General features: G+C 37.4%; 2 protein-coding genes across 7 annotated transcripts; both read left to right on the forward strand.

The window, feature by feature from the left end:
* The first annotated feature begins 7,852 nt into the window (after window positions 1-7,852).
* LOC140887918 (transcription factor RSL3-like) lies at window positions 7,853-11,718 on the forward strand. Of its 6 annotated transcripts, none has more exons than XR_012152043.1 (12): window positions 7,853-7,988; window positions 8,059-8,205; window positions 8,401-8,474; window positions 8,801-8,910; window positions 9,254-9,387; window positions 10,076-10,260; window positions 10,508-10,572; window positions 10,691-10,745; window positions 10,855-10,946; window positions 11,060-11,106; window positions 11,198-11,321; window positions 11,483-11,718. XR_012152043.1 is itself a non-coding variant. In XM_073295527.1 (11 exons), exons 6-11 carry the CDS (start codon window positions 10,162-10,164, stop codon window positions 11,242-11,244), a joined length of 405 nt encoding a protein of 134 aa, XP_073151628.1. In that variant the 5' UTR covers window positions 7,853-7,988; window positions 8,059-8,205; window positions 8,401-8,474; window positions 8,801-8,910; window positions 9,254-9,387; window positions 10,076-10,161; the 3' UTR covers window positions 11,245-11,718. The 6 variants fall into 6 exon arrangements, 1 of the variants encoding a protein (XP_073151628.1); XR_012152047.1 differs by having other exon boundaries at window positions 10,076-10,223; XR_012152045.1 differs by having other exon boundaries at window positions 9,333-9,387.
* Window positions 11,719-31,239: 19,521 nt separating this feature from the next.
* LOC140874822 (LEAF RUST 10 DISEASE-RESISTANCE LOCUS RECEPTOR-LIKE PROTEIN KINASE-like 1.5) lies at window positions 31,240-33,604 on the forward strand. Its single transcript, XM_073278247.1, has one exon. The coding sequence runs from the start codon at window positions 31,321-31,323 to the stop codon at window positions 33,298-33,300; it is 1,980 nt and encodes a 659-aa protein (XP_073134348.1). The 5' UTR covers window positions 31,240-31,320; the 3' UTR covers window positions 33,301-33,604.
* Window positions 33,605-72,089: the final 38,485 nt, after the last annotated feature.

Genomic DNA, 72,089 nt, shown 5'->3' on the forward strand with positions numbered 1-72,089 from the left:
CAATTGTTGAATGTTTAAATGAAAAATGTTTTCATGATACAATGATTGTTCTTAAATTAATATGAATAAAACTTACATAATAGAATGAGATGCCGTGAGAAATTGTTGTTTGTATGAAAGGGAGACGGGACATTAATGCTACTTTTTTTCTTGGAAAAATTCAATTACATGTCTTTTGAGTTATGAGCGATTGATTATTGATGTGACATACAATGCTTTGTATCACTGTGTAAGGCCCGAAATTATTTAATTTTAATCCAAGAATATTTAATTTGGGAATATTTAGAGTTTAGAATTAAATTCTAATATTCTTAAATGAATAAGGATTGAAATTGAATTAAATCAATTTTTCGGGGACTCTAGTTTCTGATGACAGTGTTACCAACACTGAGGACAACACTACTGATGAATCCCATACTGAGATTGATCCTGACAAGGCATACAATCTTCAGTTTTATTCAAATGAATCTGCTGATGAATGAGAATTTCTTTCTAGTAAAGACTGCTGGGAAGAAAGAAATATTGATGTGGAGTCCTTTGAGAAGCAAAACTTGGTGACATTCTTGAAACATCAGAATTTATTTTATACTGTCACCACTACCGGTCCATTTTCAAGATGAGCAGTGCTAGAGTTTTACTGCAATCTGAATACAAGGACTGGAGATGAAGAATCATTTAAGTTTGAAAGAGTGTACATCCGTGGAAAGGTGTATGATTTTACTCCTATTCTGATCAATGAGCACTACAATACTTCCGATGTAGAAGATGATGCAGTCTCTGAAGATATTGATCAAATCACTAAGGTGATCACTGGAGGAATGGTTCAAAAGTTTCCTCTGCATCCGAACAGGTTGTCACCTGCAAAGCTTACTTCTTTCTTTTCTGTGCTTCACAAGATTGCAACAAGGAATTGGACGTCATCTACCAATACAACAGTGATTACTGTACCACAAGCCCTTGAGTTGTTTGCCATTGGAACTCAAGCTCCTTTGGACTTTGAAAAGTTGGTGTTTGATATTATTATGTCGTTTAGAGAAGGTGGTTGGAAAGAAACCAAGTTTCCTTTTCCTTCGTTGATCTACTGGAATCTCAAGGATTTAAGAAAGAGGATGATGAAGAGTTGATTGGAGGAGATAAGGTTATCAAAATTGCACCTGGTTTGCTGAAGGGAAATCGAAAGATTGATCTACCATGAACTGGTGTTGTACCTAGTGTTTCCAACACTGAGTATGTTCCACCCATGACCATTCATAACACCGCTCTGCTTATGTTGAATTCTACTGCAATTTGCGCTCAAATTGCTCATGCTGAGATACAAATTGCTCAAACCAAAGCTGATATTGAGTACTATGAAGCTTTTTTAGCTGAGTACAGGACTATACTTGGACTACCAGGGCCCTCTGGACAAAAAGGGGGAGTAGGATCAAGTGTTGATCAAGCTGAAGAAGAAGATGTTTAGATTGGTTTTAGGATTTTTATTTTATCCGTATCTTATCTTTTATCTTTGTTTTTTTTGCTCTAAGTTTGTAATATATTTCTGAGTTGATTAGTTTGTGTTCCTTCAGCTAAAGTGTGAACCAAGAAATTTCCAAGGTTCAAATGGAGGCGTTGATGGGGCAGTTGACTAGGGTGACGAGATCGGAGTTAGAACCTCTTCATGAGCGGATGAGTAAATTGGAGGAGAGTAGTGGTAGTGGAAAAAAAATAAAAATAGGAAGGAGAATGATTTTGAAGATGAGGAGATTTTTGATGAAAATTGGGATGGGGAGAGAAGAGTACATGGGGGTAGACATAGGCGAAAAGCGGTACATGGAAAATATACGGAGGGCAGTAAGGAGGATGAGAATATTAGTAGCATTAAGATGAAAATTTCAGCGTTTCATGGAAAATCTGATCCGAAAGCGTATCTGGAATGAGAGAAGCGTGTGGAGTTTGTGTTTGATTGCCATCACTATTCTGATCTTAAGAAAGTGAGGTTGGCAGTGGTTGAGTTTGTAGATTATACATTAATCTGGTGGGATCAATTAATGACCACTAGAAGGAGGTGTGGAGAGCCGCCTATCGAGACGTGGGAAGAGATGAAGCATGTCATGAAGAAGCGTTTTGTTCCTAAAAATTATTATCGTGAAATGTACAGGTGTCTATAGACTTTGAGGCAGGGTCCAAGGAGCGTGAAAGATCACTACAAGGAGTTGGAGGCCACGATGATCCGGACCAACATTGAGGAAGATAATGAAGATACAATGGCTCGATTCTTGTGTGGTTTAAATAGATAAATACAAGATCAAGTGGAGCTTTGCCACTGTATTGATCTGGGTGAGATGGTACAGACGACCATGAAGGTGGAACAGCAACTTAAGCGAAGAGGAGCTGGTCGGTCTCTTTTATGTGGATGATCGTCGACTTCTTGGCGTCCGAACGTTGCAAAACGGGAGGACAACAAGCCGGTGTCCACACCAAAATATGACACCAAATCCGAGGCACCAAATCAAGTGGTTAAAGGTACATCTAAAACTTCTAATACTCGATCTAGAGATATTAAATGTTTTAGGTGTCAAGGTATTTGCCATATTTCTAGTCAATTCCCAAATAAAAAATTGATGATTATTAATGCTTGTGGTGATGTGGAGTCTAAAAGTGATGGGAAAAACTATGATGGTATGCCTGTGTTGGTAGATCCTGAAGATGGGGATGGGTTTGGGGCTGTTGTTGGTGAATTATTGATGAGTAGGAGAGTGTTACATGCACAACCTAGAGAGGAAGAAGAGATTCAGAGTGAAAATCTTTTTCATACTCGTTGTTTTGTGAATGGAAAGGTGTGCAGTCTTATTATTGATGGGGGTAGTTGCACCAACGTAGTGAGTTGCGAACTTGTGGAAAAATTGGGGTTGCCTCTCTTGAAGCATCCTCAACCATATAGGTTGCAATGGTTCAATGAATTTGTGAAGGTGAGAGTTAATAGGCAAGTAGTACTGGTGCCATTTTCTATTGGCAAATATGTTGATGAGGTGTTGTGTGATGTAGTTTCTATGCAAGCATGTCATATTTTATTGGGTAGACCATGACAGTTTGATAGGAGAGTGATCCACGATGGTTTTAAAAATAAATATTATTTTGTAATGAACAAAGAATCTATTGTATTGTTGCCTATGACTCCAAAGCAAGTGTTGGAGGTTCAAATAAAAAATAAAAAGAGAGATGAGACCGAAAAAAAAGAGTGATCATAAAAGTGAGATGACCTTAGAAAAAAAAATGATACAAAAAAAGATGAAAAAAAAATTGAGCGAAAAGAGGCCGAAAAAAAGATATATATAGCCCAAAAGAGTGAGTTGAGAGATGTTATGAATTCTCAAATTCCACTTGTGTTGATGATTTATACGGAGGTACTCCTTAACACAAGTGATATAGCCGGAGATCTTCCGAGCGTTGTTGTTTCTATATTACAGGAGTTCGATGAGTTATTTTCGGAGGATCAGCTACCTCAAGGATTACCACCTTTGAGAGGAATTGAACACCAAATCGACTTGGTACCCAGGAGTGCATTGACGAATCGTCTAGCTTATAGGAGCAGTCCGGAGGAAACTAAGGAGTTGCAACGACAGGTAAGTGAGTTTTTAGATAAAGGTTTTGTGCGTGAGTCGATGTCACCATGTGTTGTACCTGTGTTGTTAGTACCTAAAAATGATGGATCTTGGCGTATGTGTGTTGATTGTAGAGCTATAAATAACATTACAGTCAAGTATAGACATCCTATTCCTAGACTAGATAATATGTTAGATGAATTGCATGGTGTTTGTGTGTTTAGCAAAATTGATCTTAAAAGTGGATATCATCAAATTAGGATGAGAGAAGGAGAAGAGTGGAAAAATGCATTTAAAACAAAGTATGGGTTGTATGAATGGATGGTTATGTCTTTTTGCTTGACTAATGCACCTAATACTTTTATGCGTCTCATTAATCATGTTTTGCATGCATTTATTGGAAAGTTTGTGGTGGTGTGTTGTGGGGACCTTGGGTTGCTAATCTTATCTTAGGACAATTAATGATTAATTAACAATTAATCAAACAATAAGGAATAGTAAAACCAAGAGCTAAAAAAAAATTTTAAAAGAAAACTCAGCACCTCGCTCGATCGGGCAAATTCAGCCGATCGAGCGAGCTAGAAGTTCAAACTCTCGGGTCTGAAATATTTTTGGCCACGCTCGATCCCACAAACTCACCCAATCGAGCGGGCCTCAAATTCAAATTCTCTGTTTGAGAAAATTACATGCCGCGCTCGATCCGACGAATTCACCTGATCGAGCGGGCACTCTGCTTCAAAAATTCTGCAGAATCATTTTTGCTGTCAAAACATGGAAAAAGGCATGAATCATCTACAAAATTGATCCCAAACATGAAATTTAAATCTGAAACATATATAAACACATGTAAGAAGTCTTTAGCATCATATCAATGCATTTCTTACATCAAACATTCAATTCAAAAGTCGTTAAACTAACAATATTCAACCAAACATCATAAGTGTTTCAAGTCTAAACTTCTCTTAACAAGTTTGATGTATTCTACAGCACAACTTCAACTAAAACCCGAGTTCTCCGTGTTAAAATCTCTCCCGAGCTGTCATTGTTGTCTCTGAGCAGCTCCAGTCCCCTTTGTTGCCATGCACACATACAAAACAAAGCAACAGTCGGATAAACTTCGGTGAGAAATAATTCTCAGTATAATCGACATATAAAGCATTAAATAAATAATATTGACTCTAATCATAAACGACTCAATAATAGAGTAAATAATGCATATATTGATCAATAATTGATTCATATATCGTTGTTGCCATCAAGATTCGTAACCGATCTTGACATGGATATCCATCTATCGTAGTCGTCTCAGACTAGAAAATAAGATCGCCTTAGATCTTGGCATAGAATCAATTCAATATCATATCATATCATCATGGTATCGACTCAAACTCAAAGATCCACTACCTGAGATGGATCGACAACATCAAAATTAAATCAAAACAATAAACAAGTATGTGGTTTTGGCGGGACAACTCAAGACGCTTCATTCTCGAGTTTCAAATCCCTGACTCGTGATGTCGTCTTATACCTTCGTATTTTCTCAATTTTGAACGCTTCAAATCTGAAACATAACATCAAAACATTCTTATCAAACTTCATTCAACTCTATCATTTCAAAATCGATTCAAAATCATCAATAGATCTTCAATCAAAATCACTTCAACCTCAACTTTTTCTTCTTCGGTTCGAATTCAAGTTCTTGAGTTGTTAGCCTTCAAAACTAGTCTAAAATTGAAGAATAAAAATACTACAACGTCAACATCATCTCAAAGAACGTCTCAGCTCAATCATCGGTTATCAAAACGGTCTCAAAACACGAATCGACAGTGTAGCGACTGAAAATTGGTAACCGACAAAATATCGAAATCAATATCAATCTCGAATCAATTCATATCATTAACAAACCATCAAACTCAGCATAACCAGCATCCCTGAAGCTATTTAGTTCAAAACACATGTTAGAAATCATATCAACTCAAAACAATAATCGTTCATCAAGTCGGTGTCGATACGATACAACAAATAATCTCAAGAACATAAAAATATACTCAAATTCTAATCTCTACCATATATCAATCTTCAAACCATGCCAAAATAAATAAAAACTTACACTAGATCGAATCCCTTGTTGCAAGGATTCCAGAACTATTTTCGAAATTGAAATCGGACGAGCAGATCATATGTTACGGGATTTTGAAAATCGAAAATTCAAAGAAAAGAAAGATCTCGGCTTGCTCTGTTCGTCTTTTCTGAATTGCATATATGATAGTGCACTTATACATGCTAACAACTCAAATTAAAATCGGATAACTTCAGGTAATATTGCTATTTAGCCCCTGAAACTGCATAAATTGCAATTTAGTCCTCAACCCTTATTTTAATTCAATTTCAATCCTAAATAATTTAAGAATATTAGAATTTAAATCGAAACTCTAAATATTTCCAAATTAAATATACTCGTATTAAAATTAAATAAATTTGGATTAATTTAAATAATCCCGGATTTCAATTAAATAATCTGGGGCCTTACATTTCTTCCCTACTAAGACATGAGTTCGTCCTCGAATTCATAAACAATATAGATATGCAGTCTGAATACTCATAAGAAGAAATAATAACAGAAAACTGAATAAGAACTCACATAAGTGGAATAGATAGGAAAATCGATGCCTCATGTCTTCTTCTACTTCCCACGTCGCCTCTTCAACTCCGTGCCGACTCCATTGAATCTTCACCAATGGATTGGTCTTGTTTCGGAGTTGCTTTTCCTTTTGATCAAGTATCTGAATCGGTCTTTCAAAATAGCTAAGAGTTTCATCCAATTCAGCTTCATCAGGTTGCAAATATGAGATTCATCAGGTTGATATTTTCAAAGTATCGAGACATGAAAAACATCATGAATACCAGACAAAGATGTAGGCAATGCAAGTCGATAAACTAGATCGCCTATCTTTTTCAGAATCTCATACGGCCCAATAAAGCGTGGAGATAACTTTCCTCGCTTGCCAAATCGTACAGTACCCCTGAAAGGTGAAATTTTCAAGAATACTCTATCTCCCTGTTCAAAAGATAACGACCGTCATCTGATATTCGCATATCTGGTCTGTCTGTGCTGCGCTGTTCTCATTCTCTGCTGAATCAACTTACCTTCTCAGTCATCTGTCTGATCATATCCGGTCCCAACTCAGGTACCTCTGACACATCATCCCAGTACAATGGCGATCGACATTTCTTTCCATACAATGCTTTGAATGGAGCTATTTCTATACTCGTCTGATAGCTGTTATTGTATGAAACTCCACCAATGGTATCGAATCTTGCCATGTACTACCAAAATCAAGTAATACAGCTCTAAGAATATCCTCAAGAGTTTGAATAGTTCGTTCAGATTGTCCGTCGGTTTGAGGATGATAAGCGGTACTCAAATATAAATGCGTACCTAGAGCTTGCTATAGGCTATGCCAAAAGTGCGAAGTAAATCTAGGATCACGATCAGATACAATCGACTTTGGCACACCATGTAATCGTACCACTTCTCGAACATATAAATCTGTCATTTGATCATGACGATATGTCATTCGATATGGAATAAAACATGCAGATTTCGTCAACCTGTCAATGATCACCCATATAGCATCGCATCCTCGGGATAATCGTGACAATTTCGTCACAAAGTACAAGAAAAACTCAAAACAACAACAATAAAAAAACAACAGTTTTTCATAAAAATGTTGTTTTTTTTCATTTTACAACAGTTTTTACTAAAACTGTTGTCTTTGAGCTTTTTTTTCTTGTAATATGTTGTCTTTTCAGGGATAAAAGACAACAGATTTTAAAAATGTTGTCTATGAGTGGTTTTTTTAGGAGCTACGACAACATTTTTTGTAAAAATTGTTGTCTTTATTTTTTAAAAAAAAATTATTCTAAAAATAAATGTTTGCCCTAAAGATATATCACTCGACATAAAATTCAGAAATCCCGGAAGCCAACCATAGCCTCTCGATCAAACTCTCCTACAGATCCTCCGGTATGAACTGAGTACGGCAAAGCGGGCAAGTCTCCTGATCTCATCCTCCGCGCTGAATTTGTACAAGCAGACCACGCAGTTCTCTGGCAGATCCATCTCATCAGAGAACATCACCACCGGAAGAAGCTCGCGGATCAGCGCCGCAGACACTGAGAGCGACAGCTCCGATCCGATTTCCTCCCCCTCCCTCGAGAAGTAGAACCCAGATTCCGGCTCCAGGAAATACCTCAGCCCCAAAACAGAGAACACGGCGTACAGAAATCTCCTCATAAATCCGAGCATCAATCAGCAAGTACACGAGCAATCTGGGGATTTCTCCTGTTCCTTGAGCATCGCAACACCGTACAACGCCGAAAAGATGTCCGCCGCCCTGCATCTAGGTACGACCGAAATCCCTAATCCAATTTCTGAAATTTCTAGTCTTGAGCGTGAAATCATAGGCGTGCGCAGATATGACACATTCGAAGCCGGGGCTGGATTCTAGTGCACCAAATCTCTGTTGTGATTTTGAAAAATAACGACATCATCAACAAATCAAGAAGAATTGTTTGGGATAAAATTTTCACGGGGCTTCTGTAAAAAAAAAAAAGGCATTGTGTGAGTTTCTTTATTACATTTTCATAGCATTACTCTCAATTGAAGCCTTTACGTAGTATTTTTTTGGTTGTGTTCTAGATGTTTATTAATCAAGTCAATATTTATGCAAATTTATTCCCTTATTTGAACAGTTTGATTTGATTGTGCTTGTGTGTTAAACTTAAGTACTTAACAGGTTTTAATTATTGACTTTAGGTTCTTGAACTTGGAATAGTGGCACACTCAGTCATAATTGGATTCTCCCTCGCGGTTTCTCACAGCCATGCACGGTGAGGCCGTTAATTGGAGCATTATATTTTCATCAATTCTTAGAAGGCTTTTCTCTAGGTGGATGCATCTCTGAAGACAAGTTTAAGACCTTTCATATGATTATAATGGCATGTTTTTTTTTGCTTCAAGCCTTTAATGCTTTAACAACTCCTTTAGGAATTGAAGTTTAATTTCAAATATACTGCAACTTCCTAATCAGCAACTTATGATTTATTTATCAGATTATATATATATCAACTTTGCCTAGATCCTCACATTGATCAGCAACTTATGCAATATTTCAAGGCCTCTTAGTCTCTATATGTGTATGGATATATGCCTGCAGGTGGCTCCATACAAGAAAATTATTCGGGTGGTGTTTGCTGCTTCGATTCCGAAAAATCAATCCGGCAAGATACTTAGGAAGGATCTGATAAAGCTTGCTGTTTCTAAGCTGTGAGCCTCTTAATATATGTTTGCCTAATATATATAGCATACCCTTTGTGTGAAATTGGAGTTAATTCAATAAAGAATATAATTAAAATGTAATGTCCTATATATATATATATGTTGTGGGTATACTTTTGAGTATTACAATTATCATTCTACGCACACACATAATTGGATGACACAGAAAAAATACGAAATATTGGTCTTTGATGCAAATTATTTAACTGAAGTAATATTTTAAAAAAATAGTTAACTGAAATGAATTTCTAGTTTCCAATATCATTCATTGTATGTGATCTGATTTTACCTGTCAGGGATAGTGATCGCCGATTGTTGTTCTTTTATTTAGATTTAGGTTGTGGGTAGATAGTGTTCGAGTAACGAGAATTTCGAACCTAACAAGCCATAAATTTTTGGATCGATTTCAGTCAGCGTTTTGATTTTCTGGAGAGTTCAACCTCTTGCTCTATTTCTAACTTCAAGGTATCTCCTTTTGTTTCGTTTTTTTTCCTTGCTGTCAATTTTAGCTTGATTTTGTCCACGAGAATCCTCTGCTGTATCTTCCAAATTAAAAGATTTGTTCCCAACTTGTTGAAGCTAAGTAATATGGCTCGTTCTTTCTCCAATGTTAGCTTTTAACAGAGTTACTAAAGAAGCGAGTGAACCAATAGCCTTCATTTTCCTTTTTTATAACTAAGATAATGAGATTCAATTATGCAAAAGTAGAATAAACGAATTTTGATGAAAATTAGTCAGAATTGGAATTTAATTGGATGATCATCCACTTAAATTAAGAAGTAGTGGAATAATGAGATATCTATACCTTAAGAGTTTTTTTTATTATTTATTATTTCCTTGTATTTTGTTTTGGTTATTGATGCAAGAATTCTGTATATAAAACAAAAAATTGAACTTCTATTGTATATTGTGTTTTTATGGCAAATCTCTTATATAAGCATGTATGGCCCAAGTGTCGAAAGTCATACTGGCAGATGCCATGTGCACCTCTCAAGCTTCTACGTTAAAAAATTCAAGCCGGGAATACGTGAAGTTATTCATCAGTTGGATTTCTTAGTTCCGTACTTTATGTTGGATGCATTAATAACTCAAAAGTTGATCCTGATCGATCAGTTCCTAAATATTTTGAATAGCTAACACCCTGTATTTGCAGATTGGTAAAACCAAGGTCTTTCTTAGAGCAGGGCAGATGGCTGAATTAGATGCACGTAGAGCTGAAGTTTTGGCTCGTGCCGCAAAATGCATACAGTATTCACTTTTTCCGAAGCTAAAAACTCCAAAGGCAAAGCAAGAGCTAGCAGGTGTTCTGCATCTGATCCCCAAAGCCTTTATGCAAGGGTAAAATATAAAAAAAAAATTATATGATGTAAAAAATGCATACAGTATTCACTTTTTCCGAAGCTAAATTTTTTTTATATAATGGTTTTGACAAATGAGCTCTTTAGTCTTCTGGCTAATTGTTTTTTCTAAATAAAAATGTTAACTAATTTTACGTCTCAAATATAAAAAAATTTATTCGTTATGACGATGTATCTTAATTAGTTCTAAACATTGAATGATCCCTTTCTTCCGAATATTTCTACAGAGGAGACGAGAGAAAATCAATGAGAGATTGAGGATCTTGCAGAATCTTGTCCTAATGGAACCAAGGTACGTACATATATTAAATGTACTGGTAAAATTTTCGATTGTATAAATTACATAAAATTTTATATGATGTCAATGACTAAAATTTGCAACACGGAATAACGCACCAAGTTGACATTAGCACAATGCTGGAAGAGGCTGTTCACTACGTGAAGTTCTTACAGCTTCAAATTAAGGTAATTGGCTTGATTAATATTATATTAAATATATTGGTTCCGGCTAAATTTGATTTTATTGACCACAATATCAAACTGATTTATAACATGGTTTGATTGATGTTTGCAGTTGCTAAGCTCGGATGAATTATGGATGTTTGCACCAATTGCATACAATGGAATGGACATTGGCCTTTATCACAAGATTTCTTCAAATCTGTGGTCTTAATAAATATTTTTTCGGAACCAAACATGATCAAATTTTGACATGTAACAAATTTGAGGATATTCTTGTTTCGGCGTCGATGATTAATTTTAATATAATGTTATTTCAGGTACACTGTTAATTTGGTGGTGTTCTTTATCGACAAAAAATTGCCAGGTTAGCATTTGTTGTTGGGTCGTGTCTGCTCGAGTATATTCCATCTTTTTCCCCATCGTTACAACTCTTAATATGAGTTTTGTTCGTGCAGAACTTCCAAATCGGTTTGGAGCTGCGCAACACTTCTGCTCCCATTGAGCAAGGATAGCAAGACCAAGAAAGGGGTTAATCACAAAGTTCTTAATGGGCATGCCAGAGATTCTGCTACCGACCGGGTAAAATAAAACTGGCTGCCCCCAACCCTTGTTTTACCTCTCTGTAATTTGCACATATTCTTCGATCATACATCTTATGTTTAACTAATTAGCATGTTTCATAAAATCCCATGTTAAAAAATTATGAAATTGAGTAACTACGTAGAATTTGATATTTGCAGGTTGAAAAAGAGTTTTACATGATTGAATTAAACAAGTTCAAGAAAAAGTGGAAGAAAGCTGTTGGAGAAGATGAATGTTGGGTTGTCCTATCATTCCAACAACCATTAGAATACGTTCAAGTTATTAAATGAACTCTTTATACGTGTCCGAATACGTATTCAAAATGTTGTAAATATTATTTTCGAATGTTGAAAAATTGTATATTAAATTTTATTTTTGAATTTTGTACTTTAAATTATTTATAATATTGAAAAATTGTATATTAAATTTTAATTTTTTTTGTTTTTTATTTGAAAAAGACAACGTTTTTTACCTGTTGTCGTGGGTATTTAAAACTGTTGTAGAAGGTCATTTTGTTAAAAATCACGCTTAAACACAACAGTTAAAAAATGTTGCTTTTAAGATAAAAGACAACATTTTTGAACTTTTGTAAAACTGTTGTCTTTTTTCTAAAAGACAACAGTTAAAAATTGTTGTCTTTAAGCGTGATTTTTAACAACAGGGTCATCTACAACAGTTGTAAACCCCTTACGACAACTGATAAAAAATGTTGTCTTTGGGAGTTTTTCTTGTACCATGGAAATGTGATCCCATTTCCATTCAGGAATAGATAGACTCTGCAATAAGCCACCTGGTTTCTTTCTCTCAGCCTTCACCTGTTGGCAGTTCAGACATTTTGATACAAATTCAGTCACATCAGACTTCATTTGCTTCGACCAGTACTGATTTTTCAAATCGTTGTACATTTTTCTGCCTCCAGGTTGAATACTGAATCGACTACAGTGAGCTTCTTTCAAAATATTCTGTCTTAAATCTGAAAGATCGGGAACAACAATTCGGTTATTCATATACAGAATATCATCATCACTAACCTTATACTCAGAATGATGTCCTGATCTGATCATTTTAATTGATTTTTGAACATTCAAATCAGATTTCTGTGCTTCTTTGATTAGAATCAACAATTCTGGCTCACCACTGATAGCACAAACTCGCATCGGTCTTCTATCTGTCTCAAATATTAATCCAGAAATACAACAATCTTCAATCAAATGAGATACACCTATAGTAGACAAGGATAAAGCACATATATTTCTACTTTGGTCATCTACTGCTGCATTCGACTTCCCTGGATAATATTTGATTTCACAATAGAAATCTTTCAATAAATTGAGCCATCTTCGTTGTCTCATGTTCAGTTCAGATTGTGAAAACAGATACTTCAAACTCTTGTGATCAAAAAAGATTTCAAATTTGTCACCATACAAATAATGCCGCCAGATTTTCAATGCAAAGACGATAGCTGCCAATTCAAAATCATGAATTGGATATTTGACTTTATGTGGTTTCAGTTGTCGAGAGGCATAAGCAACAACATGTCCTCTCTACATCAAAACACATCCCAAACCTCGGTGAGAAGCATCACAATAAACAACAAAATCACCAGTACCTGAAGGGATTTTCAAGAGCGGTGTTGTAGTCAATCTTTTCTTCAACTCAAGAAAACCAGCTTTCCACGTCTCAGACCAAACAAACGGTGCATTTTTCTATGTAACCTGAGTAATAGGCTTCGCAATAGACGAGAAATCTTTGATAAATCGACGGTAATAACCTGCTAAGCCCATAAAACTTCAAATTTCTGGCACAGATGTCGGTCTCTGCCAACTGATCACAGCTTCAAATTTGCTTGGATCAACTGAAATACCATATCCTGAAATTATATGACCAAGAAAAACAACTTTTTGCAACCAAAATTCACATTTTGATAACTTGGCATACAATTTCTCTTCTCGTAGAGTTCTCAATACAGTTCTGAGATGGTTGGCATGATCACATAAATTCTTAGAGTAAATCAAAATATCATCGATAAATATAATCACAAAGTCATCTAGATACTTTTGAAATACTCTATTCATCAGTCCCATAAATACTGCTGGTGCATTCGTTAGACCAAAAGGCATGACTATAAATTTGTAATGGCCATACCTGGTTCTAAATGCAGTTTTAGGGATATCTTCATCTCTTACCCTCAGTTGATGATAGCCAGATCGTAAATCAATCTTCGAGTATACTGAAGAACCCTGCAATTGATCAAATAAATCATCTATACGAGGTAAAGGATATCGATTCTTTACCGTTGCTTTATTCAATTGCCGGTAGTCAACACATAATCTCATCGATCCATCTTTCTTTCTGACAAACAAAACTGGAGCGCCCCAAGGAGACACACTCGATCTGATATAACCTTTGGCTAAAAAATCTTCAAGCTGCTCTTTCAGTTCTTTAAATTCAATTGGTACCATACGGTAAGGTTCTTTGGATATCGACTGTGTACCTGGCATCAATTCTATACTGAAGTCTACCTCTCGAAACGGAGGCAATCCCGGAATCTCGTCAGGAAAAACATCAACGAATTCACTAACCACTGGCAAGTCAGCCAATTTCGGGCTAGTTTTCAGGACATCAAATGCGTAAATCAGAAATCCCTCTGCTCCTTTCTGCAATAAATCAGTCATAGCAAGAACAAATATCAAAGAAATTCTGGCTCGTGATCCCTTACCATAAAATTTCCATTCGCCAGCCATCTCCGGTCTGAACCTCGCAATATTCTGAAAACAGTAAACTGTAGCTCTGTACTTGGTTAACATATCGATACCGATAATACAATAAAAATCAGATAAACCAAGAACAATACAGTCTAGCTCAATCTCATGACCCTCAAACTGAAATGTACAATTTCTTACAGACTTCACTGATATAATACCTCTTCCCAAAGGTGATGAAATAGACACGACAGTAGCTAAGGGTTCAACATGCAATTCATGTAATGCAACAAATTGCTCAGAAATAAACGTATGTGATGCACCAGTATCAAATAATACATAGACAGGATAACTAGTAATGAAACAGTTACCTGCAATCACATCATTTGGTGCAGCTTGTGCTTGCTCTTCAGTCAGTTCAAACACTCGAGCTTGTTGCCTCTGTTGGTGGCTCCCAGCTTGAATTCCTCCAGTACGGCTCTGTGATGATGGCTGAGGTTGGAATGAATGCACTGAGGATTCTTGCCTCTCTGGCTGTGTCACTGATCGAGATTATCGAGCACCCTGTGCACTTCCAGAACCTCGCTGTGGACATACTCTAGCAAAATGACCCGATTTTTGGCAAATGTGACAGGTGCCAAACAATCCTCTGCACTGCTCATTGATGTGACGTCCTCCACATTTAGAACAGTAGACATCAGAAGTACCAGATTTCTGTCCATCTCTAAACTGTCTGGATCCACTCGAACTAGAAGAGCTACTACCTGGACGCTTAAACTGTTTGTTTTTTCCCTTGAAGAAATTCTTCTTGCCACTACCGCTACCTCCAGCATCAAATCGAGGTGGTGGTGGAATATGTGGCTGCTCTTGCGGTTGTTTCACCGACTGTGGCACAAACTGTACTCCTCATTGCCTCAGTATACCTGCTTCAGCTCCTTTTGCATGATCAAGAGCATCAAAAAAATTGTTTGGTCGTCCAGCATTCACTAAAGTGAAGACATCGGGATTAAAGCCATTTATAAATTGATCGGCTTGAGCTTCATCACTTGCAGCAATATGCGGAACAAACTTCAGTAAGCTGGTGAACTTTGCAACATATTCTTCAATATTCATATGCCCCTGTTGCAAACTGTCAAACTCCGCTCCCTTGTCCTTTCGATAAGAAATGGGAAAGAATCGTTGATAGAAAGCAGTTTTAAATACAGACCATGTGATAACTGTACCTCGATTTTCAAACGCTCTCTTTGTCGCTACCCACCAATTCTTTGCAAGGCCATGTAATTGATGGATCACCAATTTAACACGACGATAATCTGTATCGTCAAGGGATTTAAATAACTGCTCAATATCCTCCAGCCAATTCTCGCAATCAACAGAGTTCTCAGTTCCTTGTAACGTCGGTGGTTTGAAGGATTGAAATCGTTTCAGCATTTTTTCCATCGGCGTTGCATCACCACTCATCGTATCAACAGAAGTACTACCCTGTCCTACTTCAGGTGCTGTTACTGGTACATGTGCAGCATTAGTCTATTCTGGCTGATTCACTGCCAAAGTACGTCTAGTCGTCGGTGCTGGTCGGGGAGGCATATCTGATAACCAAATAGATTAGTGCACAATTCATCAATATAAATTTACGATCGTAGTTCTGTTTCAGTCTTTCTCTGATTAGCACAATCATGTCTTCTCAAAAGATTGAATCTGATTCATTCTCAGTCCAACATGCTTTCAAATCATATCAGATAACAGATAGCATGCAATTCTTAAAGCTGTAAATCAATTAAGATAATAAATATGCTTCAAGAATAAATAAATCAGAATAAAAAACTCAATCTACCCCGCTCATCTATTCTCAGTCTGAGAAACTTAAGCTCTAATACCACCTGTTATGGGAACCTCAAGTTGCTAATCTCATCTTAGGGCAATTAATGATTAATTAACAATTAATAAAAAAATAAGGAATAGTAAAACCAAGAGCTAATTTTTTTTTTTAAAAAAAACTCAGCACCTTGCTCGATCGGGCAAATTCAGCCGATCGAGCGAGCTATAAGTTCAAACTCTCGGGTCTAAAATATTTTTGGCCGCGCTCGATCCCACGAACTCACCCGATCGAGCGGGCCTCAAATTCAAATTCTCTGTTTGAGAAAATTACATGCCGCGCTCGATCCGAAGAATTCACCCGATCGAGCGGGCACTCTGCTTCAAAAATTCTGCAGAATCATTTTTTCTGTCAAAACATGGAACAAGGCATGAATCATCTACAAAATTGATCCCAAACATGGAATTTGAATCTGAATCATATATAAACATATGTACAAAGTCTTTAGCATCATATCAATGCATTTATTACATCAAACATTCAATTCAAAAGTCGTTAAACTAACTATATTCAACCAAACATCATAAGTGTTTCAAGTCTAAACTTCTATTAACAAGTTTGATGTATTCTACAGCACAACTTCAACTTAAACCTGAGTCCTCACATGATAAACTCTCTCCCGAGCTGTCAATGTTGCCTCTGACCAGCTCCAGTCCCTTATGTTGCCATGCACACATACAAAACAAAGCAACAACCGGATAAACTCTGGTGATAAATCATTCTTAGTATAATCGACATATAAAGCGTTAGATAAATCATATCGGCTCTAATCATAAACAACTCAACAATAGAGTAAATAACGCATATATCGATCAAGAATTGATTCATATATCATCTTTGTCATCAAGATTCGTAACTGATCTTGACATGGATATCCATCTATCGTAGTCGTCTCAGACTAGAAAATAAGATCGCCTCAGATCCTGACATAGAATCAATTCAATATCATATCATATCATCATCGTATCAAATCAAACTCAAAGATCCACTACCTGAGATGGATCGACAACATCAAAATTAAATCAAAACAATAAACAAGTATGTGGTTTTGGCGGGACAACTCAAGAAGCTTCATTCTCGAGTTTCAAATCCCTAACTCGCGATGTCGTCTTATACCTTTGTATTTTCTCGGTTTTGAACGCTTCAAATCTGAAACATAACATCAAAATATTCATATCAAATTTCATTCAACTCTATCATTTCAAAATCGATTCAAAATCATCAATAGATCTTCAATCAAAATCACTTCAACCTCAACTTTTTCTTCTTCTGTTCGAATTCAAGTTCTTGAGTTGTTAGCCTTCAAAACTAGTCTGAAATTGAAGAATAAAAATACTACAACGTCAACATCATCTCAAAGAACGTCTCAGCTTAATCATCGGCTATCAAAACGGTCTCAAAGCACTAATCGACAACGTAGCGACTGAAAATCGATAACCGACAAAATATCGAAATCAATATCAATCTCGAATCAATTCATATCATTAACAAACCATCAAACTCAGCATAATCAGCATCTCAGAAGCTATTTAGTTCGAAACATATGTTAGAAATCATATCAACTCAATACAATAATCGTCCGTCGAGTCGGTGTCGATACGATACAACAAATAATCTCAAGAACATAAAAATATACTCAAATTCTGATCTCTATCATATCTCAATATTCAAACCATGCCAAAATAAATAAAAAAATTACACTAGATCGAAGCCCTCATCGCACGGATTTCAGAACTATTTTCGGAATTGAAATCGGACGACCGAATCAAAAGTTACGGGATTTTGAAAATCGGAAATTCAAAGAAAAGAAATATCTCGGCTTGCTCTGTTCGTCTTTTCTGAATTTCATATATGATAGTGCACGTATACATGCTGAAAACTCAAATTAAAATCGGATAAATTCAGGTAATATTGCAATTTAGCCCCTGAAACTGCATAAATTGCAATTCAGTCCTCAGCCCATATTTTAATTCAATTTCAATCCTAAATAATTTAAGAATATTAGAATTTAAATCGAAACTCTAAATATTCCCAAATTAAATGTACTCGAATTAAAATTAAATAAATTTGGATTAATTTAAATAATCCCGAATTTCAATTAAATAATCCCGGGCCTTACATGTATTTTGATGATATACTAGTATATAGTAAAAAATTTGATGATCATGTCGAACATTTAAGAGTTGTATTTCTTGTTCTTGTAAAACCAATGGTGGTGTATTTTGCCTTATCTAGATCATCAAAAACTGATGATAGATTAGCGCTTGGTTCTTCTGTATTAGAATCTTCAACATATTGTTTTACAATCGGTAGCTGTATTTCTTGTTCTTGTAAAACCAATGGTTTTAACATTTTTTGTTTCTGAGAAACCAGTGGTTTTTATATGGCACACATAATTGGCCCTTGAATAATAACCCATAATTGAGTTTGAGCTTGCAACATCCTGTGATTCGATTGGATACTTTGATCCGATCAGCTTGTTGTAACCTGTCCGCCATATTTGCACTTATGACAAGCTGGTTGAACTCGGTTTGAAGCAACCCAAGGTGTTCCCTGAGATGCCTCTACATTTTTATGATGGAATCCACATCACTGCCTTGTATCTCTTGTTAAGAAAACTGCAAGAATATTTTCATGAGATTTAATAATAACAATATCAAAAATATAATTTTGACATAATGTTTGCCATCTTAATAACCTAGCTTTCTCAGGTTTAGATTCAATCTTATTTCTTTGGAAAGCTTTTACCTGGGAGTTACCAACCTTCAAAGTGAATTTTTTAGCAAATTAAAATAATGACCATTTTTTGAAAGCCCTTTTAACTGCGTAAAATTACTTCTCGTTGATATGCCATCTGATAGCCTCAGATTTTGAAAAAAGACCGCTACAGTATCTGCATGATATTTCTCCATTCGGAGTGATCTTAGTAAGTACTAGACCTGGCCACGGTCCGGGTTCGGGTTGGATTTTAGCCAACCCTTAACCGGCCCGCCAATGGTCGGTTTCGGTCCGGGTCGGTGAACCAGTGGTTCCGGTTCGGGTCCGCCGGTTCAGGGTCCGGGCTAACCTGGGCTATTTTAAAAAAAAAAAAATTGAATTGCAGCGCCCCAGCGCTGCCAATGCAGTGCTGGGGCGCTGCACCTTCGAAATTTAATTTTTTTAAAATTTTTAAACAGATTTTTAATAAGACATATTCATTAAATAATCTCAATCAAATATTTCATATCTCCATAATAAAAATCTATTACATTTATTAAATAAACAGTATATTTGAATTTCAACATCTTAATATCTTATGACTTAATATTACAAATCTATTACATTTTATTCTACTTCACTCGCATTTCCTCCCGTCGTAGTTTCGGATGTTCCTTCGGTATCATCTTGGTCTTCTTCATCACTTTGAATATGTTGTGTTCGAGTAGCGGCTTTTGACCAATCATTGAGCAAACATTGGGCTTCCAAATTTTCTGGCCTTAAGCTAGAACGTCTCTCGTCCAATGTATTTCCTCCAATACTAAATGCTTGCTCCACTGCAACTGTTGAAGCCGGACAAGCTAGAATTTCTTTTGCCATTATAGCCAAAATTGGATATATTTGTGTTTTTTGCGACCACCGTCTCAAAATGTCGAAATTTTCCTCATCTGTATCACTAAAATCAAAAGTAGTGATAAAATAATTCTCAAGTTCCTGACTGAAACTTGAGGATCCTCGTGGACGTTTCGTCCGTTCCCTTAATAAAAGTTGTGCTTTAGTAAGTTTAGAAGTAACATTACTAGTTGCAGTGGATTGTGTTTCATGTGAAACAATTTGTCCACCATATTTGATGTTATATTCATTATAAATATCAAGTAAATGAGTTTTAATATTAAACAAAATCAATGAGATAGAAGGAATCGTTTCCACAATAGGCTCCAAAGATTCATAATATAATGTTAACATGTCGCTTAAGCCATCTAATTTAAGTCTAGGATCTAAAACAAAAGCACATAAAAAAATTTCAGGAATGAGCAAAAAATATTTTTCCCATTTTGCTTTCATGACGAGAATACATTGAGATAAAGCACTATCATTAGAATTAACATGTTCATGAAAAATACAAGCAATGTTGCAACAATGTGTTAAAACTAAATAAAAAGTAGGGTAATAAACACCGGATAATTGGTCACTAGCATCATTAAAAAGTTTTAAAATTTCACAAATACTAGTGCATATGTTCCATTGATTTGAAAACAAATAAATATCACGAGCTTGAACAAATTGATGAAAAAATGTACATAATAAATCTTTATATTCAAAAGAGGATAATAACAATTTATATGTTGAATTCCAACGAGTTGGAACGTCTCGTGCAAACCGCTTAGGCTTCATACCATTTACTCTACAAAATTTTTCCCATTGCTTCATAACTTGGGGGTGCGTCCATAAATAATGAATAGCGTTTTTAATTGGTTGAATATGTGTGCCTAAATTTTTTAGCCCATCTTGAACACACAAATTTAAAATATGACATGTGCATCTAATATGAAAAAATTTGCCACCTATTGATGGTTTACATATTTCATTAAGCTCACTAATACTAGAAGTATTTGCACTAGCATTATCAAAAGACATTGAAAAAACTTTGGTAGTTAGACCATATTCTTCTAAAATAACAAATATAAGTTGCGAAATATTTTGTGCCATGTGTGATTCGTTGAAACATCTATATGCAAGCAACCTTTTTTGAATGTTCCAATTATTATCAATCCAATGACATGTAATACCCATATATGAACAACTTTGCCAATGATCACTCCAAATATCGGAACACAAAGAAACTTTATTATTCAAACTATAAAATTCCTTAATTAATTCTTTCTTTTGATCAACGACTAACTTTTTTATTGTGCGTTTGAGACTATTTCTTAGAATACGTCTAATAGAAGGATTTGCACTTGTAGAAAGCCAATTTTCAAAAGATAATTTATCGCTAAAACTAAAAAAAAGTTGTTCAACCGCACAAAATTTAGCCGTTTCTTCTCTAAATCTAGCTTCGTTATATTTAAATAGTTGAGATTCATTACCCGATTGAGAAGAGAATGCCGGAATTTGAGTTTGACCACGATCAATACCAATTTTCACTGGATGATTTTTCTCGATATGCCGCATCAAAGTTCCATAACCACCTCCTTATGTAAATTTGTAACATTTTGAACAATATTTGCATTTGGCTTGCAAATCACCGGAGGGAAGCGTCACCTTGTAAGTGTTTGGTGAAGATATCGGATGTCGGGTGAGGCACCGCTCGAGTTTGTCTTTGAGAGGCCGCCGGATCGTTCATACTTTCTTGACTTGCATGATGACGTGGTGGTGGTGGTGGTTGTTCAACTTGTTGTCTTTGTTGCGCCTCTTGTCGAATTTCTTGAATTTCATCATCGGAATATTCAAGATCAAATCCATCGACATTGAATTGAGGATACTCGACCTCGGGTGGTATGATGCTCTTTTCCTTTCCTTTTCATTTGTCACCCCTACGACTCCGAACATTTGTAATTGTATAAATATGAAAATAAATCAACAATTGACAATAAACCAATAATCGAAACTTGATATTTTTGATAATTCAAGAAATTAAAAGGAATTGAGAATAGAGAGAATTGTGTAAACAAAATGAAAGGCGGTCCGGCGGGTTTCAACGGCCACAAAATCGTGGCCGTTGATCTCAACGGCCACGAAATCGTGGCCATTGAGAGATCCAACGGCCACTTGCTAGTGGCCATTGAGAGATCCAATGACCACTTGCTAGTGGCCGTTGGATCATCTGGCGCCCCGATGGGAGCCACGTGTCCAACCCGCCGGGTTGGACGGTTCCAACCCGGCGGGTCGGACCCGTGCAACCCGTCGGGTTGCCGGTTTTCCTAAGGGAAAACTGGGACCGGACCGCCTAGTGGCCGGTCCGGTCCCGGTTTCGGGATGGGCCTGTTGACCACGGGCCGGTTCCGGGCCCATCCCGGGCCTTGGCCAGGTCTAGTAAGTACTGCTGCCCAATATTCATCCCTGACATCCGTAAATAACACCAGATCATCTTCATCTACTGGTATAGCCATTTTTGGGAGATTCTTACATATCTCTTTTAATTGGTTTACCCCTTTAGTATGGTCATTGGTCCATATAAAACCTTGCATCCTTTTTTAACAAAGGACTGAACACCTTTCTGTACATTGTCAGGTTGTTTATGAACATCCCTGCAAAATTAACTACTCCTAAAAAACTCTAGAGTTTTTTTTACATATTTGAGTTTATCTGAAATTTTTTTTACCTTTTCCACAATATGGGGTTGTAGAATTATTCCAGATTCATCAATCTCAATATCAAGGAATTCAATTTTCCTTGTTGCTATGACTGCTTTCTTTTTCAGATAAAACCAGTCCTTTTTGTTTACAAATTTTAGCGAAAATCTCTAAATGTTTAACATGTTCATCTATGTTTTTTGATGCTATAAGAATATCATCAATTTAAATGAACATGAAGTTAAAATAATCTTTAAAAAGATTATCCATCTTTCTTTGGAATATTTGAAATGCATTAGTGAATCCCATTGGCATAACTTCTCAGATATAATGTCCTTGTGGTGTAAAGAAGGCTGTGAATTTTTTACTGCCTTCTTCCATCCGAATCTGGTAAAATCCAGACTTAAAATCCAATTTTGAGAACACTCTAGCATTTCGTACACAACTAATTAGATGTTCTCTATTAGATATGAAGTACCCATCAAACTCCAGGATTTTATTAATTCCTTGGTAGTTAATAACTAACCTGAGTTTCCCTCTTTTTATTTCACCATGATTTCTGACCAGAAAACCTGGGCTGCTATATGGTGAAACTCCTTCTTTGTTTAAACCAAGGTCCAAATGTTCCTTGATAATCATCCTCATATCCCTTTGATCTGTTATGTTCATCAGAATAGACTTATATCTAACGAATTCATACTCTTTGTCTTCTTTTAGAGTAAGACTGACTTTGAGTTGATTTCTATCCCACCATGCCAAAGGATGCTCATTATAACTTTCTTTGAGAATTTTCTTGACATCTTCGAGGGATATTTTATTTTCTAACTCTATATCTCTATGGGTTAGAGTTACCTTGAGAAGCTTCATATCCTCTGTTTGGAGTTCTTGTTCTATTGTTATCTTCAACATGATTTCTCCAAACCTTCTTGAATCTTTCATCTTTGGGTGAAAAAGTTGTCCTTTATCACCACGCTGGCTGCGGAACATTATTGACATTTGTCGATAAAAAAAAATCTTGAGTCTTGGGACGATAATTTTATGATCACAAATTGTAGTGAACATAAGTCGTCTTAACTCATTATCTTGTTTGTACTTCTTAAACATTTGTAAGAAGTTATTTTCCAACAGGGTATCGGATCCTGTATGATGGAAATATATTGGAGGTGTCTTTACCTTATACCATGGTGTCTGACCTTCTCCTCCTATAAGGATATCTGCTTGTTTGATTCGTTTGCAAAGAATTAAAATTCTTCGAGAGAAATCTCGTCCAACAATTTTTGGTAAATCTTCTCCATATCCTTCAGGGAAGACTCCTTTCTTTGCTGTACAAATTCTTTTCTCTTGAATCAATATAAGCTGCAAAGTATTCAGCCTTATATTGTTCGTACAACATCCCAATTGGAATGTATATGGAGAAATGACTTGTTGTCATTTTACTTGAAGGGATTACTAAATGGTCATGCCATTTTTAGTAAACTGCTTTGTAATTTTGTAATCCGATTAAGACTATTTAGCCTTAATGTTTCTAAGGCCTCAGTAGGTAGAATATTGTTACTCTTTTCTACTTCTTCAATGCGTCTAGTAAATCATGTTCATGACTTACTAATTTCAGAAGTTGTTTCTTCCTCTGTTTGTGAACAGAGTTTTCGAATCTGATTAAGAGATTGTTCTTTATCCAATTCTCTTGTTTATTCATCTCGTAGGATTCTTATTGAATTCTTTAAGTTTTTTCTTTTGCCATAAACTCTATTTATTTTTCAAGGCATTTTCATGATTTATGATCTTCCAGGAATTCTAAGCCAAGAATTAGTTGATCTATTTCTTTTCTCGGGATCCCAGAAATTTGAACTTCCAATTCACCAACCTTTATTAATCCTTGGTAAGTCCCTTTTACCTGTTGTTCTAAATAGTAAATCAAGTTACAAGGAAATTGGATTCGTCCATAGATATCGTAGTATGTGATAAAAGAATGAGAAATATTCAAGATGCTGTTTTGGGCACTATCTCAGGAAATCTATGTGCAAAAAAAATTGTAGGAGTTATTTATCCAAGAATAGCCTAAAATTTAGCTAACAGAGACTTTAGTCGAGCCTTGACGTTGCATCAAAACTTCAAGGAAAAAATATTAATGAAGGAATGTAATATGCCATATTATATTACATATCAAATTTTATATGCTCTTTCTAATGCTCACCATTCTGAATTATTTATTAGAAATGATTTTATTGAAATTCCAGATATATTTGGGAAAGTTGCTCAAGCAATATACCCGGAAAGAATCGAGTTTCTTTTAATTCAGGAAACAGACATTCAAATTCAAGATAAGTTGGTTCTATACAGAGACGTTAAAATAGAACCCCAAAGGTTATCTTTCCAAGGAGACCGAATGACAAGTCGAAGGTGGGAAAAATCTCCTATTCAGGAAATTTCACCCGAAGAAAAGGAGTTTTCTATAATAAGAAAAATTAGATCTCCAGAAGGATGAAAAGAAGTCACAATAGTATTCGATATTACAAGTCACAGATCTATTCCTTCTTTAAAAGTTGCCTGAATCATTATTTGGATTGCTCCAATATGGATTCAAGACATCTTCCTTGCTACCTCACTTTTCAGATTTTGCAATTCGTCTCTTATTTCTTCAAAATGAATTAACTGCATCTCTATTTGATTACTCTTTAACTCCATAGGGATTGCCATTTCTCTTCTGGATACTTTGTAAATCAAATGATGTCTTCTTTGTCTAAGCCCTAGGTTGCCTAAGACTCTTTCTACTTGTCCTGCTGAAAATCCTTGGTACTTCTGTAATGTTGGATTTTCTCTCATAATCCTTTGGACCATATTATGAGATATCGTGGTTTGACTAAAAAGCCCCGCCAAAATCTCATGTGTTTCATGTCGAAACACTTTTTCTTTATTCTGATTCTGATTCATCATCAGATTCTTCTTGGCTAAACAATATCTCTTCTTCGTATATGCTTTCATCTGAGGGGATATCCTCAAATTGATATACTTGGACTAGATCTTGAAAGAAGACCGCATCATCCATATCCGATGTTGCTTCAAAGAGTTTAACTCTTTTTTTTTTCTCATTTTCTGTACAGTTTGTAGATATATGTCCTCTTGCTCCAAATGTCCAGCAGTTGCAATCCTTGAAACTTTCTCTTGATTTTGTATGAGTTCTTCTGAAAGTTCTTCTAGATGGTGTTATTTCCCTACTTTGTGATGAGCTTGTTGCTGGGGATATTCTTGTAGGTCCACTTCTTTTTCTCGATCTATAAGATCGGGCCTTTTGTTTGGACCAAAATGTTCTTGGTTTCCAAGAACTTCTCATTCTTTTATTGTAGGGATTATTTCTGAATTTCTTCCTCTTAAATCCTTGTTATATACTCCTAATAACCGTAGGGAGATCATTTTCTTTACAACATAGAGGAGTATGCTTATTAATACCCCTTATTTTTTTGTAGTTCTTTTGTAATGTTGTCATATGACACAATTCTGCCAATTTTCTTTTAAGAAAAGAGGCTCATCTTGCCAATGTATCTGGATTACCTGGAACGTATTCTTTTATCAACATTTCTCTCCAGGGACTTGGAATCTTTGTAAAAAAAATAGCTGAATAGTTATATTTTCCTCGACTCTCGAATACCATCTGTATTTAGTGAATAACATAATGTATTCATCAACTAAACATATATCATGTAATTCGAGACTATACAGAGCTTGAGTTTATCTTATTTTCTTCTCTTTATCCTGATTATTAAAATAATCCACTCCTATAAATTGTACCTTAAATTGGGTGGCCATTCTTCCTCCGATTTTGCTTAGATATTCTCCTGCTAAGACTGATTCTTTAGTCTCTTGCATGGTCATTTCCCAAGCTATCTTAACAGATCCCATTAGACTCATTTCCACAAGTTTGATAAATCCTTCTTTATTGAGATCTAAAGTTCCTACTGCTATTCTCATAGCTGACGTCCAATTATCTATGAGATCTTCTCTATTTTTGAAGTCCAGAACATCAAGGTTTAACATAACCCCATAAGGATGTATCGGGTCTAAAACATTTTTTCCATAAGGAGTTTGATGTAGTGGTATCGTACTCCTTCTTGACCTGGTTCCTGCTGGATGTGAATTTTCCCCAACATGGAAATCACTATGTGGTTCTTCTGTTTTAACCACATATATTGAGGGATTCCCTATGGGTTGTTCACCCTTAGGGGAATTAATTTCCAGATCTACTACTTTGAGATTCGCAAATGAATCCGCAAGATCTTGTAGATCCTCGAGATTTAATCTTTGTAAAGTAGTCCTCAGATAGTGTTTTTCTCTGATACTGCTTTTATAAGATTAATCATCATTTCATCATCAGTTAAAATTTTTTGTACCATTTTGGTTTTACCTTTTTGATGTAACAAAGGTTCGGTACCAAACGAGAGTGGTAGCCTTCCTCTTGTATTACATTTTTTAGAACCAGAAGTGTGTTCTAGATTTATGATTTTTGTTTGAAGATCCTTTAGAGTTCCAAGAATTTCTTCTTGTTTTTTAATAATTTCTTCAATCTGCCAAGGTATTTCATACAGCTGATTGCTGTAATATTGTACAATGTTTTGAATTTTTCTAAGATCTTCGGAGAGTTTAGAGGAATCTGGTGTAATTTCTAGAAATTGAGAATTAGAAATCATATTTCTTAATCTCTTCAGAGCGTATAAAAGACCCAAGTCTTTTTAAGTTCTGTTGTAAAGAATCTATTTTAAATAGATTCATTTGTTTATGTGATTTCATATAAATGGAATCCTTCTGATTTAAACTTTCGTTTGAATCCAGGTTTGTTGAAAATATCTTTCTCAACAAAGAAAAGTATGATTTAATGAATAATATAAAATCTGAATAAATTTACCTAGGCTCTGATATCATTTTTTATCTATAGGAAAAATTTAATACAAAATATTAATATAAGGGTAGTATAGGAAAATTTTAGTTTGGAGGACATATCAGGGATACTTTTTATTAAAAGAGGAACGTAATTGGGAACGAATAAAGTGTTAGTATATTTTTGAAAAAGTTAAAAAACTTTAGGGACGTATTCATTAATTATCCCTTCATATATCATATTTCTTTGCTTCTTAATTTGTTTCGCCATCGTATTGGAGACACATTTAGTATTCATTTAAATTTAATGAATTGATTAATATATAATAAAAAATTAAGCAAATATAATCTAGAGGAAGAGAATATAAAATAATGTGTTATGAGACTCAAACCAATTCAACAATCAACACACCAATCCAAGAACTAACTCGATTATATTCAACAGAACACTTTGCTGAGACTCTCAATGAATCAGTTCTTGTAACTAGCTCACAAAAGAAAACAATTCAAGACTAATTCGAACCCATTCAAGAACACTCACGACACATTCAATTATCAAGTATCAGAAATCAAATAAGAACAATACATCATGTATACGTGGTTTAGCTATTTACATAGCCCACATCCACGAGGAGGATAATCACTTCTTATTGATGAAATCTCGATCAAAGTTTTACAGAATATCAATCTCACAATCGTTCAATCACAAAACGATAAGAAAGATTACAGAGCTTTGATATAATTCCTCACAACCCTTTCTTCTCTATGTGACTGCATTTCTCTGATGTGGATTCAAATCTTCCTGTTCTTTCCTTTGTCGATCTCTCTTAATTGTTCTGTGTCTCTCAGAAGTAATTCCGTTAATCCTTATCTTGCATCTCAGCTCTTCTTATAACCGATGCTCAAGGTAGTTCCAACGGCTTTATTTTTAGTTAAATGGGCTTTCTTGAATTATCTTGTACCAGACCTTAGTTTTAACTTAGAATCCTTGGCTACCGAGACACAAGTCCAGACTATGGCCCATGCTTTTAATCCAATAACAAGCCTAAGTAGATCCACTTGATTGACACTTAATTCCAACATAATGTATATACATTTGTTTGTGTCTTCGTCAAATGGAGAAATATATATTTTGGAAATATGTCAAACATTTTTCCTTGGTTTTTTAAAACATTTGACGCCTGTAAAATAAAGTTACATTTTACATTTTTTTTTTGAGAAAGAACCAACGCGCGAATTAAGTTTGTTGCTTGGAATTTTAGTTTTGCTTTATTTTATTTTATTGAGAAAGAGTTGTAGTTTAGCTTTATTTTTAAAACCACTAATCATTATTGTTGGTTTTGACTTTTGAGATTACAGTCACATTTAATTTAAAGGGATGCCTCAATTATATTTACAATAATTGCAAAAATTATAAGATTCCTATCATTTGTAGGTAACGTTTGTTTGACATTCGGATTCGATACGATCAATCATACAAAATCGGAATTATAAATGAAAATGCCATCGGAGTAAGTGTACACAAATCAAATTATTTAATGTGACTTTTTTTTCTTTTTAATATTTTAATGTGGAATTTCCTAGCAACATATTTTGGAATTAAATTTATCATTTATGGACATATATAACTCTTAAAACATCAGACTGAATTATTTCGTTTAATAACGAGGTACATATATTTCAATTCAACCTATCCTAAGAGCATTCTTTCGAAATAGACCCATTAATTAACTTATTTCAATAAAAAGTATATATTTGAGGTCATGATATATTTGAATCAATAATAAACATTGAATCTATAACGAAAATAACACCTCACCGTAGAATTTCATCGACGGTATAAATATATAATCTATTTGCATACCTAATGTGAAATTAAGCACAAAAATCAACAACAAAGTCTCGAACATATGATTTGATTCATTTGAAAATCTTCCCACCTCACTGGCCAAAAAGGTTTGCTTTGTTGTAGTGCGCTATAATTTAGATAAAAAGTTTTCTTCAATTTAAAATGCCTTTTTTTCATGGTCGCTTCACTCATCGTGGATTTCATAGTGAATATATATATGAATTATTTAGCTCGATGACTAGATTTTTATCTAAGAATTGAAATTAAAAAATTGTATTTTAAACATATTAATCATTAAACAATCGCCTGTCTATCATAATTCATTTTTTCCATACAATAATATGAGTAAGTTTATGTTATACTAAGAGTAAAATTCTCGATATGTTTGTATAAGATGTTCACGTAAACATCTTATTACAAAATTTAAAATGATAGATCTCATCATTTTTATTATAAAATCAGATGTTTCACTAACACTTCATATAAAAATTTTACATTGAGATGTTCAGGCGACATGATTTCGTATAAAAATAAAAACAATAATGTTACTCTCGATTTTGAAAAAGCCATTTGTGTACAGAAAAGTGGAAAACAAAGGCATCAATCATGGTGCATTCTTTGTGTACAGAAAAGTTGACCAAAGAAGTTTCAAATGTCCACACATGGCCACTATTGTTTTTTTTTGTCCACTCACCCATTTCTCTTCACGTGAGTCCCCACTTTTAAGACCCTCGAGACCCGGAACTCCTAAATTATATCATCATTTATTGTGTTAATCGAGCTTATACCCTTTAATTATTATTTTATATTTTATTAAAATGCTACAGCAATGAATTTACTATACCAAAAAAAAAAACCATATATTATATTAATTAATAACAATCTCTATATGGGATTTTGAAACAATATTAAAAAACACTCAAAACGTAGTCCGAAAAAGTTAGTATTTATCGTATACATAAAAGAACCGAGACAGTTATTTTTCCCCAAAAAAATAAAAGGCAACGTATAGATTTGAAAATTGCACTTCTAAGGTGTCTTCTGTTATTGTGATGTAGTAGTATGTACCTAGAAAAAATAGAAAACATGTTGAGCTATATATACAAGTTGTATATTTTTTTGACATGACGATAAGATATTATTAATGTAAATTAAGAGCGATTATATTAGAAATTAAAGTAGGAGATGGGATAGTCCATTTTATATGATCAGACATAGAAGCAGTTGCCCTAGCTAGTGTATGAGCTACCTGATTCGTTGATTTATTTGTAAAAACGAAATTACAATTTGAAACATTCAAAATTAATTTTTTGCGGTCATCTATAACCATTCCGAAACTAGAAAAATCCATATTTGAGTCATTGAGAGCACCAATCACCACTTGAGCATCAGATTCAACAGTTATATTGCAAGCGTCCAAACTCTTTAGACAACTGAGAGCTTATCTAATGCCCAATACTGTTAGAATATTTTTCAAAATATTTTCAGAAATTTTGTTGCCGATGACGAATAAAGATTTCCGCTGCAAAAATTACGGGGATCGATCTGCCCGGTCAGGTCACGGGGGTCGAGGGGGCAGAGCCACCTCGTGGGGGCTCGGGGGCAACGCCCCCGAAAGCTCTTCGGAAACATCACGAATGTTCGCGAGTGGATGCTTTGGTTCATGAACGGATACGTTGTTTGACTAAGAGTCACACTCGTTCAGATACGTCTTTTCATTCTCTATAAATAGAGGTGCATCATCAGATTCAAATGTCTTGAATTAGATTATTATCTCCATTGTAACCTGAGATAGATCTTAAAAACATCTCTTAAAAGATAGCGTTTAAAACGTGTCTTGAAGTTCATCATTAAATCCTTTCTAAATTTACGAAATTTTTCAACAAATACTTCCGCTATTGAAGGGTGATGATTCCGGCTATACTTCCATGCATTGCAGAGATTAATAGTCCTCGCGCGTCTCTTTAGATACAACCAAAACCTGCACAAAAAGGATTAGAAAAAATAGTCGCATCGACATTAGATTTCACGAATCCCACTGGAGTTGCTTTCCATTTTATGGCAATACAATATGGCAATTCAATCGAATAAGAAAACGATGTTTTATGTCATTTGCGTATGGTGATGCGAAATAAATCTTTCTAATAAAAGATATATATTAGCAAAAAAAACCCTAGAAAAAAAAATGTTTGAATTTAAGGAAAAATAATAAATGAATCGAGGATATCTTCTCTCAAAATAATTTCGTAAAAATGATGCTTTATTTATGTTGTATTTCACTATAAATAAATTTATTTATATATAAAATTATTGAATCATGACCTCATCTTCTTGTCTGCCTAGCAAGTCCACGAGAACTACATCAAAGATTGGATCTTTCATTTTCTCATTCATTGATGATTATAATACCTCCTCCTCTGCCACCACCATGCCGCCGCCGTCACCTCCGCCGTGTTCCTCCTCCGTCAAGTTCACCATTTTCTTCTTCCTTGTAGCATTCCTTCCATTCTTTACCACCGTAGCAGCATCCCACCCTTGCTCAACTCTGCCACCCAAAACCCATACCTTGTGCCCCCCTTTCACCTCTGCGCCGCCGTTTCCGTTCTCATTCTCCGCCGGCTGCGGCCACCCTTCTTTCCAAATCTCCTGCTCGCAACCCTCACGCGCCGCCACTATCTCAATCAACGAGCTTTCGTTCTCGCTGCTCCAGTTTGAGCCCAACTCAACCTCCCTCACCATCTCCCCCAATCCGCTCCCGCCGCCTGCACCCCACCTCAATAATTGCTCTTCCCCGCAAATAATCTCCACTCTCAACAGATCCATTTCGCTTTCCGGGTCGATATTTCGGGTCTCGGATTCTTCATGCTCCCGACTTTCCGCTCTGAAACCATGTCCGCCACTGAATCTACCCAACTGCAGCCAGTGTTCATGGGAATGCAAGCTTATTAAAGATCCTTTGTATCTTATACACGACTGCGGCGGCTCCTCCGGCCGACACCGCGAAGACTTTCAACCGGAATGCCAAGGCGATGTTCTTGGATTTCTGGACAGGATATTGAAATTAGGGATTGAAATAGAGTGGGACGAAGATCAAGATTCTTACTTTCGGAGCTGCAAATCTTGCACACTCCGCAATGGAATCTGTGGGTTTAACTCATCTGATCCCAAGAAACCATTCATTTGTTTTCCATCTCAGACCACGACCAAGCAGCAAAGCCCGAATAAGGTTGCCATTTTGTCCATAATTTTCCTGTTTATTTGTTCATTGATTGCTCTCTCAGTGATCATTGTGACATTCGGATCGAGAAGAAAAGCTATAAAGAATGCAGAAGAAGATCCTACCAGTATTTTCCTTCGGCGGCACCGCTCCGCCAGTCTACTCCCGCCGGTATTCACCTACGAAGAGCTCGACTCGGCCACCAATCGGTTCGACCTAAAACGGAAAATTGGCGACGGAGGATTCGGTTCAGTGTACTTAGGCCAGCTCCAAGATGGTAGATTAGTGGCCGTGAAACACCTCCACAAGCAAAACTCGGCCGCAGCCGGTGGAGCTAAAGGGTTCGCCACAAAGTCTTTTTGCAATGAGATCTTGATATTGTCATCGATTAACCATCCGAATTTGGTCAAGCTTCATGGGTATTGCAGTGATCCAAGAGGCCTAATCCTGGTATATGATTATGTACCAAATGGCACTTTATCTGAGCATCTTCATGGAAAGAAGAGTATGTACAAAGAAGGGTCTTTAACATGGAATGCAAGAATAGATATTGCGGTTCAAACAGCGATGGCCATTGAGTATTTACACTTCTCAGTAGTGCCCCCTGTAGTTCACAGAGACATAACTTCATTAAACATATTTATGGAGAAAGACTTGAGGGTGAAATTGGGGGATTTCGGGTTGTCGAGACTTTTAGTCTGCTCAGAGACAACGTTGTCTTTGAATGACTCATCGGAAGGTGTTTGGACGGGGCCTCAGGGCACTCCCGGGTATCTGGATCCTGATTATTACAGGTCTTTCCGGTTGAACGAGAAGAGCGATATATATAGCTTTGGAGTCGTGTTGTTAGAATTGATAACAGGGATGAGAGCCGTCGACGAAAAGAGGGAGAAGAGGGAGATGACATTGGTTGATTTGGCAGTGCCAAGAATCCAGATGGGGCTGTTGCATCAGGTGGTGGATCCTGTTTTAGTCGTGGATGGGGAAGCGATGGAGGGAGTTAACTCGGTGGCGGAGCTTGCATTCCGGTGTGTGGCAGCTGATAAAGATGATAGGCCAGACGCCAGGGACGTGGCGGCTGAGCTGAGGAGGATAAAAGGCCGAGGACGAGGCAGTGGTGGCGGTGTTTTGAAGGGTTCAAATTCGAGTAATGTGGTCGTTCCTGATGAGTTTGGAGGGCTAATGGTTTGAACAAAATGTTGTGAGCTTGGGATTGCTCGGTTCAATTTTTGTTTTGGAGTTCATCAACTACGTTGCACATGCAATCGCGCCCGGACCTCACCGCGTTTAATGCGCCATTTGTGTCACCAGAATCATCGAACATAGTTTTCAGACAAACTCTGATGTTCGGAAGGATGATTCCATGAATATTGTTAGAATGGCGACTATGTGACAGAACATATATTGGGCGTAAATTATATGGATGATTTGATTGGTTTTTGGGGTGAATTCAATGTTAACATGTTGGTGATGTATTTCTTACTTCAATTCAATTGAGCTTCTCCCATTCCATTTCTACCTTGAATTAGTATTTTGGGGCTTCATTATTGCTTTAGACTAGATATTGATGGAATGCTGCAAGTTGTTTTCTCAGTTTTCTCATAGATTAAAATGGAAAAATGCTGAAGATAATCACAATATCTTATACATCAATAATTAAATGGTCCTATTTTATTATATTATGATATCTTTTATTCGATGTCTCGCTACATTTTGACAAATTAAATTTTTGTATTGATTTTTTTTTTATGATTTAAGAATTGATGTTCCCTATAAATCTTGATGCAGTACCACCTGAAAGTATGCATACATTAAAATTGAAAAAAATGAAAAAAAATTATTTATATTTGCTCAGTAATCTATGTTCAGTTTAGCCTTTTAGTTTTAAGTAAGATATTTCGAATAAATTATCTTTTAATATATAGTAGAAGAGAATATATAATAGAAGAGAATCTTATATTTTAACCATACGAAATCATGGTGAAGTTGTCTAAAACACTAGTATTTATTTTATCAATTAACTAAATTATTTTATTATGTTATAATTGTATTTTTTTATATTTTAATTTTTTTATCCTGTCATTTCAATTTTAAATTCCGTAACTTTTATTTTAATTTTTTTTAAAATTACTTCCTTATTTATTTTTTTACGGCATCAACGCCAATTGCAGAACCATACCCAAATTGTTTTTTGGGACCACTTTGAAATTAGACTAGGTAACTCAAAACTCATACATAAAAAAGCCCACAAGAAACCATGTGTAAGCTCAGGGGATGAAGTCACGATTCAAAAATATTTGAGATTGGCTCCGTCTCGAGGTTATTTAAATAAATATTTTAAACATTAAAAAATTGTAAACAAATATAACAAAATTAAAAATTTTAAAAACATATTATAAAACGGGTGTGTTTTTGCTTTTTGGAAACCTCGGATTCTCACTGATAGGATCGGTTGAGTGGTAGACGAGGACGAATATACACTTAAAAATATTTAAGCACTGATGAATTAAATCGAGTTTGATTTTCAAACCAAGCGGAAGACACTCAAAATAATCATTCGTAGAAACCGATTTAATATTTTGTAAGCCTTTGTATACAAGTATGTTTATGGATGTTCGGAGCTCAATCTTCTACGCCACTCCTTCTTCTTCCTCGGAAGGACATCACTAGAAGACTTTGATTTATACAACCCATTTGTACAAACCCACTCCAAGACAAAGACTTACCCATTGCCTATCTTAGAACTCCTAGCCACTCGATTGTAGGACGTAACCTCAATCCGCATAATTTTTAACGTTTTTTATAAAATTACAAACACAATCAATGTTTTTGTGTTAACACTCTCACTCAACTATTCTCTGAAAGTACATCTCTCGTATGTGTTGAATGAGCTCTCTTCAACTGATATACAAAGATATTGAACATGGAAGAGTGTTCTAAAAACTTGGTCTGGTGTGAAGATCAAGTTGGCAGTGAATGCTCATCTTTTTTTTTTTTTTTGTTCTTCACACATTCGACTTTTCTCTCATTCTAGCCAATTTCTTCAAGTAGGCTTTCCATATTTTAAATCCCTTTTAAAAGCTTGTATTTGATCTTCAAGATATTGTATTTATAGGCTCCAAGAATGATATAGCAGTTAGACACAGAAATAGAGCCGTTAGAAGATTTATGTACCGTTTCTGGAGCTTAACTAAACTTGGAGTACTGTAGCAATTTGGGTATCAGCTGAGCAAACTTCAGTTTAGGTAGGTAAACTGAAATTGGCCAACTTCAATTTTGGAGCGAGACTGAACTTGGAGTTCAACTGAACTTTGGTGCGAAACTGATCTTGAAGCTCAACTAAACGAAACTAAACTTGGAACTCAATTGGACGAAACTGATCTTGGAGCTCAACTGAAGTACTATAGTATTTGAACAAAAATAGTTTGTATCAAACTTATCTTAGCATAATCCGTTGATATCTAAGCAAACTGATGAACAAAAAAGTTGAAGCTCTTTGTCTTGTCTTTCCAAAGCATAAAAAATCACTCAGTTTGGATTTTATATGAGAGATTTAAGCTCTAAATACCAGACCTGCTCCAAAACAGTCGAGAACAAGAACAGTTGAGTGAATGTGGTTCAGTTGAGTGTTATATCTCTTGATGAATTAATTTTCGGGCAAAGTGATAAACACAAAGGTTGTAGCCCTTTCTCTTAGATTTTCACAAAATCAAGAATCACTCCATTTCGAGTTCATACGAGAGAGATATGCTCGAAATACAATACTATACTAGAAATTCTGCTCTGCAGAATTTTAGTTCTGAACCAGAAACTTCAATATAGTTAACAGATCCTTATGCTCAAATTTAGAATTTAATTTGTCATATAATTTGTAGATCATTGTCTTAAATTCGTAATGCATACTAAATCGTTCTATTTTGATAACCGAGTTGCAAGATATTGACAAAATATCAGAACTGCTCGAGGTAAACTGATTATGTTTTCTGCTCAACTGATGTAAGATAAGATATGTTCCAAATTGAGTCTTCTATGCATTTGTTTTGGTGGCTAATCATTTTCATAAATGAGCTGTGAGATATCATAAAAATAAAGCTCGCCAAAAATTCAGTTTGGCTAAATTTTAGTTTTGGCTTCCAACTTGAGTTTAACAACTTTAAACTAGAGTAAATATGTTAAAAACACAATAAAAGATTTTGATATCATCAAAATCAAGATTGCTTGTGTTTCACAACCCAACACTTTCATGCTCCAACTTTTTTCTTTCTTTATTTTTTAAATCACAACATTTTTTGTTTGACATGTTTGAAAAAAAAAATGATATTATGGTTAATAGCGTTTTAGTTTGGAATTTCCCAATATTATTTTTATTTCATTCTAAAATTTTATAATTGGCGATTTTTTGTCATTTTTAAAATATAATTTTATTAATTTTAACAATTATAATAATGATTTTTGAATTGGTTTGACTATTTTACTTAGATTATAAAAAATAATTATATTTTCCAATATATAGAAAAACTTAAATTTCTTACTAAAAAAATTAAATTATGTAAAATAAATATAAAAATAATATTAATGCTTTTAAATTTTTGTAAAATGTTTTGTTAAAATAACAACCACAACGAGTTCATTGATGACTAAGAAATTACCAGCACAAATATTTGGAGAATTTAGTTTTATTAATTAATGTATCTATTTTTCCTTTTTAGAAGATCGTTTAAATTAGTTTAGGTTTAGTTATTTTACAAATATCAGTTAAACCGAGTTTGTAAATAAAATCCAATGTTTTTTTAGTAACTTAGAATTCCGTTTTAAGAAATTAAGATTGTTAAGCTTGATTAATGGGTTAAAACATGATTAAAAAAATCCTCGATTGAGATTAATAAGTAGAAAATTCGGTTCAAAATGTTCGAAAATGACCCGAAGGATTTCAAATGTTCGAGTATTTAGGAAGGTCTGAACATCAACCAAGAATAGATATGTTGTTCTGAACCCTTCTGAAGCAAGAATTCTAGTTCGGATGATCCGAGCAATTCGAAAGAATCGAACTCCATATCGGAAGGTCCGAACCCTGCTCCAACAGTAAGTGATGTGCTTTGATTGGTGATTTGATGGATGACAGTTCGAAAGCTCCGAAGTCCCTGTTTGGAAGGTCTGAACGTTGTTGGCAACTCAAGTTTTCAAATCATAGGAAACGTGTGTGGACAATAGAGATCGGAACTCCGAATTTCATTCGAAATGTCCGAACTTGTGATCGGAAGGTCCGATCGTGGTCTATAATAGGGACGAGATTTCTCATAGTTGGTGCATGTTTTGTGGGTAAGTTTCAAGCCGGTGCTTAATTCATAGTTTTATTCGTATTTTCAAAGGTCGGACGATAGCCAGGTGCTATGGGACTTGTAGCGGAGCTGTGCTTGTGCCATGACCTTCGACATCAGCGGGCTGACGACAGATGCAGCTATAAGTCTAGACTATGATTAGCTTCAGTGAGTAGGTCTTAGTCTAGTTAAGACTTTTAGTAAGCAATAAGTGATATGGTGATTATCTACTTGTTAAAAGGGAATTTTTATTTCCTAATATCTTCAAAATTTTGAAGAGATTTATTTAAGTCTTTTGCCTTTTTGGACTTGAAATTTTGAAAATATTTGTCTAACTAGCTTTCACACCGAACGAAATTTTCAGTACTCTTCAGAGTCGGTGGGTTGAAACACTGAAACCTCATTAGCAAAGATACCATCGATTTCAGAGTGACATCCATTTGATAAGTCGCAGTACAATTTTGTTCAATCGGGGGTAGCTGCTGATTGTTTCCTGTTCAATATTCGTCGAGAAAACATATCTCATATTCAAGAGGATTATGAAACAAATATCTCAATTTCAATAATTTCGTGTCCATAATCTTTGTTCAACAATTCATTCAATCTCAAGAGTATTCAAATCCGGATTTCTAATATCTCTTGCTTTACTATTTAAAACAAACAATCATGCTTCATAATTTAAGTCACAAAATCATGTGATTCAAATAATTCATGAAATAATAAAGCATGCTCGCATGAAATTCAAATAATCAAATAAAGAATTCAATCACATGCGAGATGACTCGATCTACCCCGTTCACTTCTAATTCAGTCTAAGAACTTATCGCTCTAAAACCACTTAATGTGAGGACCTCGTTTCTAAAAATTTAATCAAAGATAAATCAATCGAACAACAACAGAGAGTCAAGACAAAAGGTAAAAAAAATTTTTAAAGCATGCACGGACCCCGTGCACACCTCTATGCTCGAGTCCGTGCATTAATCTGTAGCCAAAGGATCGAAGACTACAAAATACACGGACCCCGTGCACACCTCCGTGCTCGGGTCCATGCACAAAAAATGTACTAAAAGTCCAACTCTCTGTTTTATGCACGGATCCCGTTCACCCTCCGTGCTCGGGTCCATGCCCATCAAATCAAAAACTCAAACTTACTGCCTCGATCAGAGTTCACACGGACCCATACATGGATGCATGTCCGGGGTCCGTGCATGAACAAAATCAAGCCATTTCAAAATGCGAAGGTACACAGATCCTGACACGGATGTGGCACGGGGTCCGTGCCCTGCTAAAAACCATAAAAATAATCTAAGGCAATAGAATCTGAAATTCCCAAAATCAGCACCAAAACTCAACTACAACATGCATTTAGACTTCCATTTGCCATAATACAATGCATATAGTTCTAAATTTTTTCAAATACTTGAAAGGGTAGGACATGCATTACTTCTAGTTGTTACATATCAAAATACAATTCAAGATACCAAACGGATTTGAAATACTAATTCAACTTCTAAACCAAGTCCTCACTTCTATCAATCACATTCCGATCTATTTATGATACCTCTGACTCGATCATGCCCCACCTGTTGCCAAATAAACATATAAAAACAAAACAACAGCCGGATAACTCCGGTGAGAATAAAATTCCCAGTAAAAACAACAATACAAGCAATAACAATTAATATATCAACAACATGATATAACCATAACATATTTCAAGGAATAAATAGTATGCAATGCATGTCTTAAAAAATCCGGGATTATCTAATCGGATAATCATCGGAAATCTCGGTTATTTGATTGGGATCCCAAGAACAAGATATCACCCTAACTCACCGACTCTACCGATCGAGGTGGATAAGGTATATCCCGATTCTCTAGACTTTGGAGCAACTATAAAGAGTATTCGGGCTCTTGGAAAATCTCGAAAACCAAGACCACTTAACTATATTCCCCAAAATTTTTAATTCGATTTTAGGCAACTCTGCCCTTTCAAAACAATGATTTTAGGCTCAAGATGAATGCATAGATAAATTGTAATGCATTAAAACCTGAATCAACTAATACAATTCGTGTAAGGTCAAATAAGAACATGTAATAAATGCACACATTCAATTTTTCAATCAAGAGAAATTAATTACGCATATATGTGATTTTAAGAAACTCTAGTATCGTTTCTTTCTCAAGTATTCAACCCTTTTCGATTGATGTCAACTTATACCTTTTTTTTCTATTTGATGTTGCTCCCAATCTGTACAAGCTACAACAACAAGAGTTTCAATCAAAGACCATTCAACTCAATTCAACGAATAAGGTAAACTTGTTATCGATTCTCGATCAATTCTTCGACGATTCGAATTCTACGAACTCTGAGCTCAACAATATTCAACCAAATTTGTACGGAGATGCAAAAGAACTCAATATCAATCAATCCATTCAATTCAATAACGATTCAATCCATTTTCCCCAAAAATTCTCTAATGTCAAACCGGCGACATAACAGCTATATATATCGACTAACCGAGATTCAATAAACACCACTCTATCTATCCAATTCAATTCAAATCATCAATAAATCAACACAATCCCATCACTACACGTCCAAAACCAGAAATCCAAAAATCCCATTTTAAAAAATACTTCAAAAATTCGTAACAAATTCAAACGTCGTCATTTTTTCGATCCGTCTTTGAAGAAACAGTCTATGCTATCTCAAGAACAACATATCTGAAAATAATTTGATTCCAACAACATCCAAAAGTGAAGTATACCCGATCGAAGAAAAACTTACGGTACAACGGAGCTTTCGTAATCGTGATCGCAAGTATGCCTTCAAATTGAATTTTTATTGGACGGATCGTGTAAAAGTCAAAAATTAAAAGCTTGAAGTGGAATTAATGGTGTAGTCGGCCAACGGAAGAAGAAGAATGGAGAAGAAGACGCCTCATCATCTAATAAATATCAAAAACCAAGTCAAATTGAGGAAATTGCACTTTAATCCCTGAACTTTTCAAAAATTTGAAATGAAGTCCCTGCTCAAATTTCAATTTAACCCTCAAACTTTTAATTCCGGAAAATCGATAATAAACTCAATTAAGATAATTTTGGGGCATTACAGGTGGACTTGTCACCAAGTTTCCAGCCCATCGACACAAGTTATCTGTTGCCAAGCTGACATCACTTTATTCTGTTTTTCACAAGACAACCGTAAAGACCTGGACTTCCTCCGGGAACTCTACTGTAGTTATCAAGCATAAGAAACCAGTTTTTATGCTGTTGGTACAGACTCAGCTTTCAATTTCGGCCGACTTGTCTTTGATAGGTTCATGACTTTTGCTGACTGCGGACAATCAACATTCAAACTTCCATACCCCTATCTGCCATGCTGGTAAGTCAAGGCATTGAAAAAGATGATGGTGAAGGTCTTAATGATCCGAGTGAAGATTTGAAGATTGCACCTGCATTACTTAGAGAAAATAGGAAGTTGGATCTTCCTTGGTCAGAAACAGGTGTTGCTGAAGATGTTGTGGCAGATGTTGCCAACATCTCCCCTGCCACTGCCATATTTGTTCCACCCTCTTCATCTTAATATGTGGATACTAGTTTCATCCAAACTCAACTACTGCATGCTGAGCAAACGATTACTCAAGCAAAAGCGGATCTTGCCTATTATGAGGCTTTGAGAACTCACTAACACAGTCTTCTTGGAGTTGGAACCTATTCTGGACAAAAAGGGGGAGAAGAAGGTGAAGCTGAATATAGATAAGAAAAAACTGAAGCTGCCGATGGTGATGGCTCCTCTGAGAGCAATCAGTTCTAGATTTTTTTTGGTTTTTGGTTTAGTTTGTTTTGAGTTTCTTTTCTGTTTTTGAGTTATTTTGGTGTGTCGTTTACTCTGTTTATAATCAATGATTATCTCAAGTCTATCTGCTGTATTTATCATTGTGTGATATATTTGTTCTCTACTATCTGTTCATTCTGCTCTTAAGTTTTGTTGAAAGATGTTGTCAACATCTTCGTCAACACCTTGTCTAGACTAAGGGGGAGAGATTCTTGAATTAAGGGGGAGATTTGAAATTAAGGGGGAGTAGTATGTGTTGATTTGATTATATATGTTTTGTCCAGAAAAGCAAAAAAAATGGAGATTGAAAGGAATATTTATTCCTATAAAATTACTTAAGCTTAAAAAGATTTATTTAAACTCTTTTGTCTTTCTTGGACTTGAAGTTTCTTGGAGATAAAGTTTAATAGTATTATTTCCTTAGTTAGTAGATTTGTGATATTATTGAGTTTATCAAAATATTTGAATATCACATATCTAATTGATTTATTTCTTAATCTTTGTAGATTTGATTTGATTGAATCTAGAAGAATCCTACGCCTACAACAAAACAATGAAGAGAATGATTCTTTTGCTTGTTAAATAGGCGTGCACTTGAGGAGAGAGACGATCAAGCAAATTTTGAGAGAGACTTCAGCATACACATAGAGAGATTCAAGAACGATAGAAAAGCTGAAGGAATCACATAAAATGATGGTCGTTGTTTTCCGTAGATGTAGTGAAGAGTTTGAGAGCATTGAAGATTGAAGAATATTGCTCTCATGTTTTGACATCTAAGGGCCAATTCCTTGCTTTGATTTTCTTATTCTATATTGAATAGAATTTTAGGAGTTGGTTTATTTATTTTTATTCTTTATTTTCTCACATATTTTGAGAAAATTTATTTTTACAATAATTCACTAGTTTTAGGGTTTTGTAAACTCTTGAAATTATTTTCTAGTGAAATTTTTGCCCTGAGACGTTGCAAGAATATTTTATACTCTTGCTTAAATATCTGAGTCTATTTATTTGGTTGCTTGTTTATTTTATTCATGCTTTTTTATTTTCCGTTGCATGTTACTCAATATGTTTTTGAAGATGTTGACAATACTTAGTGACAACATCTAAATCTGTTTTATGTGAAACTGTTTATTTCTTACATTATATATTATATAAAAAAGTAATTACATTTTACTACTCATAAATAATAAAAAAATCGTGTTTTTAATCTCATATGTTTGTATTTAGGATTTTAATCTGCTATGTTATCAAATTTCAATTTTAGTCAGCTATCTTTGTTGTTTTGGAAACTTTTTTTTTATTTATTTTTTTTTCCAGTTTGGCTCTACATGGAAACAATACAGTACTGATATGACACTGGAGTGTATAGTGCCACATTAGCATTTTTAATTAAAAAAATATTAGAATTACCAAAAAAATTGCGTGACTAAAACTGAAATTTGATAACATAGAGAATCAAAATCATAAAATGACAAATATTTAGGACCAAAATGTAATTTTTCTCCCAAAAATGAAGTTGTGCACTAGAATTAAGAAGATAAGCTAGACTTCCGGTGTGAAAAGTAAGTTTTATTGGATTAAGTAAAAAAACTTACATATATAATAAAAAAAATTTGGGGTGAACTACTGTGAGATCCCTGTCCCACATGGAAAAAATGAAATGTTTAAAATGAGTTTTAAAAGAGCTACAATGGACTTCTATAGCAACTTGGGTTAATCATTTTCGTAAAGCGAGGACGAATATGAAGTAGCTGCTATAGGGGCCCATTGTGCAGTCGCGCAGGCACGGTTCTGGTCCCGGGGCGTGGTAGAATGGATCAGAGACGATCACCAGCCGGCAGACCCCGAGAAATAAGTGCTATGCAGGACAAAGTGCTACGTGCGTGGGAGCCACCTCTTGAACCTGCGGGGCAAAGTGCTACTGTTGTGAAAATTTACTCGCAAGCGTACAAGTGCCAAGTTTTAGTATAGTGAAAGAGAGAGTGTCGATCCCACAGGGAGTAAAATGAAAATATTCAATACTTGTAATTAAAATAATCTTAATTTTATCTAGAAAATCAAACTTTGAGAATTTTGCAGAAGAAATAAAATAAATAATGAGGAATTATCAAGCTCACACACACACAAATTTCGATGAATTATCAATCAGAGAAAAATAGTCCAGAGGTTTTGATTTCACTTGGTCTCGACAATATTTACTCCTAATTAATCTATTTTATGAATTTCCTTCGATTAATAACCAAGAACACTTAGATTATTCTATTCCCCTCTCCCGAGCAACAAATAGAGTGTATCAACTACAATTCGATTTCAATATCCATATTGAAAATCTAGATTTAGTGATATGTGTAAAATGATGTTCCTTAAAGGTTCTATTAAAGCTATATACTCTCCCGAGCTATATAAACAATTAACAGTGTAGTTCCTATTGATCCTACTCAAAATCCCCTATCCCGAGCAATGATTCTAAGTAAATATAACAACTCAATTTATGGCCAGTAAATTAAGAAGACATTCAATTCTAGAAACACAATTAATCTATAGAAATTCAATTTATTAAAATCAAAGATTCATGAATATGTCTCAACCAAGCTACGTCAACCTCTAGACTAGAAAAGTTTAGTTCATGCTCGAATTCAATAAAAACAAAATCATGTTTAATATCTCAAACATAATTCAACAATCAAAAGAAAATAAAAAGAAGAAACAAAGCCGTAGTCTTTCTTCCGTATCCGGTCGAACAGTCTTCGTCTTCGTTCCAAGCAAACTTCAATTCTTCAACTCCAAAAACTCACAAAAGTTCTCTCTAGAATATTGTGTGTATTGGCGGCTGATAGATAGTTTAATGACTCAGAAAAATCCCTTAAATATGACCTAACAATCGTCCAAAATAATACCAAAGATATCCCCAAAGTTTCCATAAACAGTTGGACTCTTTATTTTCTCACAGACGACGGCGCGGGCGCGCTGAAAGTGGGGCGGGCGCACCTCCAATTTGCAAAACAATCCTTTGAATATTCTTCAACGGCGCGGGCGCGCCTAGGGTCAGCGCGGGCGCGCCCTCAGCTCGACTTTTCTTCTTGGGTTCTTCAATAACAGCGCGGGCGCGCCTATGAATAGGGCGGGCGTCCCTTAAGCTCGAACTCAGCCTTTTTTTTCTCTTTTCCAACTCTTGAATTTCCTTGTAAACTTCCATATTTTAAGCTTATTTCTACTTGAACACATCGAAGTCCATAACTTCCTACAAACACAAAAACAACTACAATTTCACGCAATATCTACCAATAAATTCCAAAAGTCAAGTAAAACCATATACAAATTAAGTGGACAAAATGCACTTATCAAATTCCCCCAAACTTGAACTTTTACTCGTCTCGAGCAAAACTAACACAAACTCCACTCAATTGCAAGAACAACAACCATCAAGAATGACTATGGATTAATGACCTCAGTATGGAATTCCAAAACAATTTAAATCCAATCATATCTATCCTACTAACACTTGAAAAATAAGTTAGCCAGAAAAATAATTTAACCTCATAAACTCATAAACTCCGCAACTCACGTTTCAAAATACTCTTCTCTTAACTCAATTCAAACATTCACAAATCATTAGGACTTTCATGGTAGAACATGATCAAATTCAAGGATATATCATCATAACCACACTCAATTGGTTTAATTCAAGAACGTAGTGTGTGCGTGTTTCGATCAAGAATCCATAATCATTAAAGTTTCAATCAACAGTCCATAAGCTAAATTCTCGCAACCCCTCTCCACTAGTATATTGGGCAAATGTGATTCGGTCAATAGGACTTAATAAGCTTATAATGCAAGGTCTGGCTCATGGCTACAAATGAAGAAAAAAAATTCAAATAAGGAGTAATTCAAATTTATGCTCAACCTCTAATTTCAACTCTTTTTCATTCACAACTTCACACTTATTTCACTTCATTTATTTTTTCAATTTTTTACAACTTTTTTCACAACTTTTCTTTTCACAACTTTTTCAACTCTTTTTCTTTTCTACTACCTTCCTCATTTCCATTCATCCACCACATCATTCCATTTTTCACAAGTAAAACTAGGAGCATATAATAATTTAGCATTCAAATTACTCCCTTAAAGGTAGGAAATAGTATATAAGCTATTCAGGTAGTCAATATAGGATCTTGAAATAATGACGAATGGGGGTTTCCTCACACGTTTACACGCATACCATTCAATTTTCAATATGGCTCAAACAAGGTACTAGGGATAACATATATAATAGGTAGCTTGAAAGGCTCAAACGAATTCAGAAAAATCGCCTAAATCATTCCTAATCACAGTTTTGCCCGTATTTCTCATCGAGGGGTGTCCGAACTAGTTCTAGACAAGTCTCAATCCACAATTAAATCATACAAATCTCAATCAGTGCAAAAAGGAATAATCATCAGCAGTAAACGATGATTTTCACAACAAGTTTCAGAATTCTCGTACCTCTAAGTACTAATATGCGTGTAAGCTCAAATGGGTAACTAAGGATAAATTGATTCAATAAAATTCAAGGCCCAAAAAGTCCAAACAATGCCTCAATCATTTTTATGTTTGTCTATCTCAAGATTCAGATTCAAGCAAAATCACAGAATATATAAGAGTTCAATTGTTCACTTGGTTCCGTTTATTTAAAAATTTTGTCAGCTAGGCAGGTAGTCATGGACTTTAGTTACAAAACAAAAATTAACATCATTGGCCATCAATCCATTTCATTCATGATTTCTCAACATCATTCACCAAAAAAACCACAACTACATAAATTTCTCAAATTCAGCCACACACCAACACAACACAACTCCTAAGAACCAAACAACTAAAATAAAAACAAAACAAAAGCAAAAGCAACTAAACAAAAACAATAAAAGTCAGAACTGACACAACTCCCCCAAACTTAGTACATTCATTGTCCTCAAGGAATTAAAACAAGAAAGCATAAATGACATGTACCACAAACGACGACCGTCAGTGGTCGTCGCCATCATCAGCGGCATCATCATGGGACGGACCTGAAAGGCCAAAAGTGGGCGGCCACTGTGGATACAGAGGAAATGGATGAGTCGAACTAGCAGCCTGTGGAAATTGATGTCTCAAAGCATCTGTAAAATCCATCATGTAGTCCATAAAGACACCAGTAGTCTGCTGAAATGTCCGAAACTGTTGACGGTGCACTCTCAATTCATCCTCCAGAAGAGCAACACGATCGGGTGCAACAGGGGGTGCTTGAGGTCGGGGTGCAGGGCTTCTTCGTGCAGCTGCTCGCTCATTAAAATCTTGCCTCTCAGCGCGAGTTCGGTGCTCAGAAGCCGGTATCAGACGAAAAGGAGTAAAACAAGCAATAGGGGCAGTAGCTTTCAACAATTCTTCATTATGGCCCCACTCAACTCCAGCCGCTTCACAAAGATCAGTGATAAGTGCGGGCAATGCAAACCCGCCAGTCGTCTTACCTGCCGCCACACCCTGAATAGTTGCTTGACAAATCTGTCCCAAGTCGATTGCTTTGCCCTCCAAAATACAATAAACAAGAATCGCTCGTTCTCGTGTCACCTCATGCTCGTGGTCAGTCGGTTTCAGGCGAGCACACACAAAGTTATACCATAGCTTAGCATCAGGAATTAGCTCGATCTTCTTCAACTTGGAAGGCTGATGATCACGGCCCATGTGCCATTCCGCGCCCGGAACACAAATACGGCTCAGAATCGCCTCGTAATCCACTTCATTCGCTCGGTACTCCGCATACTCATCGTGAAACACTGGCGGGCGGTTGTACAGGGTGTTAATAATGTGAGCATCAAAAGGCACCAACTGGCCTCGGACAAGCACTTTCAACTGCATGTGCTTTACTTTCAAGTTCGCATAAAATTCACGAACGACTGGGACGACTGCATCCTGAGGTGGCTTAACAAAATTTAACCATTGACGCCCAGCCACAGCCCTACCAATTGTACTCAAAAACTCATCGTTCCCAAATCCCGATGTCGTATCAAACCCACGCTCCGGTAATATCGTTTTGTCTAGACAATTTTGATAATACTGTTTGGCACTCTCATTCCAGAAACGCTGCGGCTCAGGCTCCGGATTAGCATAAGAAGATGATGCAAACAATTTTTGTTTCTTCTTTGGTGCCATGAATCAAACACTTAGTATGCACCACAAGTCACGCAACAATTAACCAATTTGCCACAATCAAAACTCCCCCAAACTTAAATCTAATCCACAATCCACACACAACAACAAATGCTTCACGACAATCCAAAAGAATCCAAACTCCAAAGAACGATTATCCAATAGCAAAACGTCAATACCCACGAATCGCAAGAGATAGGATGTCGAAAAACTCACCACCCAAATCACGTTTATAGGCACCAAAAAGAACGAACTTACTCCAAATCCAAATGAGTCCGATAAAAGTAGATAAGCAAAAATCTCCCCGTTGTAGAACCCTCCGAAATTAGAACCGAAGCTTGCCCTTGACACTGTGATAACACCGATCCGATTGGAGAAGATAGTGATGAAAGAAAGTAAATGGTGTATGTTGGAGATTAGGAGATAGACGGTCAAAGCAGACAAAGAAGGGAAAGAAACGTGAGGGAGGAGGCGGAAGAGAAATTAGGGAAAACTTTGGGAGAAAGGAAAGAAAAGGAATCGGATATATGGAAGAAAAAAGATTGCGGGGCGGGCGCTCAATGTAGAGGAGCGGGCGCGCCTTTATTTCGGTAGGTTAAATTTATTGAGTGCAGGGGCAGGGCGGGCGCGCAATGTAGAGGAGCGGGCGCGCCTTCAGTTAAAAAAATTGGCACCCATTACGGCACAGAAACGGCGCGGGCGTGCTGAAAGTGGGGCGGGCGCGCCTTTATCTCAAAAAAAAATTCATAAAATCACCGCAGGAGCGGCGCGGGCGCGCCTAAGATCAGAGCGGGCGCCCCTCAATCTCAAAAAAATTTTCTTGGATTGAATATGTGACTGCGCGGGCGCGCCTGTAGGTGGAGCGGGCGCCCCTTTAGCTCAAGATTGGCATCCAAAATACTGAAAAAATCATAGAAAAAAAACAGATTACTTCCAAAACAACAAAATTAACAGTAAAAACTAAAAAGCAAAATTAAAACGAGAAAGCAAAAACAAAAACTAAAAAATTTGGGTGGCCTCCCAAAAAGCGCTTGGTTTAAAGTCCGCAGCCCAACTTGCACCAGTCTTTAGTTGGGATCATTAAGCAATGCGCTAGATGCGGGTGGTACTTCATTGCCAAAGTAGTGCTTGACTCTCTGCCCATTGACCTTGAAAACTCTTCCATTGGTACATCGCAATTCAATGGCACCATGTGGATAAACAGTCTCTACGAGAAACGGCTCTGACCATCGCGATATACTCGATCTTCTCTTCCAGTCTTCCTTGGCTAGAATCCATATATTCTTCGATCAACATCCCAATGCATCGAATGATGAACTGTCCACAGCAGTCAGTCTATCTATCGATGTGCTACTACTGGTGTTCTCATCACTGTTGCATTCCTTATAGTAAAGACTTATGCCGCAAACCTCGGCAATGAAGAACCAAATCTTCTTTCCCTGGGCCTCAATCAATCCTACAAGGATAATCAAGAAGTCTTAATATAAATTTCCTAAGTCCCTTGCATGCATTGCTCTGATACCAATAAATGTAGTGACCCATCCCGGATCCACTATCTAATCAGAGTTAAGAGCATAATTAAGCATGCATTAAATAAATCGCTGCGGAAGTCTTAAATACAAAAAGACCGGCGGAATACAACCGGCTAAACAAACTCGATTATACAACTCAATCGAATTTAAATAAAACCTACAGCTAATCCTGCTGTCTTCAAGGTCACTGGCTACTCCAGACTCCTGGTGCTCAATCCTGCACCTACACCTGCCCCGTCGAATAGGGTATCCAAATATACAGAAAATACTGGACATGAGCTCTAAGCTCAATACGAAAGCACGGATAAACATACAAATATGATGCATGCAAATGACAGGGTATCCATATCTGGGATAACTGTATACAAACTACTCAGACTGGCGCCTGGGATATAAGCTCGTCACATCGGGGTAGCTAACCACTGTGTGCGACCACTCATTCCCGAATCACGGACGCGGACCACGGAGTCCTTCCGGTATCAGTACCTAGGGGTACTCGATATCAAACGTCCTAACAGGGCTGAGCAACCCTAACTGGCTCATCTCGAAAGGTATACAGATGTACAGGCACAAGATGATATGCACATGCCGCATAACAATAATAACATGCAAACACATAAATGCAACATATAAGCATGCATATCCGCTGGCAATCTCAGTCAGTACTTACGTACCTTTCTAAGGCAGTCCTAGTAGTCCCACTCTAGGTTCCAAGCCTATCATCAAGTCTACAATGCAAATACCCATGCATCATTCAATAAGCTCTAAAAGCCTTAACTAAGCTATTGCATACTCCTAAATAATTTAATGAGACCATAGCTATACCTGCGTCCGTCGTTAGCCCACTGATGGCGACTATCACGCAACTAGGGGCACACCCCTGATGCAGCTCCACAGCCTCGAGCACTACTCCACTACACGAGCGCTGCTCCGCTACTCGAGCACCGCTCCGCTACTATGTCAAATACTGTCTGACTATACTAAAATATATTTCCTACTCCAACTCTAAAATAAGAGTACCCAAAGCCCTAAAATAGAGCTACTAGGCGAAGGAGAGGAACTCGGAATTGGCAAGAAATGAGGAGCTCGGACCTCATATTTATAGGAATCGATCGGAAGCTCCGTTCCTCGATCGGAAACTCCGAACGTGTAGATCGGAAGCTCCGTTCCCCCGATCGGAAGCTCCGTTCGCTACGTGTCAATTCGGTCCACATGCAACCACACACCTGTCACCGACAGCCATCGGAAGCTCCGATCCTGATCGGACGTTCCGATCTCCCTGCTTCCGATTGTTGGAAACGCGGCTCTCAGATCAATCACGATTGATACCCGGTGCAGCGGAAGTTTAAAATTTTGTTATGGAACAATTCCATAGTGTGGGTATCAACCGTTCAACGATTAAATTATTAGTGTGTAAAATTCAAATAACAATTAATTAAATTTTACCTCCAATCTCGCAACGAGATTAATGGACACCAACAGATTTGATCTGCTCTTGTTGTCTCTCCCTGGAACCGATGAACTCCTTCAATCAGGTCCACGAACAGAGGTTTAATCCCTCTGATAGATTGCACTAGAAAATCTATCAGAAGTTTTCTGCGAAGAGAATAAACGAATCTGATTCACTATTCCAGACTGCAATTCAAAATCACAGACCGGAAAATCTCGGGCAGAGGGGGAGGGGTCGGCCGAACAGAGAGAGAGAGAGCTAGGGTTCGAAAATTTTCTCTGTCTCAAAAATTATGACCTGTTGTGTCTAATTTCTGTACTGAAATAACTTATTTATAATGCAGGCCACTAACACCTTAGGGCCCATTAGTCATAAGTTAGGGCCCGACAAGCAAAGCCCGCATGTTCAGAAATTAATATAAAATTCATCGTGACTCCGATTGATAAACCGATTTTACCAATGTGCACAGAAACCATTTCTGCACATTTTAAAGTCAAGATAAATTTTCCTGAATCCGAATTCAGTGGTTTCCAAAAATGTCCATCCCTATGTCATTTTAGGAAATCCTACTCCCTTACTCTTATTTAAGAAGTCCAACTCCTTAGTTCATTAAATTTAACTCTTTAAATTTAACTATCTCAACGGGGATTAAAACTCCATTACACTGTGTGACCCTCAATGGTTCAGGGATACAGCTAGTCGTGGGCTCACAACTCCTTGTGACTCGGAACAACACTTTCCGACTTGCCCAACGAATCATGGTAAAGCGCCTAGCAACATCGCCCCATGATTCCCTAGGTATCACTGATAGTGCCTACAAGAACCAGTAGATTTTGGTTAGCGTACAGTACGGTCCCTTCATCCATATATCCCGATCGAATCAACAACCATTGGTATATCGAGAGTCGCTCAAGATTCGATAACTATGCAATACATCTTGAAGATCAAATTAGTGACATCGCATGTGCTACTAAGAAACCATTTCTTAAATCACATCAAGTACTCTGGCCAGAGATTTGTCACACTAATATCTCCTCAGATCGCATAGGATATCCACACTCGCAAGTATGTGGTGAATCCTTGACAACAATGCATTGACTCCTATATGTGTCGTAACTGTACCCAATCTCGACACCTTATGACCCCCATAGAGTCGGTAAACGAGTCAAAGCACAGCACTAGCATATAGAGTCTCCATGATGTTTCAAGTCGTAAGGACTAATGGTGTACAACCAAAACCGCGGACTTTATCCACTCGATAAGTGATAACCACTTGGAAAGTCCGGATAGGGTAGTTCGATTATTCATCCTATGAATATCCATTTGCATGCTTCGAACATCTCCATGTTCCCTACCAATGAAACGTGGTACTCCGCATCGCAAATGCTAGTCTCAAACTCGAGCGATCCTTATCCTTATTACCGGACGGCTCAATCGACTAGGAACGGTTTTTAGAATATACAGTGACTATAAGATGTATTTCATGATAGACATCTCCATGTTCTACCACATCTTACATACACTATAGTATATTCAAGGTCTTTATCAAAACAACAATAGTATATCACAATATAACAATATGAAGTAATATAAAGTCATTGCCATAAAAGTGTAAATAATATTAAACAAAAGATTGTTTATACAAAGAGTCATCAAAGCCCATAGCCACACAGTTGGCTCACTGGGCACCCACTCTTACAATCTCCCACTTGCCCTATAGCCAACTAGTCATACTACGTAGACCCATTGCTTCGCGATGTTTGTCAAACAATGGTCCTGGCAAGGGCTTAGTAAGCGGATCAGCGATATTGTCTGCAGAGGCCACTCGTTCGACAATGATGTCTCCTCTTTCCACAATCTCCCGGATTATGTGGTATTTCCTCAGTACGTGTTTGGATCTTTGATGAGACCTTGGTTCCTTTGCTTGAGCAACGGCACCCGTGTTGTCACAGTACACCGGGACTGGACCAACAAATTCAGGAATGACGCCCAACTCTTGGACGAACTTCCTCATCCAAACGGCCTCTTTAGCAGCAGCTGATGCTGCAATGTATTCAGCCTCAGTGGTGGAATCCGCTGTGGTGTCCTGCTTGGAACTCTTCCAAGAGACAGCACCGCCATTGAGCATGAACACAAAACCAGAGGTTGACTTCGAGTCATCCACATCACTTTGGAAGCTAGAGTCGGTATAGCCTTCCAATTTGAGTTCTCGTCCTCCATAAACCATGAACATATTCTTAGTCCTTCGCAAGTACTTAAGAATGTCCTTCACGGCTTTCCAATGCATTTGACCAGGATTAGACTGATATCTACTCGTGACACTCAGAGCAAATGCTACATCCGGTCTGGTAGATATTATCCCATACATGATACTACCTATAGCTGACGCATATGGTACATGTGTCATATTCTCTATCTCTTCATCAGTCTTGGGACACATAGACTTGGATAGAGAAACTCCATGACACATGGGTAGATGTCCTCTTTTGGACCCATCCATTGAAAACCGTTTCAATATGGTATCGATGTAGGTTGATTGAGTGAGTCCTATCATTCTCTTAGACCTATCTCTATAGATCTGTATCCCAAGAATGTAGGATGCCTCTCCCAAATCCTTCATCGAAAATCTACCTGATAACCATATCTTTGTTGACTGCAACATCCCTACATCATTCCCAATGAGTAGGATGTCATCAACATAAAGTACTAAGAATGTCACCGCATCCTTAACTACTTTCTTGTACACGCAAGGTTCCTCCGGGTTCTTGATGAAACCAAAATCTTTTATTGTTTCATCAAATTTCTGGTTCCAACTTCTTGATGCTTGTTTTAGACCATAAATTGATCTCTGAAGCTTGCATACCTTATGCTCGCTTCCCATGGATGTGTACCCCTCAGGCTGCTTCATATAGATTTCTTCCTTAATGTCTCCATTAAGAAAAGCAGTCTTCACATCCATTTGCCATATCTCATAGTCATACCATGCAGCTATGGCAATCAGGATTCTTATGGACTTGAACATTGCAACTGGTGAAAAGGTTTCATCATAGTCAACTCCTTGCCTTTGAGTATAACCTTTCGCCACCAATCGCGCCTTGTAGGTCAATACCTTACCATCAGGCCCAAGCTTTCTCTTGTAGATCCATTTACACCCTATTGGAACAATTCCATCAGGAGGATCTACTAAAGACCAAACTTGGTTTGTATGCATCGAATCCAATTCAGACTGCATAGCTTCAAGCCATAAATTCGAATCCGCATCAGAAATTGCTTCCTTGAAGTTTCTTGGATCACATCCAATGTCGGGTTCATCTTGATCCCCTTCAAGAAGAAGACCATATCGAACTGGAGGTCTAGAAGTCCTTTCGGATCTTCTAGGTGCAGGCGTGTCCAGTAATGGTTCCTGAGGTGTAGGATCGTTATTTTGTATTTCGGGTTCTTCTCGAACTTCTTCGAGTTCCATCATCTCGCCTTTCTTATCCAATAAGAACTCCTTCTCCAAGAAGGTGGCATTCCTAGAAACAAACACCTTTGTTTCAGCAGGATAATAGAAATAATATCCGATTGAATTCTTCGGATACCCTACAAAATAACATAAGCTGGATCGACTATCCAACTTGTCTCCCACTGTCTGCTTCACGTAAGCAGGACATCCCCAAATCCTCAAGTACGAATACTTAGGAGCTTTGCCATTCCATAACTCGTATGGTGTCTTGTCCACTGCTTTAGTGTGGACGTTGTTCAACAATAAAACCGCCGTTTCAAGCGCATAGCCCCAAAACGAAGGTGGAAGCTCAGTGAAGCTCATCATGGATCGAACCATGTCCAACAAGGTTCGATTACGACGCTCCGATACACCATTAAGCTGTGGTGTCATAGGAGGAGTCCACTGAGAGAGAATCCCATTCTCTTTTAGATAGTCCAAAAACTCGGTACTCAAGTATTCTCCACCTCGATCCGATCGAAGTGCTTTAATACTTTTACCTAGCTTGTTTTCTACTTCAGCCTTGAATTCTTTGAACTTTTCAAATGCTTCAGACTTATATTTCATCAAATATAAATACCCATACCTTGAATAATCATCAGTAAAGGTAATGACGTAGGTGTGGCCATGTTGAGTCTCTACTCTAAATGGACCACAAACATCTATATGGATCAAATCCAACAGATTTTGTCTACGCTCAGGTTTCCCCTTAAAAGGAGATTTAGTCATTTTTCCTTTTAGACAAGATTCACAAGTAGGTAGAGAGTTAATATCAGACATATCAAACATGCCCTCTCCCACTAGCTTGTTCATCCTTCTTGAGAAAATATGACCTAACCTAGCGTGCCATAGGTTTGCCGGGTTTTGACTATCGTTTTTCCTTTTGTTTGTTGTAGCCGGTTTATCAACATAATTCATTGGAACGTCTTTTAGTTTTAAGTTGTATAGATCGTTTTCAAATTGTCCATTTCCAATTAAACATTCATTCTTGTAAATATTGCAAATCTCATTCACAAAATTGCAAGAATAACCATCTCTATCTAGCATAGAAACAGAAATAATGTTTTAATTAAATCTGGAACAAATAAAACATCTATTAAAAGTAACTTAAAACCGTTCTGCAAAAATAAATATTTCCCATAGCTATGGATTTAACTCTGGAACCATTCCCGAGCCTTGACTGGGTCTCACCCATCCTTATCCTATTACTTCTTGTTATCATTTGCAACTCATTGCAAATATGAGATCTACATCTGGTATCCAATACCCAAGAAGTAGTATTAAGAAAAACATTTATTTCAATGTAAAACATACCCTTTGCAGTTCGCAACTGCTTGGGGTATTCCTTGCAGTTACGTTTCCAATTACCGGGTTTCTTGCAGTGATGGCAAACTTGTTTAGACTTGTCCAATTTTTCATGTAACATTTGGCCTTGAGATCATGGTCCAACCATTTCTCTAATTCGGCCAACCTTTCGGCAGTTACATTAGCCGGGGCTGTTTTCGGAGAAGCCTTTTCTAACACTTAGAAAATCTTTTTCCGAACTTAGGACAATCTTAACTTATGGAATCATTTTGTATTGTTTGCGTCAATAAGTTTGTTTTGTTGGAGAACAGAAACATGTGGATTACTGAGATAAAACAGACAATTATCGATGATTGTTTAAATAATTTACTAAGACATAAAATTGGCGAATTTTATTTTATGAATCTCACTCCCACTATTTTAACGATTTCACCACCCTCTAGTGAAAACGGGAAACTTTTTCCTTAGTGAGAACATGGAGTCCAATTGACAAACTTATGGTCCCGAATAATATCAGCCAACCATAATTCTCAAAAGGTAGAGCCCAATTGCTTCCAAAGCAACCCCCATGTGTTTACCTCATGTCCAATAAGGGCCCAATAATATGACGCCGTTTAAAGTGACATGTCAAGATGACCCATCAATATTAAGTTGTGATGGACGGTCGCCATGTGGATCCCCCAATAATATGAGCCGATCCCATGGGAGTTCCACCCAACTTACAACATTTGTCGATCCAATGTACAGCTTTCCGACGGACGGGCCCCCCCAATAATATGAGCCGGACCGTATCCGCGGGTAGCATCACATACATTGACCGTTGATGGAAGGTGGGAACATTTAAACAAATTTAAATTTCCTTTATTTATCTTGATATAAATTTTAAATCATATTTAAAATGAGGGATTTTTAATTATAAAAATATTTGTCTCATCATATTCATTTTATTGCATGCTTGCCGGATTCACGCAATTTATGTCTAAACATGCATACAATCATAATATCAAATATTATATAGGATGATCGATTCCGTTTCTAATTGACCCGTGGTTGCCAATCACGGGTCTTAGTCCAATCCTAGGTAATATGCAGTATGCAATGCAATCCTATTACATGTGCTTCCAATTTACATTTCTTCAGTCTTTATTGTCTGCTGGGCCCACCGTCTTCAAATCTTGATCTCCCACTAAATCTAATGTATTTACAATAAATAACAATGACAAGTAGGGGATACATTTTAGGGGTGGGAACGGGCCATAAACCAAGCCCACTTTTATTACATATGACATTCATATCGGGCCATAAACCAGGCCCATTAATAAAACCAACAACAATAAAAACAAAATGTAAATTCCTAACATACACCTACAAAATTGGTCATGGCAATCGATCATCCTTATCCAATAACATTTAATTCAAAATTAATTTATTGGATAACATGCAGTGGCAATTCAAATTTAAACAAGATAAAATCATATTTTATATATAAAATCTCATTTCACATATAAAATCATATTTTATCTCTATATCAAATAAAATCATATTTTATCTATAAAATCCAATTTTACAAATAAAATCATATTTTACTCAATATATCATAAGATCATATCTTATCATCAATTGTACCAAAATAATTGATTTCAAAATTCAATTTACGGATAAAATATTAAAATTTTCCAAAAATTCAAATTTATCCAAAATCAATTTTAAAATTTACGGACTCGAACAATTCGATCCGAAATCTCGTGAACCAATCAAAAACAATTTTTGACCGAACCAAAAATAAAATTTTAACATATTAAAATTAATTTTTAATAAAAATAATAATTTTTCCCGCGGGCCGCCCGGGACACTCCCGGGCCGGCCCGCACCCGGGGCGCGGGCCGGGGGCAGCCCGGCTGCCCCCTTAGGGCAGCGACTATCGCTGCCCTGGCGGCGCCTGGTGCCGCCGCTGGGCGGCGCCGTGCATCGCCCTGGGCGGCGCCGTGCGCCCCCTTTGGGCGGCGCCGTGCGCCTCCCCCGGGGGCAGCGACCATCGCCGCCCCCTCCGGGCAGCGATCCAATCGCTGCCCGGGTTTTGCCCCGGAAAAAAAAAAAAAAAAATTTATTTAAAAATATTTATTTTGTTTTCCAAAAACCGAGATTCAAAAATTTTGTACAATCGATTAATTTAATCGTTTGTCTGAGCAACCTGGCTCTGATACCACTGTTGAATAACTGGCGGTCCGATCAATCACGATTGATACCCGGTGCAGCGGAAGTTTAAAATTTTGTTATGGAACAATTCCATAGTGTGGGTATCAACCGTTCAACGATTAAATTATTAGTGTGTAAAATTCAAATAACAATTAATTAAATTTTACCTCCAATCTCGCAACGAGATTAATGGACACCAACAGATTTGATCTGCTCTTGTTGTCTCTCCCTGGAACCGATGAACTCCTTCAATCAGGTCCACGAACAGAGGTTTAATCCCTCTGATAGATTGCACTAGAAAATCTATCAGAAGTTTTCTGCGAAGAGAATAAACGAATCTGATTCACTATTCCAGACTGCAATTCAAAATCACAGACCGGAAAATCTCGGGCAGAGGGGGAGGGGTCGGCCGAACAGAGAGAGAGAGAGAGCTAGGGTTCGAAAATTTTCTCTGTCTCAAAAATTATGACCTGTTGTGTCTAATTTCTGTACTGAAATAACTTATTTATAATGCAGGCCACTAACACCTTAGGGCCCATTAGTCATAAGTTAGGGCCCGACAAGCAAAGCCCGCATGTTCAGAAATTAATATAAAATTCATCGTGACTCCGATTGATAAACCGATTTTACCAATGTGCACAGAAACCATTTCTGCACATTTTAAAGTCAAGATAAATTTTCCTGAATCCGAATTCAGTGGTTTCCAAAAATGTCCATCCCTATGTCATTTTAGGAAATCCTACTCCCTTACTCTTATTTAAGAAGTCCAACTCCTTAGTTCATTAAATTTAACTCTTTAAATTTAACTATCTCAACGGGGATTAAAACTCCATTACACTGTGTGACCCTCAATGGTTCAGGGATACAGCTAGTCGTGGGCTCACAACTCCTTGTGACTCGGAACAACACTTTCCGACTTGCCCAACGAATCATGGTAAAGCGCCTAGCAACATCGCCCCATGATTCCCTAGGTATCACTGATAGTGCCTACAAGAACCAGTAGATTTTGGTTAGCGTACAGTACGGTCCCTTCATCCATATATCCCGATCGAATCAACAACCATTGGTATATCGAGAGTCGCTCAAGATTCGATAACTATGCAATACATCTTGAAGATCAAATTAGTGACATCGCATGTGCTACTAAGAAACCATTTCTTAAATCACATCAAGTACTCTGGCCAGAGATTTGTCACACTAATATCTCCTCAGATCGCATAGGATATCCACACTCGCAAGTATGTGGTGAATCCTTGACAACAATGCATTGACTCCTATATGTGTCGTAACTGTACCCAATCTCGACACCTTATGACCCCCATAGAGTCGGTAAACGAGTCAAAGCACAGCACTAGCATATAGAGTCTCCATGATGTTTCAAGTCGTAAGGACTAATGGTGTACAACCAAAACCGCGGACTTTATCCACTCGATAAGTGATAACCACTTGGAAAGTCCGGATAGGGTAGTTCGATTATTCATCCTATGAATATCCATTTGCATGCTTCGAACATCTCCATGTTCCCTACCAATGAAACGTGGTACTCCGCATCGCAAATGCTAGTCTCAAACTCGAGCGATCCTTATCCTTATTACCGGACGGCTCAATCGACTAGGAACGGTTTTTAGAATATACAGTGACTATAAGATGTATTTCATGATAGACATCTCCATGTTCTACCACATCTTACATACACTATAGTATATTCAAGGTCTTTATCAAAACAACAATAGTATATCACAATATAACAATATGAAGTAATATAAAGTCATTGCCATAAAAGTGTAAATAATATTAAACAAAAGATTGTTTATACAAAGAGTCATCAAAGCCCATAGCCACACAGTTGGCTCACTGGGCACCCACTCTTACACCGATGTGGTTCCGAACTCACCAAGATCGGAGGCTCCGATCCTGGATCGGTGGTTCCGATCCCACTCGAGTCATGAAACCCTCTAAGCCATTTTCGAGTGTCCTGGATCCATTTCTGGAATCCGTTAACCCTTCTGGAATTTCCTTAATCATGTTTCACTTAATCCCGACATGATTATACGATTTAATTACTCATTACTCATTAGTTTTGGATACGGGCCACTACATTCCCACCACCTTAAAAGGATTTCGTCCTCGAAATCTAAGGTAATCCTCGGAATATAGTACAAACCACTTGTCCAATTCAGCAATAGTTCCGGTTCCAAATATTGGGCCGAATAACCTTCACAGACCCAATCCTTGATAAAATAGTGTAACACTATTGACTACCATCAGTTATCCATCGATAACCTCAACAACACGGCACCTTCGGTCCAAATTGCCCATTGAATCAGTCACACTGCCTACAAATCTTAGCGATGACACCCTTGCTAAGATAGTAATTAATCAGCAGTTATCTATAGATATGTACGAACTCCATCGCAGTCCAACTAGAGAACAAGATACAACACATTGTATCTCACTGGTCTAACGGTAACATCTCATCTCTTGATGTTATCGAAAAGCCCTAAACAATCGACCTAGATTCAACTCTCGGTCAAATCCTAGATATCCTTTTTCCAAGAACTCGTTTGAGTTACTTTTTATCAAGAAGGATAAATATATTTTCCAAAACAGTACCTTATGCGAATAGAAATGGCAGCCACCGGCCACCCGCTCGCAGAGCAATCGCACCACTGCAAGCGACTCTAACCATTTGAAATCATTAGAATAATTGCGATAAACCTTGATCCGAATCTCGCCATCGTAGATAGCATCTACTCGATTACATTAGTCATTCTGCCATGGGTAACAACAAAATCCTGACAATTCCTGGCGTCATAGTATGTACTTTCAGTACTCACCCTGCCATTGGCCAACAAATGTTCCCAAAGAACAACAACTAGCAAACAAAGATTACTAACCCCAATTGTGATAAGATCCTTATACACAATTTCTTGTCTAAAAGCATTCTTCGAGGTCGTCGTCTCGAAATTTACTAAAATCATGCTGAAACTCCCAGATGGACCACACCATCCTCAGCAGTAGTCTCAATCAGATGTTTACTTCCATATCAGAACTAGAGATAGTATCAACGAAAACGATTCCGGTTAATCCTGTTCCAGATAACCAAACCCTTGGCTCTCTAGCGGGGATAACCAAACTGATTCACCGCGATCCCGCACAGAATCTATCAATACGGATGTCAATTACGTTATCAAATCCTTTCAATGACACAGCATATCAGAACGCACTGGGATATCGGTGACAACAATCTTGCCAGACTCAGGAACACAAGTCTCAGCTGTTGTCTCATCCCATGAAACAACTAATGCTATCATGCTAATGCTCATTGAAATCCAAAAGCACTTGTCGAATTACCGCTCAAGAACAACTCTTGAGAAATCTGCTGGAAGCACCCAAGCTGATCATTCCGACTAACAGTCTCCAAAATTCGTTCACTGACAACCCTGGAACAATCACTGAATCCTTTTTCCGCAAACTGAATAAATCATTGCTAAAACCAAGCAATGTTCAGATCAAAATCCGTCACTGGTAACCAAAGCAACGTTACCAACAACTACGATCGCAAAAGAAAACTAATGACCACTTTCGTGATCCGCAGAATCCAAAAGTCTCGATTCCCGCATCCCTGGAGATTCCTTAGCGACTAAAGAATTTCCTAAATGCACTTGAATTGCTATATCATAGCATACCATTTTTAAGTACTATTCCAGCACTTCTTGATTCACTATATCCCAATCAGTACCAATTGGAATATTCTGATCAATCAAGTTGATCTACTGTAGCTCTTGTTATGCCTGACGATACAAATTCTAATCAGACAATCACAGATCAATGAAAAATCCCATGGCCGATCACTATCAATGATCTCAATGCCACACGTCCGCAGATCCCAAATACTTGAAATCAAAAGAATCACAGCTGATTCAATCGCTCATCTTTGACAGAGTCAGACAACAGTTACAATTAGTCACTAGTGCTAAACCTGCACCAGTCTAGACATACTATCCACTGTCTATCTTCATCCAAGATGATCATAAGGATTTGTTCAACTCAAGCCGCAATACAAGTCCGAATGATTTCAACTATTGTTGAACATACTCCTGATAATTATATCTCTTGCTAAGACTGCAACAAATCGAGACTGAGGTTACTTGTCGCGGTGTTCCACCTGAAATCACCACCAAGTGTACACTGGCATAAATCACGCTATCCTCACTGCTCAAATCGTCATGTACAATCCTTAGCATCGGATATAATCTATCACTGAAGGAAACCATCAATGCTGAAAAAATACTAGTCGCCGAGTCAAACGTTATAGGAAGTTCACAAACCAAACTCCTAGTTAGCCCCTATCACCAGAGCATCCAAACACCGACTAGATCCACCAGTCTAGCAGTAACCAATAGTCTAAAACTATCTGCTCAGAGTACGCACTTGTCAAGGAAATCCCTCCAAGACTGGTCCTTATGACAAAATCCAAAGCAATATCTCTGACGACAGTCAGACGATATCTAAACCACAGATACTTAACCAGCCAATATCTCTGACGACAGTCAGAAGATATCTAAACCACTGATACCTACCAAGGCAACTAATCCAAATTCATACCCCGTTGTGACTGTTACCACAACTCTAGACTAGTAGTCTTCCCACCGCCAATCCTGAAGCACGAAGGCTTCCAGACATTCTCCAAAGTACGAAAGACTCCCAGAGTAACATTGGCATAGGGTCGCGCTCCATCATGTCTAGTCATGGTCATAGTCCACAACTCTCGGTATATATACTCGACTTGGTATCCCGATGAAATCTCATCATCACGAAGTCTCAACCTATGAAGGTTAATCAAGCTATTGATCTACGAAAATCACCTAGAACGAAACTCAAAATTCCAAAACAAGATCAATAATCTCATGCCCCCAGATGAATCACCTCATCAATGGCACTAATCCAGTCAAATGACTAAATAGGTCAATCCTAGGAAAACACCTAGACTAACCACACTTCGATTCATTACCGCTGGCTTACCCAAAATCCATGAGCTAACCTAGTTGATTACCAATCAACTAATTCCAAGCCAAACTTTATAAAATTACTTGCAATCAATCACGAATTGCTGAATAAATAAAACATGTATCATTACTTCAAGTTATGTAAAATTTCCTTTATTACAATCCCATGTAATACATACAGTATTCAAAATACAACAAATGTACATCCAATAACTTGAACTGATACAATCAAATTCTGATGATTCATTACAACTGAAATACTGTTTACAACTACAACAATACAGTATTTAAAATCATCAAATCTTGTCTTCGTTCCTTGAGCATGAAGCTTCCCATCGACACACGCATCGATACAAGCATACTCCTGTCCAAGTCTCTCTATATGTCCTCCCGCGCAGAACTCCGGAGAAATGGCACGTAATAGCTAACCAGCTATGCTCTGCGTCAGTGCATGTCTGTCGACTTCTTTTGCTCGCGATCTACCATCAGCGTTCTTCTTGTATCCGAATCATGCTTTTGAACATGAAGTTTCCCGTATGCCTAACAAAATCATCAATGCAAGCATACCGGCAAAACCATGTTCTGCATGAGTTTACAGACCTTACGCTAGGAACCTGCCATGCCTTAGGCACTCGAATTATTCCCTGGTAAAGGTCTATCTGACAATCTCTCCAACTACGAGTGGAGAATATTCGAGGACTGGAACCACATGGATTATTAAACACCATTCGTTCCAAAAAGCCCTCAGAGGTATCTGACGCGATATACTCGATCTTCTCTTCCAGTCTTCCTTGGCTAGAATCCATATATTCTTCGATCAACATCCCAATGCATCGAATGATGAACTGTCCACAGCAGTCAGTCTATCTATCGATGTGCTACTACTGGTGTTCTCATCACTGTTGCATTCCTTATAGTAAAGACTTATGCCGCAAACCTCGGCAATGAAGAACCAAATCTTCTTTCCCTGGGCCTCAATCAATCCTACAAGGATAATCAAGAAGTCTTAATATAAATTTCCTAAGTCCCTTGCATGCATTGCTCTGATACCAATAAATGTAGTGACCCATCCCGGATCCACTATCTAATCAGAGTTAAGAGCATAATTAAGCATGCATTAAATAAATCGCTGCGGAAGTCTTAAATACAAAAAGACCGGCGGAATACAACCGGCTAAACAAACTCGATTATACAACTCAATCGAATTTAAATAAAACCTACAGCTAATCCTGCTGTCTTCAAGGTCACTGGCTACTCCAGACTCCTGGTGCTCAATCCTGCACCTACACCTGCCCCGTCGAATAGGGTATCCAAATATACAGAAAATACTGGACATGAGCTCTAAGCTCAATACGAAAGCACGGATAAACATACAAATATGATGCATGCAAATGACAGGGTATCCATATCTGGGATAACTGTATACAAACTACTCAGACTGGCGCCTGGGATATAAGCTCGTCACATCGGGGTAGCTAACCACTGTGTGCGACCACTCATTCCCGAATCACGGACGCGGACCACGGAGTCCTTCCGGTATCAGTACCTAGGGGTACTCGATATCAAACGTCCTAACAGGGCTGAGCAACCCTAACTGGCTCATCTCGAAAGGTATACAGATGTACAGGCACAAGATGATATGCACATGCCGCATAACAATAATAACATGCAAACACATAAATGCAACATATAAGCATGCATATCCGCTGGCAATCTCAGTCAGTACTTACGTACCTTTCTAAGGCAGTCCTAGTAGTCCCACTCTAGGTTCCAAGCCTATCATCAAGTCTACAATGCAAATACCCATGCATCATTCAATAAGCTCTAAAAGCCTTAACTAAGCTATTGCATACTCCTAAATAATTTAAGGAGACCATAGCTATACCTGCGTCCGTCGTTAGCCCACTGATGGCGACTATCACGCAACTAGGGGCACACCCCTGCTGCAGCTCCACAGCCTCGAGCACTACTCCACTACACGAGCGCTGCTCCGCTACTCGAGCACCGCTCCGCTACTATGTCAAACACTGTCTGACTATACTAAAATATATTTCCTACTCCAACTCTAAAATAAGAGTACCCAAAGCCCTAAAATAGAGCTACTAGGCGAAGGAGAGGAACTCGGAATTGGCAAGAAATGAGGAGCTCGGACCTCATATTTATAGGAATTGATCGGAAGCTCCGTTCCTCGATCGGAAACTCCGAACGTGTAGATCGGAAGCTCCGTTCCCCCGATCGGAAGCTCCGTTCGCTACGTGTCAATTCGGTCCACATGCAACCACACACCTGTCACCGACAGCCATCGGAAGCTCCGATCCTGATCGGACGTTCCGATCTCCCTGCTTCCGATGTGGTTCCGAACTCACCAAGATCGGAGGCTCCGATCCTGGATCGGTGGTTCCGATCCCACTCGAGTCATGAAACCCTCTAAGCCATTTTCGAGTGTCCTGGATCCATTTCTGGAATCCGTTAACCCTTCTGGAATTTCCTTAATCATGTTTCACTTAATCTCGACATGATTATACGATTTAATTACTCATTACTCATTAGTTTTGGATACGGGCCACTACATTTCATTTGCCTCTTGCCCCGCTACACATCTCCGAATCAATTGATTGGCACAACGTTTGAAAATATAGGGATCATCCCACAAGTAGAACTTAACGTCATGGAAAAATTTCTTTTTCTGATGTCGGTTCAATTCTGGAGGCATGGCACCACAAGACAAGAAATTCGCAATATCAGCAAACCATGGAATAAAGGAACTTACCTCAAAGATTTGTTCATCCGGAAACAATTCCTTTATGCTCTCCTCCTCCTTCACTTCTTCTAGCTCCAATCTTGTTAAGTGATCAGCAACTTGATTTTCACTAACCTTCTTGTCCTTGATCTCAAAATCAAACTCTTGTAAAAGTAGAATCCACCTTATCAAGCGTGGCTTGGCGTCCTTTTTTGCAAACAAGTAGCGAATCGCTGTATGGTCAGTATAAACAACTACTTTAGTACCAATTAAGTATGGACGAAATTTATCAAAAGCAAAAACTACTGCAAGCATCTCTTTTTCTGTAGTATTGTAGTTTTGCTACGCGACATCCATGGTTCGACTGGCATAATATATGGCTCGAAACATCTTATCTCTCCGCTGGCCTAATACAGCGCCCACTGCATAGTCACTAGCATCACACATGAGCTCAAAGGGCTCCTTCCAATCTGGCACAATCATGATGGGTGCTGTGGTCAATGCCGTCTTGATATTTTCAAAGGCCTGCAAACAATCATCATCAAAAATGAAAGTAGAATCTTTTTCAAGTAAATTACACAGGGGTTTTGTGATTTTAGAAAAATCCTTGATGAAACGCCGATAAAACCCTGCATGGCCTAAAAAACTTCTGATGCCCTTAATATTCTTCGGAGGTGGAAGCTTCTCAATTGAAACCACTTTGGCTTGATCCACCTCTAATCCATTGGATGACATTTTATGTCCAAGGACAATGCCGTCTTGAACCATAAAGTGACATTTTTCCCAGTTAAGAACTAAATTCTTTTGTTGGCACCTCTGCAAAACAAGAGACAGATTATGCAAGCAATGATCAAAAGAGGTACCAAATACGGAAAAGTCATCCATAAAAACTTCCATCACGTCCTCCACCATATCTGCAAAAATCACCATCATACATCGCTGAAAAGTTGCAGGTGCATTACACAGTCCAAACGGCATCCTCCTGAAAGCAAACGTGCCATAGGGACACGTAAAAGTAGTCTTCTCCTGATCCTCCGGTGCTATGGCAATTTGATTATAACCTGAATACCCATCTAAGAAACAGTAATAGCAATAACCATCAAGTCTATCAAGCATTTGATCAATGAAAGGAAATGGAAAATGATCTTTACGAGTAGCTTTGTTCAACTTCCTATAATCTATACAAACTCGCCAGCCAGTTACTGTACGTGTGGAGATTAACTCATTATTCTCGTTTTTAACCACAGTAATCCCACCTTTCTTAGGCACCACTTGAACAGGAGATACCCAACTACTGTCAGAAATAGCATAAATCACTCCCGCATTCAACAACTTTAAAACTTCTTTCTTAACTACCTCCTTCATAGCGGGATTTAATCGCCTCTGATGATCAACATAAGGGGTATAAGACTCTTCCATAAAAATTTTATGCATGCAAATTGTTGGACTAATACCCTTAATGTCCGAGATTGATCATCCTAAAGCAGTTTTAAAATTTCTCAGAACTCGCAGCAACTTATCTTTCTCTACAGCAGACAAATGAGCAGATATAATAACAGGACAAGTAGAATTTTCACCAAGGAATTCATAACATAGGTGCGCAGGCAATGCTTTCAGATCATGAGTTTCAGGGGATACCTCTGGTGCACTATTTTCCAATGTTTCAGATTCCTTAGAACTCACCATTTTTTCTTTTGGAGCGCTGTCTAGGAATACTTTTTGTTCATGTAACTCCCAATCCTCTTCCTTCTCAACCACCTCGTCCGCCACCAAACATCGTTTGAGCGGATCAGTACTTCCTGCACATGAAAAAGAGTTATGAGAATCAATAATTTCAATGCTCTTACATGTACTTACCTCATTTGGGCCCCTCATGGTGTGATAAATATTAAAAATCACCACTTTCCCACCAACTCAAAGTGTGAGTTCTCCCTTGTGGACATCGATCAATGCGCGTGCAGTAGCTAGAAAAGGTCTCCCAAAAATCAAGGGAGTTTCTTCATCTTCATCCATGTCCAAAATCACGAAGTCTGCTGGAAATATGAACTTATCAACCTTTACCAAAACATCCTCCACAATACCCCGTGGGTATGTGATACTCCGATCAGCCAGCTGTAATGTGATGGTGGTCGCCCTGACTTCTCCAAGCAGTCCTGTAAACAGAAAAAGGCATTAAATTTATACTTGCTCCTAAATCACATAAAACTCTATTTACCTTAGAACCACCAATAAAACAAGGGATAGTAAAACTCCCTGGATCCTTCAGCTTTTGTGGCAACTTTTTCTGCAGGATTGCGCTACATTCTTCTGTCAAATTCACCACTTCGTTGTCTTGCAATCTCCTCTTCTTAGACATTACATCTTTGACGAATTTTGCATAATTAGGCATTTGTTCCAAGACATCTGCAAATGGAATATTGATGTGTATCTTCTTGAAGATATCTAGAAACTTGGAAAACTGCTCATCAAGTGCCTTCTTCTTAAACCGCTGTGGATAAGGAAGTTGTGGCTTGTACATCGGTTTAGATTCAGCTTCCTTCTTGGGCTCTTCAACCACAATTTCTTCAGTCACTGGTTCTTCACTTTCTTTGGCTTTGCTCTGCTCTTTCTCTTCTAACTTCTTCCCACTTCTCAACTCAACTGATTTGCACTGCTCTTTTGGATTCACTTCAGTATTGCTGGGAAACTGTCCTCTGTTTTGATCCTTCAAAGCATTTGCAAGCTGTCCAATCTGTGTCTCCATGGATTTCATCATAGCTCCCAAACTACACATGTGTGTCTCCATGCTGTCCATTCGAGTTTCAGTCCTCGACATCCTCTTGTTAGATTCAGTAACAAATGTAGACACCACATCCTCCAACGACGCTTTACCTTCCCCTTGATTTGTATTGAATCCCGAAGGGGGTTTCAACATATTTTTGTTGTTGGCATAGAAAAAATTTTCATGGTTACGTAAACCAGGATGATAAGCATTAGGTGGAGGGTTACCTCGATAGTTTCCATAGCCTCTGGGATTGATATATTGAACTTCCTCAGGTGGATGAGATTCATCTATGGCAACCAACACACCTGCAGGTTCTGCGATATTCACCTTGTTCAGAGAAGCCACTTGTGTACTCAACGCAGATAGCTGTGCAGTAATGGATGTAAGAGGATCCACACTGTACACTCCTTTCTTGACTCCCATACGTTCAGATGGCCATTGATAACTATTGATAGTCATCTGTTCCAGCATATCATAAGCCTGAATGGGGTCCTTGGAAAATATGGTACCTCCAGCAGTAGAGTCCACAGACATTCTTGTAGGCGCATTCAGTCCATTATAGAAAAACTCTATTTCTTCCCAATCTGCAAAATTATGATTAGGACAACGCCTTAACAAATCTTTGTACCTTTTCCATGCCTCGTATAGCTGTTCTGAATCATGCTGTTGAAAGGTACTGATCTCAATCTTCAGCTGGGTTGCCTTGGATGGTGGGAAGAATTTCTCTAAGAATTTCACAGTCATGCCCTCCCAAGTTGTTATGCGTCCTAGTGGCAATGACTGCAGCCAACTCCGTGCCTTGTCCCTGAGAGAAAAAGGAAACAAACGTAAGCATATTGTATCCTCAGAAACACCATTTATTTTAACAGTATCAGTAATCTCTAGAAAAGTGCGCAAGTGTAAGTGAGGATCAGCTGTGGCAGTTCCATTGAATTGGTTCTGCTGAACCATATTGATTAAGGCCGGCTTCAACTCAAAGTTGTTGGCATTTATTGTCCCTCTAGCGATTCCAGAATAGTGAGCCTGGATCGTTGGCCTGAAATGATCTCTAATTGGCACCAAAGGCAATTAATTGACATCTTCTTCAGCCATGTTTAATTGTTCTTCTCTCCTAGCTTTTCTCAAAGCTCTTGCAGTTCATTCAATCTCTGGATCAAAGAGCAAAGAATTCGCACTTTGAGATCTTCGCATAAACTGCAATTAAGAACAATAGCAATTTATTAGTACTTAAATCAAAATAAAGAAAAGCTCTAAATTAAAACTTCGACTAATTGGTAACAAGACTAAAAAATAATCAAAATTACTCCCGGCAACGGCGCCAAAAACTTGTTATGAAAATTTACTCGCAAGCGTACGAGTGTCAAATTTTAGTATAGTGAAAGAGAGAGTGTCGATCCCACAGGGATTAAAATGAAAATATTCAATACTTGTAATTAAAATAGTCTTAATTTTATCTAGAAAATCAAACTTCGAGAATTTTGCATAAGGAATAGAATAAATAATGAGGAATTATCAAGCTCACACACACACAAATTTCGAGGAATTATCAATCAGAGAAAAATAGTCCAGAGGTTTTGATTTCACTTGGTCTCGACAATATTCAATCCTAATTAATCTATTTTATGAATTTCCTTCGATTAATAACCAAGAACACTTAGATTATTCTATTCCCCTCTCCCGAGCAACAAATAGAGTGTATCAACTACAATTCGATTTCAATATCCCTATTGAAAATCTAGATGTAGTGATATGTGTAAAATGATGTTCCTTAAAGGTTCTATTAAAGCTATATACTCTCCCGAGCTATATAAACAATTAACAGTATAGTTCCTATTGATCCTACTCAAAATCCCCTCTCCCGAGCAAATTCTAAGTAAATATAACAACTCAATTTATGGCCAGTAAATTAAGAAGACATTCAATTCTAGAAACACAATTAATCTATAGAAATTCAATTTATTAAAATCAAAGATTCATGAATGTCTTAACCAAGCTACGTCAACCTCTAGACTAGAAAAGTTTAGTTCATGCTCGAATTCAATAAAAACCAAATCATGTTTAATATCTCAAACATAATTCAACAATCAAAAGAAAATAAAAAGAAGAAACAAAGCCGTAGTCTTTCTTCCGTGTCTGGTCGAACAGTCTTCGTCTTCGTTCCAAGCAATCTTTAATTCTTCAACTCCAAAAACTCACAAAAGTGCTCTCTAGAATATTGTGTGTATTGGCGGCTGATAGATAGTTTAATGACTCAGAAAAATCCCTTAAATATGACATAACAATCTTCCAAAATAATACCAAAGATATCCCCAAAGTTTCCATAAACAGTCGGACTCTTTATTTCCTCACAGACGACGGCGCGGGCGCGCTAAAAGTGGGGCGGGCGCGCCTCCAATTCGCAAAACAATCCTTTGAATATTCTTCAACGGCGCGGGCGTGCCCTCAGCTCAACTTTTCTTCTTGGGTTCTTCAATAACAGCGCGGGCGCGCCTATGAATAGGGCGGGCGCCCCTTAAGCTCGAACTCAGCCTTTTTCTTCTCTTTTCCAACTCTTGAATTTTCTTGTAAACTTCCATATTTTAAGCTTATTTCCACTTGAACACATCGAAGTCCATAACTTCCTACAAACACAAAAACAACAACAATTTCACGCAATATCTACCAATAAATTCCAAAAGTCAAGTAAAACCATATACAAATTAAGTGCACAAAATGCACTTATCAGCTACATGACGGGAGTCACCTCTTGAACCCGTATGAGCCACCTCTAGATTCCCGGTGCTGGCGGATCGAGAGTTCAGGTCGCGACAAGGGCGTCGCGTTCTGAAGGAGGGGTGATTGTGAGACCCCTGTCCCACATGAGAAAAATGAAAGGTTTAAAATGAGTTTAAAATGGGCTACAATGGACTTCTATAGCAACTTGGGTTAATCATTTTCGTAAAGCGAGGACGAATATGAAGTAGTTGCTATAGGGGCCCATTGTGCAGTCGCGCAGGCACGGGCCTGGGCCCGGGGCATGACAGCTAGCTCAATTGGTACCAGAGATGATAAGAACTTGTACTTAAGCCTGGAGGTGCAAGGTTATATCCCTGGGGAGGCCAAAAACCCACTGCTAAGAGTGGGAAGGGCATGAGTGCGATGCCCGTCGAACCATGCGGTCCGAGCCCATGCTATAGGCTGGGGAGGGATGCGGTGGAAGGACGTGAGTCGTTACATAAAAGAGCGCCCTTTTTTGTAACGACCCACGTCCTTCCACCGCATCCCTCCCCAGCCTATAGCATGGGCTCGGACCGCATGGTTCGACGGGCATTGCACTCATGACCACCCCACTCCTGGGATGATAAAAACTTGTACTTAAGCTTGGAGGTGCAATGTTCTATCCCTGGGTAGGGCAAAAACCCACTGCTAGGAGTGGGGAGGTCATGAGTGCGATGTCCGTCGAACCATGCGGTCCGAGCCCATGCTATAGGCTGGGGAGGGATGCGGTGGAAGGACGTGGATCGTCACAACTACAACATAAGAGGTCCAAGCTAGATCTGTCCTTGACTATGAGGTTCTTATGTCATAAAAAAATCAATGTCTTTGAATGGTCCAATTTTCAATTATTTTTCATCTCTAAAGTATCATATTTTACCCAGTTTCAAATCATTCAAATTAGTAATTGCACCTAGAATGGAATATTGATATGGCAGCTTATTTAGCTTATATTTCTAGGGATTTTGATTATTTAGTTACCATATTATAAAATTGACTCGTGTATTTTGGCAAAGTTAAGGAAACAATAGAAGGCCCAACAAATAATTCAAAAGCCCATATCAATTTCAGTCCAAAATTTTATAGCGTCACTTAAAGCTTAGTAGAATAGATTTCTTATTATGCAAAAAAAGGAATATTTGATTGTTAGGTTGTTACGATTTCTTGGCCATCTGTCATTGGCTGAATAGATGCAAGAATCCTTAAATATAGGTGATTGTAAAAAGTTATTCTCTGAAGTGATTAAATGCAATCATTTATCATCTTCTAGTGTTTTCTAACTTGGTATCCAGAGCCATGGCGGAAGCCACATCTCCGTTCAATCCATCTTCCTCTACTATCAATACCACCAGTCCCACTGTTTTGATATCAATCCAACAATCAGATAAACTCTGTAAAATTGAGTGATGACAATTTTCTACTTTG

Source organism: Henckelia pumila, chromosome 1 (genome assembly GCF_033568475.1).
Source record: "Henckelia pumila isolate YLH828 chromosome 1, ASM3356847v2, whole genome shotgun sequence".
Lineage (NCBI taxonomy): Eukaryota > Viridiplantae > Streptophyta > Magnoliopsida > Lamiales > Gesneriaceae > Henckelia > Henckelia pumila.

Excerpts from the sequence above, each read along its gene's own strand:
- LOC140887918 (XM_073295527.1), top strand. The coding sequence starts at position 10,162 with ATGCATACAGTATTCACTTTTTCCGAAGCTAAAAACTCCAAAGGCAAA. Across the intron at positions 10,746-10,854 it reads TCTTACAGCTTCAAATTAAG|TTGCTAAGCTCGGATGAATT; the intron begins GTAATTGGCTTG and ends TGATGTTTGCAG. Across the intron at positions 10,947-11,059 it reads AAGATTTCTTCAAATCTGTG|GTACACTGTTAATTTGGTGG; the intron begins GTCTTAATAAAT and ends ATGTTATTTCAG.
- LOC140874822 (XM_073278247.1), top strand. The coding sequence starts at position 31,321 with ATGCCGCCGCCGTCACCTCCGCCGTGTTCCTCCTCCGTCAAGTTCACC.